At 52.0% G+C, this 70,722-nt stretch overlaps 1 protein-coding gene across 1 annotated transcript; it reads left to right on the plus strand.

Moving 5' to 3' along the window:
- Window positions 1-19,511: 19,511 nt before the first annotated feature.
- WDR1 (WD repeat domain 1) lies at window positions 19,512-59,750 on the plus strand. The gene is made up of 15 exons (XM_079153889.1): window positions 19,512-19,717; window positions 20,087-20,208; window positions 29,104-29,194; window positions 33,987-34,134; window positions 35,182-35,362; window positions 43,693-43,770; window positions 43,972-44,052; window positions 44,360-44,593; window positions 47,007-47,096; window positions 48,883-49,037; window positions 50,446-50,533; window positions 53,180-53,290; window positions 56,103-56,276; window positions 56,489-56,633; window positions 58,648-59,750. Exons 1-15 carry the CDS (start codon window positions 19,702-19,704, stop codon window positions 58,752-58,754), a joined length of 1,821 nt encoding a protein of 606 aa, XP_079010015.1. The 5' UTR covers window positions 19,512-19,701; the 3' UTR covers window positions 58,755-59,750.
- Window positions 59,751-70,722: the final 10,972 nt, after the last annotated feature.

The following is a 70,722-nucleotide window of genomic DNA, read 5'->3' on the forward strand; positions in this document are numbered from 1 at the left end:
ATGAGGTGATCCCCCAGCCCAGGGAAGGGACACACCCTCTAGGACCTGGTAACAAGTACTTTTACTGGAAAGTTACTTCCTGAGACTAAGCAGGTTGTTCAAAGCTATTAGGTTTGCATAGAGAACTGCCCTCAACTACCCAGTGCCTCCCCCACACTTCAAAAGTCTGCCTAGTATTAGGGTACATATCCAGGGGAAGCTCAGCGATTAGACAAGACCCAAATGCTCTCAAATGTACAGGTTATCTATCGACACAGGATGGAAGCCTGCCTCACTAGAATAAAGGGATCTGAATGTTTAAGGTATCCTCTAATTTAGGGCCCCAAAGTCTCTAGGAAGTGCCACAGGCCATCTTTCATCACCAAGATAACAAGGTCCTTACAGCTCTTGTGGGTTTTGTTATGCTCCGCTTCACCTCCCCGGCTCCCAGGATCAGATCCTTAAGCCCCAGCCACACTGTGCTGAGACCCAGCACCCGGGGCCTTACTGCTTCCCAGAACCTTTTGCAAGATCAAGTTACCACTAGGAGCTGCCTAAAACCACCCTCCCACAATATGCTGCATTATGGGGCCCTTCCTAACTGCCACCTTTTGGTTTGGCAAAGATACAATCTGCACCTTACATTAACCTGGGCAAAACCCGGCAGGCTCTCCCGATTCGAGAACTCTGCTGTCCTTCCAGAAGGGCAGCTAGGAGACAAGGTTGTGCTCAACATGGGAGGGGTTGCCTGAGGACCCACTGCACCCTCAAGGGAAGGGACTAACACATACTAGCCACCGCCCCCTGCCACCAGTTACAGGAAGTCCCCAGGATCTTCTGGATTAAGTACACTTGAGAGCACGTGCAGGACCAAAACTACCTGTTCAAGGAAGTTGATCCACCAGCAAGTAACATGATGGCGGTGTCTTGCGGGGCCCACTTGTGGATATTAAAACCGATGTTGCTCAGGGTTACAGGCCCCTCCCAGGCCAGGAATCCCCATTGCCCATTTCGTACGTTTAGAACAGATAGGCAAAGTTGTATTTAAAAAAGAAAATCCAGAGATGGGAACATCCCGTTTTCAGCAGGAAAAAGCTACACAGAACTTTGTTTTGTCAAATTATAATGTTATACGAGCAGGTTGACAGTAACTTAAATTCCACAAGTCATGTGGTTAATACACAGCCATTTGAGTTCCAGCATGTACCCAATCACAGCTATGGCCCTTGTTTGCCAGCCCCAATTTTAAAATTGGCCAGTCACAGATTGTAGCAGTTCCTCCTATCCAAGCAAGGGCCCGTGCTGCATTAGGGATAACAGGCAGACTGCCCGCCTAAGTGCTTGCTTGCCGGGCTTACTTGGGTAGCACGCCCTTCTGGGGGAAGTTTGCCTTGCAGAACTACTTTCCAACCATGTGTTTGATTCCTATGGCACCCTGGTATCTAACACTTCACCCTTTCCTCTTGATTAAAGTTCTCAGGGAAGGGGCTGGGGATATAACTCAGTCGGTGGAGTGCTTGCCTTGCAAGCACAAGGCCCTGGGTTCAATGCCCCAGCATCCAATAAAAATTATCAGGGGAAAAGAGTTGAGGGGGACAGAATCACCAAGTGTGCCTCATTCATACCCTCGGGAATAGGACCAAGTGCAAAGGCCAAAGTGTTCTATTCGGCTTAGTGCAGGGATAAGATGCATTTGACATTCTGAAAACTCACCCAGCAAGCCACTGAAGTGAGCCAATAGCAAGCTTTTGGGTTGGAGCTGCATCTCTCAAGTAGGGCCAGTACAAACTGCCCAACAGTCACACATGACTGAATTTCATTTCCAAGTCAAAGTTCCCAGCAGCCAGTGTCACCCTGAGCTCCCAGTCTGACAAGGACTATCAAAGTTCAACTTTGACAGTTGACTACACAGCATCAGCAAGTTTGCAAGAAATTCACCCACATTGTGTACCAGCATGATACAGAATGGGATCCAGACTCCAGGGAGGGCTCCACTTCCACAAGGAACCACTACCAGCCCCACAGGAACACTCCACGGATCCAGGCTGCATGCCACACCTGCCATGAGCCATGTCCCCTCAACCCAGGATTACCTTGAACAGGCAACTTGTTCTGATTTGTACAGACTATGAAGTTGGCTAATCAGTGGCGATTCTTCTGGAGAAAAGTTTCAAAGTCATGTAAGGAACAATTAGGAAATTGAAGCATTGAGAGACCAGTTCAACTGGTGACTCAAGGTTACAACCTCTTTCTGTGGGCTCCTCTCCTGGGCTGGGCAGCTCTTTTGGGACAGCCTTCTGCCTACAAGGGGTCTCCCAGCACCAGCCAACATCACATCCTTCACAAGTAGAGGCCCTAGAACACAAGGAGTCAGTTTGGGGGACCCATAGCCATCTACACAGGCGAAGTTTCTGGATTAGAACATATTTCTCTGGTTCAGCCAATAACCCTAGTTTCACTTCAAGGTGTGATGGGCTGACAGATCTGATTCCATGAATGTTATAGGCCAGACAGACTCCATTTTGCTGAGACTCCACGTTATGAAGGAAATAAGCTCCCATTGGAACACCCCACCTCTGTACCCATCAACAATTCCTTACTTTCACCCATGGGAATACCCTGCCTCTGTGCCCATCAGTTGCTTAGTGTGACGTGTTTAGCAATACAAAATGACAATTCTTATGCAATGGAAAATTGCTGTCTTGATTCTTATTGCTCCTAAACAAAGTACCATGTGAACAATGATTGTGTGGATGTTAGTAACCATTCTTTAGTTTGTACCTAGGTAAGGGTCATTTTGACCCACCTCCCCCTCTGTTGATCATCATGTTTGTAATTTCAAATCACAGCAACAGATGCTTATAATTTGTGATTTTTTGGTATAAGAACCCCTACAAATCTATGGTCGGGGCTGTTCTCCCAATAGCCATTTTTGGGGCATTTTGAGAGACAGCCAGCTTAATTATGACTCAAGTTTGGACTTAGTGATCGGTCTGTTGTTAAGTTGCACCCTATAATAAAGGCAGCTCTAGCTTACAAGAGGCAGTCATATGTTGCACAAAAAAAAAAAAAAATCCCCATTAGCCTGGATGCTACACCACAAAACCACCTCTTTTACCCAAGTAGCCACCACCCCGAGGTAGCCTGTGTTGACACCAAGCAGCCACCATGTTGATTACACATGTCCCTTTAAGTTGTCCAACGCCAAGAAAGTCTTGTGAGCTTATCACCAATGACCTTTCCCAGAGATTTCCAAAAAACCCCTCAAGATCCACAGCCCACTCTGGGGTCCAGGGGAACAGCCAGAACTCTGCAGGAGGCAAACAAAGACTGCTTGTTTTGAGAACTAAACTTGTATGCTGTGGCAGGGCAGCGGCAACAAGCCACCAGGCCCGAGACACCCTGTATGAAATGTTATCCTCTTACCAGAGCCATGAGCGTTCCAGTCCTGGAATATGGTTCCCAGATAGGCTGCGCGGGCCCTAATCTGACAGCAAGCCTTGTATCCCTGTTTTCAACCCAGTTTCCATGCCACCCATGGGTTCTAGAACTTGGTCACTGAGGACATTCCATTCTCAGGAAGCATGCAATCCCATCAAGCCCTGAGCTGAGCAGGCCTGAGCAAAGATTTTAATCACTGACACTACAGTATTCGTGAGACACCTTCATGCAGAGGAGCCAGCAGAACCGTGGAGACGAAGTTTCGGTGAAGACCAGAGCAAGGAAGCCTCGACTGTCCTGCCGGCACAATGCTGTCAAGTTGGCCATCAGACCAAGTCCTGGGCTGCCCACATCCTCAATATGCACGGGGTTCATTGACTTTCCATTCTCTCCTCACTGTCATCTACAGAGCCCCATGAGTGGCTGTCGTAGCCTCAATACTAGCTTTCTCCTCTTTCGATACTGGGATCAAAGCTGATCATTCAGACCAGATATCCGGCCTCTTCCCATTTAACCTCACTTGAGGCTTGTCCAAGGGGTGCAGTATGCTCTTTCGTAAGTTTGATGGAGGAATCCAAGATGGCGGACTAGAGGGAGGCTGCGTTCCTTGTTCTGTAACTCCGGTTTCAAGCAGAGGATCTGTTTGTGAGGCAGTTTTTGCTGCTTATCGATTCCCTGGTGTTTACCCCATTTCCTGTGATGACCTGCAGTCTGCCAGCATACCGACACCTTTTTTGAGTGCAGATTGCTCACTGTCAGGCACCTATCATTCACCATTTGCCTGCCTCTCGCCTGCCTTACACCTATCCATCACCCACCGCACGAGGTTCACCTCCCGATCCTCCAACAGCCAAACTGCTCGCCGACCTCCAGTGGAGCACCAGCTGCCTCCTGTTGCCTGGAAGTTCACTGTTACAGTACCTGCAGGTTTGATTACACATGGCTGCCGCCATTTTGAGACAACAGCCAGGCCCCGTAGGACCCCTGGCCAGACTGACTGAGCCCCGTCTCCGGGATCCCTCAAGCCCGACCTATCACTCCCTGCCTCTGGGGCCCTCACATCAACCAACTGCTCCCTGCCACTAGGACCCCCACACTGACTGACTGCGCTCTATCACCGGGACCCCAGACCAACTGATTGCAACCAGCCTCCAGGATCCTGCAACCACAAACACTGGACCTCCAGGATCCCTGCCTGACCAACTGCATCCCACCTCCAGGACCTCCAGCTGACCAAGGCCACACCCTGAGCTGCAGCTTCCCATTTGCCAACATATTTCGAAGCCAGAGAGGCCATATTGGATAATTCTGGAAGCCATAGCTCCCATCTTTAGGTGGGGCAATCCCATCCGGAGATGCCTGCTGGAGACCTGAAGCTCATTGTCATGTACATCTCATGCATCAGGCTACTGAAGACTGGGAGGTTTCATTACTATGTGACTGTTACACTGCAGATTTTTACTCCTTATAGAAAAATTTAAGTTTTTATTTCTTTACTTTTCTTGCTCTTTTCCTTTTGTTTACCTGTTCCCTTAGAGTCTTTCTCCCTTTTCTGCATGCTAACATCCAATTTCTTTTGATTATACTCTTGCCCTATTATCTAGAAGTTCTGTATAATCTTTTCTTATCCCATTAACACCCACATCTTACATCCCTCTGCATCCTTTGTCCATTAGAAACTGCAGACCTTATTGCAAGTCTGTTTTACTGAAGATATTTTAACTCATTGTTTATTATGACAATTTTGTAAGTTTGATGATGAGCACGAGGCCTCAGGCAGCTATGCCCTCTAGCCCATCTTTTGTGTGATGTCAGGAACTGCATGGGCAAACTCAGTGACGAGAATAGCCTGAGAAAATGAGTTGCAGAACTGAAAAGCAGTAACAGGATTAGCTCGTCCAAAAGGCCTGGGGCATGGGATGGCGAAGACCGCTCCTGGAGGGTGAGACTACAGAGGAGCAATTCAGGTCTATTGGGATCTTTACGGCTGACTCTCAAAGCACAACCACAGATATGATCAACGGGTCTGCAACACGAGGAGAATGAACACGTTAAACCCCAGTGGGATTTAATCAGACTCCAGAGCGACACTGCACTGAGGGCATCTCATGATGGCATTTCCACTCTGCTCTCCAGTGAGATCTGGCACATAGGAAAGGGAGGGCTCCTTCACCACTACCAGTCAGCGCACAGTAGGATTTCTCACCAACAGAAGCCAAGTCTTCCACATTGATACAGGATTCCTCTCCACGTTGGATCACTCGTCTCTGAAGGACCTGAACCATTTAAGGTGGTCCCAGTCCTTGAGTTGTGCGCTTGCCCCTGTGGGAGCCCTCACCTACATTCCCGATCTCTCCACTGTTCTCTGGGGGCAAGGGGGGGATTTGGGGAAGTTCACTCAAGACTGTTCACACCGAGTTCCAAGTTTCCTCCAGTGATAGTGACCTCCAATCTGTTACTGCAGTTGACTGCAGCCATGGCATCCTCTTGATCCCGCCTGCTTATTGAGCCCCAAGACCTCATTCCCGGCTCAAGCATTGTCTCAGTTCACTGACAAAGGCCCAGCAAAGCCCTGTTCTTTGAATTACAGTTATTTCCCACAAAGTCCACTAATTCCAACTGCTGATCAGCAGTCACATGATGGGGTCCAGCTCAGCACATGGAGGACAGGTGATTACTGAGGCTGGTGGCCATTTGAATAGGCTTCAGGGCAACACAACCTGTCCTCTGGCTACACAGGACAGGGACAGAACACTCAAGGCTTGAGTCAGAGGCTGAAGCTCAATGGTGAAATCTCCAGACTCCCGATCTGCTCAGAGCATAGCTTGTGGAAGTTAGCCATTCCCGCATCTAAGCTCTCCAGGTAAAATGCCCTCAGGTTACCAAGTCCACGTCACTGGGATTCCCTCTTGGGCTCCTATCACCATGGAGTCATCCACATGTGTGTCAACTCTGCTTCCCCACAACCCCAGTCAGTGGGGGCTAAAGGCATCATGGATTTTAGTTGGAAAAGTACCTCCTTGGGCCACCAATTCTGGGGCTGTGTCCTTAAGCCTCTTCAGACCACAGGAAAGTTGCTCTTGGCTCAAACCCTTAGGTCCCCTCAAAGGATGCAGACAAGTGTGCCTTAACCACAGATAAGCCCCTTTTCTGCGTTTAAAATCTTGCTGGATCCTTGCAACCCAAGGCCCCCAAAGTCATGTCAGCCATGGTCATGTAGGGCAGAGTCAATCATAGCTAATCGTTCAGGCCGACACAAGCACAGAGCAGTCTTTCTGCTAATACAGCCTACATCTGCCAAGACAGCACTAAGATCAGGAGGCTCCTGAGACATACTGTCCTCTAATTACAAAAATTAAACTGCATCTTTTGGAAAAGTAGGAGTTCCATTTTAGCCTGGAGTATTAGGGGCTAGAGATGTAACTCAGCGGTAGTAAATGCTGGGCAAGAGCCCTAGATCCTGGGTCCCATCTCCAGCACTGCTCACACAAGCCCTGTGTCCTGGAGTCTAGAGTCCAGTTCTTCCCATCCAGCCTGGCCTTTTTCAGTTAAAGTAGGGGAGGGAGGAGGCCCCAACCCAACATCGGAGCTCCGATTAGGCAAATTTCCTTAAGTACAGTGCCACTGTAAGGGCAGCCACACAGACTCAGACAAGGCACGCAGGAGTGACTTCACTGAGATGCTATTCCATGGTGCCGAGAATTCAAATTAAGTCGGGGAGGATACACAGGGCAACAGCTCCTTCCAGCTAGGAGGGTAGATGCTCCCTTCCCTTTTCCCATGGAAGAGGTAGAGTTCTTGTACCTTCACCCCATAGCATCCTTGATTCTCCCAGAGCTTCACATATGCCCGTGAACCCTGGTATCAAGTTTTCAAGGAAGTCAGTAAATGTCTAATCTTACTGTTCAGCTAGAATCAGCAAAAGGTCAATGGATTCTCAAAGCCAGCACTGTCATGTGCCAGGAGATACCAGCATTAAGAGTGGACATGACTGGGCTTTGTAAAAAAATGGATAGTGATCAATTTTGGCAAAACATTTATCCCAACTCTAACACAGGTGCAAAGTTGCCTTGTTCTATAAAAACCGCAAAAACCCAGCAATGAGACTTTCTGAAAATACATTCAAGTTCAGAATTTCAAAGCAATCCATGACTCAATCTTTGAGACTGGAGTCACTGCCCAACCCTACTGAGACTCAGCAACCTGCCACCCATGTCCAGATCTGGACCCTTTTCCTTGCAGACTCAAGGAACATCTAGGCCCTACTCTCACTCCAAGAACTGGTGAGACAGAGGCTGGCAAGCAATGAGGCTTGGGCCATCCAGCTTTGGAGACCTGCCTGAGCCTGAGGTGCTCTTAGTGTTGCTCACAAGGAGGCCTTTATGGGCAATCATGTGCAGATCAAAATGGTGCTGGCCTGGCCCTTCATCTGCCTCCCTCTGGGGTCCCTGAAGATACCAAACATGAAGACCTTAAAAGCTATGATGAACGGGCTGGATATGCTGCTTGCCCATAAGGATTGCCCTAAGGCAATGATACCTCAGTGCTGAATTTGAGGGATGTGCATCTGAACTTCTGGATCATAGGCTTCAGAGCCATAACTGATGCCCCTATCCAGAGGCCTTGTGTCAGAAGCAAACAATGAAACAGTCCAAAGATGGTAGCAAAGTAACCCTCGACATTCACAGGTCGAGGGAATGCCAAGGATGAATTCCTTACCTGCCTCTCACTGTGGGTTGTGGACAAGGCTGTGCTCCGAGGAGCTGTGGATCAATTTGTGCCTCATCTATACCGTTCTGTAAGTTCTGCAGCTGGACATGTCCAGGAGCTTAAAGTGGGTGCTTCCTGGGGTCAGGACATTTCGTTACCTGAGCAAGATGAGTTATCTTCACATATTTCACCAGAAGTGTCTAGATTTTTCCTCCTTGCCAAATAGGTGGTATTCCCACAAATACAGCATTCATTTCAGAAAACTGGACAATCTAAGATTTGTGTACAAGATGTCTTCACAGAGCACTACATAAAATCCTCAGCAGCCAGACCCCTTTAGAGACTCACTGACTTCAAGTCCACTTAAAGAATCAAAGTGTCCCAGTGTCTGAGCACTGATTAGCTATAGCATCTAAGTCTCAGGAAATTCAATGAAATACGAGTCCCGGAACCTTCCGAGTTCTGCTAGAGGCGGCGGCGGACACCCTGGTCTTGCAATAGAGATCATGGAGCCCCAGCTGAATGCCATCCTTCCACCCCAGGACTACACTTCGGTGGGAACCACTTCTCTATGTGCCCTGAAGAATGAGCCACTTCACACCACTAGGCTGATCCTGTTAAAGCCAAGGGCCATGCCTTGTCCCTCTAGAGGGACGTGACAGCTGAGTTCACAAGGATTAACCCCAAGAAACTTGCCCAGATTCAGGTAGAATTGAGGCAGTTTGTGAGGAATGCCAGGCCCCACCAGGAAACTCAGATTTTGTAAGAGGTATAGATTCTACTTCCTAGAGCCCTGGGGCACTTGGGTAGTCAAGGGACGCCTATCCACATCACGTTTCTCAGACTGGGGATGTGCCCCGTGGTAGAGTGCCTGGCAAGTCTGAGGCCCTAAGTTTGATCCCTGGGACCACAAAAGTTAGATCCTTCTCCCATAAACTTTTCTAATAGATCCGTATACCAGCATCTGAAGTTCCAGGCCAGTCCTGGAAACTCACCAAGACTGTCTCAAACAGGACCAGGTCATAACTGGTCAGGTGCCCCTGGTTTCAAATCCCCAGTACCTCTAAAAATGGAGGGGGTTGGCCTTCAGGTTGGGGTGTGCAAGAGGGCCTCCATGTTAGTGTCTTCCAGTTGCATAGTTATGTGTATTATGGTCTTGTTTTATCTACATTAGATATTCCATAATGAGTATTACAACTATTCACTAAGCTAATTTGAAGACAAAAAAGTAACATCCTTAAGGGGGAAAGGTGAACAAGATTATAGAAATATTTAGTGACAACTCTTACCCACACTGGACAGCCTGGCTAGTGTCCTCACATCTGGACATCAGTGTTTGCAAGGGAATCAGATCCAAACTACCCAAAGATGATCACCAATTCATTCTAAGTACTTAAAATTGCAGGAATTGACCCAAACAGCACAAATTTTTAATTCTGAGGGGAGGTCCTGAACCCACTAACTCAAGCTTGGTCACTGTTCCAGAACAGAATGGCCACTATGAAAACAGGACAGCTCAAGATCAAGGGAGCAGAATTGCAGGCAGGCAGGACTCAGTTATGTATGGGTTAACAGACATACCAAACTTAAAATGTGAACCAGTTTTTTAAAAAAGGTGATAAAATTAAGTCAGGAGACAGGTTAGGAAGTTGGCTCAGTATATATTAAGCTACAGCAGAGGAAAATTAAAGTCAACCCCACTGAGGGCAGTGATCTACCCTGCTCCAAAACTCAACTAGGAAGTTTTCCAAGATCAATTCCAGGTGCTAAGGAGCAACTGGAGGCATAGGGTAGTAGCTAAACTTAACTATAATTACCTTTACTAGGATAAAGAAAAAAAATCACCCTCATATGGAGGGTTAACTGGTCATGAGCCATGTATTGCCATGAGGCTTAAGCACAGGTGCCAAACCCCTCTACGTGCGAGGGCATTAAGACAGGGTCTACGCCAACCCCAGAAATGCCATTTAAAAATGCTGCACCTTTCTACTTCAAGTCAGTCCAAGGTTTACCCCCCCATATACTGCCTCTCCCTTGCACTCAAATAGGAGTTTTGTTCCCAGGTCTCAGAGCACAAGATCCCAGGGAGCCCACCAAAGTCAGAAGGGTTTTCCTGCAGAGCCAAGTTCTCCCGAGAGGCTGCATTCTTACTTGGTAGTTTACAGTTGTTCAAATGTGGCTTATTGGCGCATCAAGACCTCATGGAGAAATGAGGTGTGTCAAGAAGTCAAGGTGGTATTGGACTATCTTTTGATAAATGTCAGCCTGTCTGACCCAGCATTTCTATGGCCACTGGATAAAAATACTAAGCTTGACAGACCTGAAAGGTGGGAATGCAAAGGCCATTCCATAGGGGCAATTCCCCATCAGCTTGGAACAGGATCTGAATCTTGTAGATGTCCCCCTTTCTCTGCAGTCTATTTGATGACCCCCTCCCTCTTGGTACCATAAAGGCTGTGTCATCTCCCTCAAGGGGCACCATGTCTTTGCAGTTAACTTGAGCTCAAGTTAACAGCATGGTTGTTAATGTTTGGTACGGGATAAGTTCTCAGTTTTTTTTTTTAAAAGACTGACAATTGCTAACAATAGCACCCTCCCCTAGGGAAACAGGCATCCACCAAGTTCTCTGCCAGTCCCTGGGGATGTGAGGATGACAAGATGCAGGCCCTCATGCAGTCTGAGGAGCTCTCCCTGCCAGGTCTTAAAAGCTTTCCTCAGTTCTCTCAAGTTACAATGCTTTTCCTGGCTTTGCACACCCTGGAGAACCAGGCCTGCTCCAGGCTCAGGATAGTCCTGTGAAGTCTAACTTGCTGGGGTCCACACATCTTGCACTAACCATCGGGACCTCCTGCCTTCTGCACTCTTCGCCCACAGGGACGCCCATGATCCTGCATCCCTTATTCAACTTAAGGGAAGATGGCACTCCATAGTCACTCCCACCGAGAAGTCCTTCTAAGTCATAAGGAGTCAGGAGGAGGAGTCTTCCCCATCTGAACTCACCCACTCTTTAGTTGGTTACAGGCAACCCTTTCATCTCCAAGTAATCAACTTCATTAGTGACAGTCCTTGACAGCAGGGAGTCCATCTAGCAGGAGTCCCTCAGTCCCCATAGCCTACCAGGTCATGAGCATAGACTTGGGCCCTGGTCCTTATCCTTTTGACATCTTGGGCACTCAGCACAGTATCTGGAACCATTCGAGTTGATTTTTACCTCATTCCTAGAGAGTTAAAGCACCCGAGTCTTAGTTCTGCCAGTTATTTTATAGACTCAGGCATCAGTGTCAAGTGAGACAGCTTTAAGTATCCTGTGTCCCATTGCATCACTGCCTCCAAGACCCAACCACATGTTGTCATGACACCTAATATAGCATGGATCTGGAGGGGGAAGCTTTCTCTCCACAGGAAAAGCCTACACACTGGGTACACTGCCCAATTCTACATTACCCAAGAATTCAGATAGGTTTGGTCTTGTCACTTACCTGTGTGCCCAAGTGACCAGTTCTTGATCCAGTGGTCAGCCACTGGTTACATGTATCCAAGTCAGAAAGGCATCGTCCCTGGGCTCCTTTCATGCCCTACCCCTGCATGTGAGCTGCACATCCAAGTCCCACTGCTATCCACCTCATGCTGGCCTCCGTCCAACCGTTCCAGTCCCCTCCAGGATGTCCTCCCGTCTCCAGGTCTCCAGACTTGCTCTACCAACCTCCTCCATAGTGGAGTCATGACCCAAACTAAACCCAATCTGGGTCGTGTTTTAAGTCCCGAAGCCCCTCCTCAGTGCCATGAGTCTGAACTTCAGAGGGCCTCGGGGACATTCCATAAAACTGCCTCAGTCGTTCCAAGTCCTACTTCCTTGCCACGGGAACAATCATGTCCTTTAGTTCACATTATCCTTCATACGCACTTGGATCATTTCTACCTAACAGGGAACACATTCACCCATGGTTACATAGCACCCCAGTTACCTAGCACACCTGGCCCCCAGGACATTGAGGCCTTCCAAGGAAGGCTTCCCCAACTGGGTTTTTACTAGGGATGTTTTACTCAAATACACAATTTCAGAGAAATAAACCTGGCACCAACTCCAGAATGTTTTATATTTGCATGTGACCTTTCACAAAGGATGTATCCCCACCATGATGACCAAGATGCCAGCTCTGCCTATAAGTATAGTTTCCAAGCTTTAAGTTACAACACTTCACATTTGAGAGACAACTTCCCCAAAACACTGATTATTATTGAAAGTCATCCAACTTACATAGCATGCCAGGCAGACACCAGATACACCGCCCAACCTTGGTCACCTCCAAACTGCAGGGGCAAGGGCAAGACCGAGGGTCTACCCCTAACCGTCCCATGTCTAAATCCTGTGTCCAAAACTGCAGCATCTGTTTTAATGTAATAAACCTGTATCAAAAAGGTACTCCGTTTCCGTGAGACACAAAGACTAAAGTCCTTGCTTCAAAGTCAAAACCAGCTGCCAAGTGTTCCCAAGTGTACATGGTGGTGCTACTTGATCCACTGACAGTCTGAACTTGCCCATGTTCAGCCTCAGTTTTGAAACCTCCCTTTCAATCTTATGAAAATGAACCACAACTCTCAACTGTACACAGGAATCTTACTGTCCTATCCCGATTATGCCACCCAGCCAGAGACCAGTGGCCTGGTCTTTACCCAGGCCTAGGCCTCCACCCAGGGAAGCAGCAGCAGCAGCAGCAGCCTCCGTCTATAGCTTAACCATCCTTTGTCTGCACCTAGAAAGTGGAGTGTTCAGGGCTTCAGGCAGGCTGGAGTTAGTCTCAGGACAGGGACAGATGCCAAGTAACTTCCAGACAAAGCAAAATTCTCTAGTGTCCGTTTTAAAGGCTGCCATTTACAAGTCACCGCATTTGACCACTGTAAGCACATTGTTAGACTGTTAAACTAACGTTAAGTGACTCATTTCCCTTGGTTCAGCTGCTGAAATGGGGAGTAGCTGCTTTGCTAGCACTTCAGCAACACTTTGGTCAGGCAGGTGTGATACAGGCACCTGCACAGTATTCAAGCTGTATCCTGGTTCAAGGTTTCCCCAAGAGCAGGTGCCCCAGGAATGGGTGACAATGTATGCTACTGCCACCATCCACAGGTATATTTCAGTGTAAATCAACTGCCCTTATAGCCTTCCTGTGAAGGGGGCCCAGAGGCTGGGGCGGGGACTCTGGTTTAGGGAAGCAATGACCACAAGACAAACCCAGTCTGATATGTCAACAGAATTGTGTCCATTCATATGCTCAAGTCCTTACTATCAACATGACTGGAAATTGGGTCACTACACAATGTGGGCCTTAAGGTTCAGCGATCCTTAGGAAAATGGAAACAATGTCAAAAGAAGATGAAGAGATGGGCAATGTTCCCACAAGCCAACACCAAGGGACTGCCAAAGCTCCAGAATCTGGGAGAGGGTCTGGAACAGATTTTCCCTCAGCCTCAGAGGGAACCAACCCCGACCACTCCCATCTTGGTCTGACCTTTAAGAGTGTAAGCCACACCAAGTTTGTGGTACTGTGTTATAGCAGTCCTAGGAAACTAGATACAAACTTCAGTCACATGTCTATCTGGATGTGATTTCTTCCTGCACTCGTGAGTACCTCAAGAAAGCAAGTCAGAACCAGTTCTTTGCAGCAGGCAGAGACCCAAACCCAAAGAGGGCTGGACTACACTTAACCCGTTTCCCTGGTCCATCTAGGAGTCAGCTCACCTCTCCCCATCAAGAGAGAAGAGAATGGAGAAGCCCAGAAGGCCCAGTAGTGAGTGTTCCTCTTCGTGGAAGGGGCACTAACTCTGCCAACACCTAACTGCTATTTGCAGATGAACTGGCCTCTATCCAGAGAGAATCAGACTAAGGAGAAAGCTAAAGAAATGGTTTAGAAGCAGCCAGGGACCTGCCACTAGGGAACCCAGGATGACCATCTGCAGTGGGAGGTGCTGAAAGCCAGGATTGATTTCTAGATGTTTCAGGAACCCCTCCAGCATCCTCAGCACTCCCTGGAGAGGACTGGATCTAGTTCTCCAGCAGTGGAGCTTGAGCAAGGCCAATACATGGAGTATGGATATCAGGAGTTCCTCCAGGCAGACCTGGGGTGAGGTGCCAAGGCACTCAGAACCCTGGGCAAAGGACAGGGAGTCTGCAAGAGAGACTAGACAGCAGAGTCCTAGGACTAGGGGGCTGCATAGCATCAGTGGGCACTGGCAAGACCCTCCAAGGCCAGCACTGTGGGATGCAGGGCGATCATGAAGCCAAACCCCATACACCATGGGCACCACCAGGAAGGACACCAATGCCCACAGCTGTCACAACTGACCACAGCCAGGTCAGCAAATGCTAATCTTTGTCCTAAGTCAGAAAGGAAAGTCCCGAACACTAGAAATCTCAGTATTTGCCCAGAAGATGCTTTTCAAGTCAGCAACTATTGATACCACTCGAACTCAGTTGGGGAAAAGCCGATGGCTTCCACTACTCACTGGAATGGTAATCTATTCAGGAGCACAGTTCAGATGTGAATCACAGTCCCTGGGAGTTTCAACTCCTGAGAGGAGCAATCTGAGGAGTACTGGTTGTACACCACTCCCTAGCTTTTTTTTTTTTTTTTAAACTTGAGTAATGACCTTAGTCCATGCCTCATGGAAAATGAGGGCCGAGACCACACAGTGCAGCTCCCTCAAGGTGCTCAACTAGTGTGAGGTCAGAGAACAGTGTCCTAGAAGGGGCTGGTGTCCGGGGAGGCAGACAAGACAGGCAGGAGTGGTGGGGCAGGACTTGTCACCTGGCCTCTGGGCACTGTTCTATGCAATCTCACCAGCAGGGCAGGCCAAGAAGTGGCTGAGCTCCACCACCCCCAGGAGTTTGTGCAAAAAAGGGGTGGGAGACAGTTACAGCCCAGAGCAATTAAGGGAAAAGTTCTGACTGAAGCCCTACAGCACAAGATTTAGGGCCAAGACTTTCAAATAAGACTTGTCAACTCCAGCTGGATAAGTCCTCAACTGGACCTTAAAGATTTCAAATAGGCTTAGTTGCCTATGAATTCTGTTTAAAGAAATTTAACAGTAACTTGAGTCAATGGGATATGTTCCCTGAACTATGTTACAACTAGCGTCCATATTGCCTGTGGTGTTCAGTTCTTAGCAGTACATTTACCATAGATTTGGAACATGAGGTTCTATAAATTATGAATTGGAAGCTAGTGTAGTCCTTATTTAAAAAGGTGCTGGGTATCCACTTGTTTCCAAGACCTACTTCCCCAGCAAGTGGAATTGGAAACTAAGGGTATTTACAAATAGGCTCCAAGAAAGGATCCACTAACCTTACTCAGGTTGGGGATAAGAATTCCACTCCCTGGGTATTTGTGAAGGTTTGCACATGCAGGTCAGGGGTTTTTGGCCCCCCCCCCCCCCCACCTTTTTCTTAAGCCAGTCTTGGGAGACAGCAGAGAGCTTTAGGAATAGCCTAGCTCTCCCTTCTAGGACAATCCCAGGTCCCAACTTCAGACTGAAATCACAAGTGACTCATGCCTAATTTTGCCCTATGTGACTCCTCACCCCACCTGGACCCCAATCATAACTAATCAGACTATGAAAGGAAATGAACCAACCTGGGCTAGGTTGACAATTTCCAAGTAGATATCCAAGTCAGACTAATCAAACACTTTGCACTTTAACTTGGATTAAGTGACTTTAACAGTCACTTCCCACCATGGATTAGATGGCATCCAGAGCTCACTCACAGCCGGCTGGAGGATCTGCCCCTGGTGCACGTTGGGAGGTAGAGGCAGTGAGGCCACATGAAGGTAGAGCAGCTAGGGTGCCCCACTCCACTCAGTCTAGAGACAGATGGTCCTCTGGAGCGATTTAAGCTTTAGAAGGTACAATAAAGGACATGGAGAGGTACTAACATTCCTGGAGGGCAGGCTGTTTGAAAGCAAGGTCGGACAGAGAGCCACTGCACCGAACGTTCCTTCCAAGAGAACTAGTCTACAGAGAACTCCTGGAGGGAGCAGCAGCATGTACCTTGTCCCCTGCTGCTCACTCTAGCACCTGGCATAGGTCTTTTCCTACATACAGTGGACAATAGGGCAAAGGAAGTTCCTTTCATCTGGGCCTGAACATATGAGCTCCGAGGGGAAGTGGATGAACCTTGGAGGAAGTTCAGAACTGTCCACTGCTCTTTTCTGCACTTCCCCAAAGCTTTCAAGAACATGGGTCTTACAGTTGTATAATCCCATTTGCAGGAATGGAAATGGCTCGGGCAACACTGCTCAGAGGACAGGTGATTGCTGTAGAGCCCCACAGGCCTTCTTGGTTCTCGTTAGGCTTGCTCAACCCAATTCACCTGGAATCTTTCCCTCTTCCAATAAAAATTGGGATCTTAACACATCTGAAGGGTTTGAGTTATCCAACTCGGCTAAAAAAAGAACGAGTGTACCTAGATCTAGCCCCAGTACTCGAGGGTTGAGTTTAAAACACTGGACTTCAACACCAATGGCACTTATGGCACCCATTCCCTCAGTGAAAATCGGCTTCAAGTTTTCTGGCGGTCCCTGTGCCAAGTGTCGGAACAAATGTGGTCCCTGCTGTCACGTATGGGATCAGGAGAAGCTAATCCTGTCGACATGGTGATGACTATGAAATAAAATATGAGAAGCAGTTTGAGAAGAACTGGCCTCAAACTGGTGCCATCGGGAACAGCCGAAAACAAATGCACCAGCCCAAAGCAGGTATTGGGCAGAGCAGAACCACCTTGGGAATTCGGCTGTTTGAGAGCCACCAGGGTTGGGGCATTCTAGGGCCTTAAAGGCTCAGGGAGGAGGCAGTTTTTCTCCAAGATACAGGAGTGAGAACAGACTTTTGGAACTATTGTAGCTGTAAGAGACCTCACAGTGATACAGGGAAACTTGTTAGGAAGTAGTCAAAGTGGCCCAAGTGGGCCAAAAATCTTGCCCAGAACAGTGCTGAAGTTTAAGTGCTTAGATTTGGTGAACATGACAAGGAGAGTGTGGTGGGTAAGGTTTCTGGCCAGTACAATTGGACCCAGGACCGTGATCGCTGTGGGAAGGGACATCCCAGAGACACCTGCAGTGGTGTGAGAAGGCAAAGTTTGGTCTCAACTTGTGCTTTGGTTCAAGTAGGTGCCTTTCATGTATTCCCAGAGATGTCAGGCACTTGGTTACAAAAGCCATGTGGGTAGAAAAGTGGCCAGGCTGGTTCAGAGCCACAAGTCACTTGAACGTCAATACCAACATGATCCTCACTACAGTAGACTGTTAAAGGACATAAGATTTGAGTGGGTACTAGGCTAAACTCAACCAACTGGCCACAGCTGGCTTCGCTGAGATGTTACCGAGTCCCGCCCCCACCTCACTGAGGCAACCCAGATTTCCCTGGCTCCTGTCAGGCAAAAGCCCCACTGGCTTTTCTTTAAGCCCTACAAAAGTTGTCTGCCAAGTGTTTTCTTTAGATACTTAAGTGATTTTTGTAGCTAACAGCTGCTCCCATATCCAAGCATTCTAAGGGCTAACATACAACTTCCTAATTTAGCTGAAATAAGCCATGGAGCCCAGCATCCTGCCAGAGGTTTGCAAATGTGACTCATTTGCTTTGTGGTTGCAGTGTCAACGCCAACAAGGTTTTATGCTCATGCACGAAGGTCACCCACTCCCAGGGGGTGCCTTGGTTTTCCTTATAGCCTTCTTAAATGTACTAGGCGTGGGTGTAGCTGTAGTATTTGCTTTAACAACCTTGTTTCTGATTGAGTTCTGGTTTCTTAACCAATACAATTCTGTGAATTTGTGCTTCAGGAATCTCAACGTTTTATACAGACGGAAGACTACTAGGGCTTTTCAGTTTAGAAAGCCACTTTCTTCAAGAAGGTGGGGGCGGGAGCTGGTAGGAAGTGGGATCATCCATCTGGGCCTTAGTTATATTCTAGCCAATCAACATCACAGGGAAAGGAGGTGGATCAGGAAAGGTCTGCATGGGCTGGAAGGCTGCAGTTTAAGGCAAGGTGATTAGGATAAGCTAAGATTGTGAGGAGTGAATTACTCTGGAAATAACCAAGTAAGCAGATGTCGGAGGGTCTGGGGACAGGAACTTGTCTGGGGTGTTCTTGAAACACCAAAGATATTGGTGTGTTAAAGAGAAGGGACCCACAATAGTACAGTCTGAAGCAAACCCTGAGCCCTATCAAAGGCTCTGACAAGGCCATTTAAAATAGCTTTACTTCGTGGAACCTGGAGCCCCTGCATGCCTAAACTAAACCTTTAAAGGACCGCTCAGCCACTCTAGCAATTAAGTGAAGGTGGAAACAGGTGTGATCAAAGACCAGCTGAGCACTGGGTTCTGCGGGAGTACCCAGCAGACCAGGTAGCAGATGAAAGTGGATACCACTCTGAACAGCCAACAGGACTTCAGCAATTTGAAGTAAACTTGGGGATCACCACCAGGTTGCCTAGCTTGGATTGGGACTTTATCCTCAAGTGTCTAAGATGCCTTAACTTTAGCTCCTTTTCGCCCCCCCCCACCCCCACCCTCCTGAAAGGCGAGGTTCCAAGCATCAGCGCTTTGGGGAGCCTTGTTTTCTCCGACTTGAGTTCTCTTCTTGCCTTCTTAGGAAATAACCCCGGTTCTCTTAGCACCCACATCCCCTTTGCTCTTGGTTTCTTAGTTGCTGAAGAGCTCGGGCCTAACAAAACACATCAAGTTTAAGCCTCATTTGCTTTGTAGTTGCCCTGTGGACTCTGAACAGCTTCGCGCACATGCACGAAATTCACCAGCTAGTAAGAGGCTGAAGCTGGAGCCTTAGGTTTTCTTCACAGCCGTCCTAACTTTGTCCTACACTCGAAGAGCGGGCTTACTGAGTCAGGCTCAAAGAGAAAGAAGCGCCTTGTTTGCAAGGCCGACAGCGGGCTTCAAGACTTCTGCCAGAACCAGAAGGTTGGCCCGTCTGGCACGCCCAGCGCCAAGCCAGCCTCAAGCCTGGGGAGAGCCCACCCCAAGAACACAGGAAAGGTCCGGCGACCACCGCCCCCCACCCACACCTTCCTCACTTCCCGGACCTCACAGAGCAGCGACTAGCACCCTCCTCTGCCCGCCCACAAACCCACCGACCCGCACCTTCCCACTCCCGCCGGCCTCCAGCCACCGCCAGCGCCCCGCACCGCCTTTTCACTGGGCTGCAGGACGCCGTGGACGTCACTTCCGGGGCGGGGCCGGAGGCGGGCGGAGGAGGGGCGCGGCAGTCCGCGCATGCTCGCGGGGCCGCAGCCGCCGAGCCGAGCGCTTGACTATATATGGTCAAAGCTGGGGGCGAGCCGCGCGCGGGGCCGCGCTTCCGGGTTGGGCGCCGCAGCGGCAGCGCGCAGGGCAGGCGCGAGCCGGCCCCGGAGCCCGGCCTCGGACCGCCCCCTCCGCGCCCGGCACGCCCGGCGCCGCCTTCCGCCCGGTCCCAGTCTCCGGACGCGGCCTCGGCCAGGTGCGACTCGCGGCGCGGCGGGCCCCGCAGGCTCTCGGCGAGCACGGCGCGGTAACAAGTGGGCGAGGATGCCGTACGAGATCAGTGAGTGCGCGCTGGGCCCCGGGCGGGCGCGGCTGCCGGCCTCGGCGCCCGGCGGCGGGGAGGGTGCGGGCCGGCGGCGCGCCCAGCCTCACGGGGTGCGGGCCCGCGCCCCCAGCCGGGCCGCCCGAAGTTGGCGTTGCGGGCCGGGCGGCGGAGCCCGCGCCCCGGAGGGCCTGGCCCGGACACGGACCAGGAAGTCGCGCCGGCCCCTGCGCGCCTCGAAAGTGGCGGCCGCCCCTCCCGCGGGAGGCAACAGGTGACCGGCCGAGGCCGGCCCGGGACCCCCTCTGGGCTCTCGGCCTCTCGGTCCAGCCGCGTGCTGGGGCAGGGGCCGCCCCTCACACTTCCTGTTCGTTCGTGTCTCCGCAGAGAAGGTGTTCGCCAGCCTCCCCCAGGTGGAGAGGGGCGTTTCCAAAATCCTCGGCGGCGACCCTAAGGGCAACAATTTTCTGTACACCAATGGCAAGTGCGTCATCCTGAGGAACATCGATGTGAGTACCCCTGCCCCACCCGTCCGGGTTCGGTGCCTGCCCCTGCCGCTTCCCGAGGCGTAGGTGAATTCTTCCACTCCCTGGTCTTCCTGCCCCAGGGCCTGGGCCGGGGGAGGGCGCCACGCCCCCTCAGCTTTGGAGCCACACCTCAGGAGCCCCAGAAGAAGGTTCATGTTCATCCAGGCCCCCCTTTTTTGATGGGGAAACTGAGGCGCGGATGAGGTCAGGCAGAGCAGAGGCCCTGGATTAAGGGATCAGACAGACGCTGCGGGCTGCTGCTTGATCCCTGGTGGTTGGTGACTTGGACTTCTCTGAGCTCAGTTTCCTCATCTGCAAAATCAAGATGATGACCCCCTCCCCCCCGCCACACACACACACTTCCTCTCACTCCCTGGGGCTGACACTGAATGAGCTGATAGTCCTCAAGGCCAGCCATGCTTGGCACACATAGAGCACTTGGTAAACGGCCCTTACGCATAATCATATTAATGCCCTCGGTTTCCCGGTGCACCAGGGCCCAGACTAACACACCCAGACCTCTGGACTCCAGCCTGATCTGCTGCTACCCATCTGAGCCTCAGAGTGAAAACAGGAACCAGTTTATTCCCATGAATCATCCTCTGCAGGCACCCTCTACCCAGGCTGAAAATCGTTCTAGAGCCAGCTCCTAGGAAAATTCTTGTAAATTCATGTTTTTTCTCTGTATTGAAATAAGCCAATCTACTTGTTAACCCACCACTTCCAAGATTGCCACTTTAATCTTGTTTCTCCCCTCCTCGGCCTGGGAGGTGGGACCCCAAGTAGAAGCAGGAGGGGCCAGCAAGGCCATTTGGGGGACTTCCATGCTATGTCTGGTGTGGAATTGATGAGGGGGTTGACTGACTTGCTCACAAGGGTTGTCAGCTTCAATTCAGTCTCTGCCGTAACCCTTGGTGGGTCGAGGTTGTGACTCATCAGACACACTTAGCCTTACAGGTGGCTGAGGGAAGGCAGGGGGCCTTTGGGCCTCAGTTTTCATGTCTGTAAAAGAAGAGGCTACTCCTTGTTTTGAGGTGGTGCTGGCTGTGTCCCTTTCTTCCTAGTAAGCCAGCCTGTTACTGATATTCTTCTGCTAGAAGATGGAGCTCTGTCAGTGGATTCCCCCCTGCCAAGGATTGCTGGGCACCTCAGATGATGCAGTGGGTAGGAGAAACCTGCCTTGCAGATGCCAGCAGCTTGCTAGTCATGTGGATTCCTAGAAAGCTGACCCTGCTGTGCTTAGAGATGGGGAATAGTCATCAAAAACTTAAAATAGAGTGAAGTCCTGAGATTTGGAGAAGGCAAAATTGAGATGGCCTCAAGCAGGCACTCAGTAGTTTGGCAGTAAAGATGCACTAAAGCATATTCAGGGATGTGGAGCAGTAGTTGACTTGGTCCCCAAGACCTCCTCCCCATGTCACTACAGTCTGTATTCACTGCGTGAAGTAGTCCTGGCTGCTACTGTGCCAGATTATCCCTTCCCCGCACCTGGCCTTTTATTGCATAGAGGAGTCCTGCTCAGCCAGGTGATAGAGGTCAGTTCACAGCCAAGGGTGAGCTCCCCTTTCCAAGAACTTAGCCCAACAAAGCCTGTTCAGCTGCCCCTTCTGAAGTCCTCATTCATGTCTCTCCCCAGGGTTTACCATTCTCAACTGATGTGTCCTCTTCCCTTCCCACCTAGTTTTTAACATCCTGTAATGCCAGGGCAGCATGGGCCGCTGCCACACTGTATCCCTCCCTGTGCTGGATGTTGTAAGGCACTTGGTTGTTAGGTGGGCACTGGTTCTCAAGTAAAAGTAGGTCAGATTTTTTATTCAGACAGTATTTCTGGGGACAGTGAGGTATAGATTCTCATGAACATTCAGGGTATAGGAAGGAGGATTGCCTGGTTAGAATACAGGCTCAGGAAAAAGAAGAAAAGACGACTCCGATCAGGAAAGGGATCATATCATGGAAGGTTGAAATGACTAATTGGCATATCACACTTGACATGTCCCAAGCCACATTTTGAGTTTTCTACATGCCTTCTACCCCCCCACCCCACAAGAAAGTGACCCCATCCCTCCAGCAGTTGAAGCTTGAGACCTGGGACTCCACTATGTTCCTACTTCCTGCCACACCACAGTGGATTCTTCGAGTCTAGCTGGCTCTGCATTAAAAGTAACTCAGAATCTGACATATTAGCACCCCTCTACTCCTGCCCCCATGCAAACTACCATCTTTTCCCGCCTGGATTTTTATCCAAAAGAACCCAAAGCTGGCCAAACAATTCTCCCTGCTTGCATCCACCCTTGCTGCCCTGTGGTCTGTTCTTAAACTGGCAGTTGTGTTCAGACACATGGGATCAAGTCTCCTTGGCTCTTACCCTCCAGAGGCCTTCCGTTCTGAGTGAAGCTGGAGTTCTTCGGGAGAGTGGGCCTCATCATCCAACCCTCCTTGGACATGCCACACGTTCTTCTTGTAACGATCACTTGCCCTTGCCTGGATATTTTCCTTCAGTTGTCTGCAGTCCTTGCTCCCTGTCCTAAGTCTCTGCTTATGTGTCTATATTAGAGGGGCTTCCCCTAAGTAGCATGTCTACCCTCTGTCACTAACAGTAAGTGGCAGGTAGACCACTGCCACCTGTAACTGTAGATGTCTGTCTTTGGTCCCATCTAGACATTGGCCCCAGGAAAGCAGGGCTTTCCCCGTGTCAGTCACAGCATGTCCTTACCCTGGAAGAGTGCCTGGCACAGGCAGTTGCTCAAGGGTTATCTGTTTGAAATACCAAGCTTTACCCCCTGAGGAGAGGTAAAACTGCTAGTTTAGATGGCTGGACCTGGATTTTTGTGGAAGCCACCTTTTAAAATTGCTGGAGAGAACTCTTGCCAACTTTCTACTAGGAACTACCTGTCATTTATTTTGTTAATTTACAAGTTGTTTTGTGAACCCAACATAATGGCTCTTGCTAAGTAAAGGGATTTTTTTTTATCTTTCAACATATACCATGTCTCACTTAGAGGGGAAATTCTCTCTAGGGTTAAAGTAAGTAGTGGTGCCATGTGACCCTCTTGAAACTGATTGTCCAGGAGAGAGCTCTTGAAATAGGGCTGCATTGAGCAGTGTGGGCAACTTGCTTGGCAGAGGCGATGCAAGGGGGCATTGGTGTGTGCAGGAAAATTCATGAAGGCGCCCTGTGGGCTGGTGCCTACTCAAGTCTGCAGTGGTTCTTTCTTGGCTGCATGTCCCAAGACACCACTTCCAGTGGCCCACGTTGTACCTGCCTTCTCAAACCTGTGTAGACACGGAGGGTTACTCCAGGGGCTGTGAAAGAACCTCGTGATTCATGCCAGCATCGCTCCCCACTACAAAATCAGCTCTTGCAAATGAACTTTTTGACAGTCCTCGCCATGCTGGCAGATGTGGGACTGACTAAGTGTCCAGTTCCTAGATTCTGGAACTAAAATACACATTTGGGGAAATTATGTCTGTAAAATTGAATTTCAAGGAATGAAGTATTTCTAAGAGTTTGACATTGCTTTTTATCCAGGTTCAGTGTCTGGACTCAATCCCTTGAGCAGGCTGTAGACCAGTTTGGAACTCACCAGGTTCCACTTGGCATGATCTACTGATCTCCGGTAGAAGGACCCACTGTGTGTTCCTGCAGAGAGGGGTGGGACAAGGATCAAAGACTTAGGCCCTCTGTCCAGTTGTATACTTGCAAATCCCTTTAGCATGTCCAGGACTGATTTCGGGCTTGAGGGGCGAGGGGTACAGGTTAGAGGCTCTGGCCACACAGAGCACACTGTTGTGGGAGAAAATTAAATTGAATTTTAGGCAGCAGAAGGAAATGGTGTGTTGACCACCGGGCACACCAATCATCTGGAACCAGGGAAAGCAGAGCCTGTTGAGTTGGGAGCAGCAGATGGGGTGAGGCCGGAGTGGTCTCTGGGTGGTGGATGGGTAGGCAGACCGAGTGGAACTGAAACACATTTGGTTTTTGGTGCACTTGATTAGCCCTGCAGTGGCAGGTGTGAGGCAGGGAGACAAGTTTAGAAGTTGCTCACAGATGAAGGCATCATTCAGGTGCTCATGGGCGGGTGCAGCCATCCCTTGGTTGTTCGTATTTCCAGTGCACTTGGTGAACCGTGCCCATAGCCATGGAGCTGAGATTTCAATCACTGGTTCTCAGGAGGGGTGATTTTTGCCCTGACCCTCATCTCCCTGGGAGCTATTTGGCAATGTTTGAAGACATTTTTGCGCTACTGATATCTAGTGGGTAGAAGCCAGAGATATCATCAAACATCCTACAGCACAGAGGACCATCCTCTAACAGAATTATCCTACCCAAAATGCCAGTACGCTCCTTTCGAGAACCCCGATAAATGACATTCTCACCCCAGGTTAAAGCACTGTCCTAGACTCTCCAGGGTGCTCTGGGAGCATGTGGGAGAGCCAGCCATGCTGCAGGGTTCGAGGACACTGCTGGAGGAGCAGCACCCTCGTGTTGGGTCTTGGAGGCTGAGAGAGAGTTCTAGGGAGGAGGCCTGAGACAGCATCTGTGAGGAAATTGCGCTGGGATGCGCTCATCCAGGCTGTGGACTCCTGCAGGGTGGCCTTGATGTGTTTCTTTCCTGTGGGGGAGGAGAGGGGAGGGATATCACAACCATCTTTGAAGTAAAAGAAAAAAGGCTGCAGCCTCCCTCTTCAGGCAGTGGGGAGAGAGTACTGTGGGCCATCCTGTGGAAGCCACCCTGGCCCAGGGTGCACAGAGCAGCCCGTCTGTGGCCTTGACCCTTGGGGAGTGTCTGTGCAGCTGAAGTCAAAGGGCCCTTCCTGCCTCTCTCCCACCTCAGTGCCAGGCAGTGTGCCCTTTGCCCAAGAAATGTTCCAGGTCCCCAGCTTTGCTTCTTCCTGAGGATCTGCCTGCACTCAGGTCAGGTACAAAGGGGCCATCCCACCTCTGCACCCTGTCCCTAGCCCTGCCTCTGGCCAGCCGCTGTGCTGCAGGAGCACTGCCGTTCTGCACCCTGAGTCTCTTGGGCGGGTCCGTGCCTTGCGTGCAGGGTATCTGGCACAGGCACTTGCCTCATTCCCTTCCAAGTCCACGCCTGGAAGAACAAGCGGAGAGCATGTGAGTGGCAGCATGCTGTGTGACCAAGTCAGCTTGTAGCAGGCATGCTCTCTGCCTGTGCCTTGGGTCTTTTCGGTATGTGCTGCCAGCCAACTTTTTCCAGGTGAGGTTACTGACACTGGGGGTGGTGCTGGGACTTGAACCCTGTTAGCTGTCCTAAGTCTACCTGTATGACGACTCAGTAAGGTCCTGGCTGGGTAGACGGAAGCAGGGGCAAAGTGTGGTGGTAGTGTCTTGACAGTTCATAAGAGATACTGATACACTTGGGGATCACAGAGCATCCATCCTCACCGGCTGGACCTCCGGGGCTGGCACAGGGCAGGTGCTAGGTAATTCTCTGAGAGAAGAAACAGGTTGCATTTTTCAGGGTCTGTCTGTGGGACACTGTGTGACCAGGCGCTGAGCTTTTGAGTTCAGCCTTGCCTGGGCATGAGTTCCAGTCTGAAAGCGCAAAGGTTTGTGTCGCTGCTTTAGAGCTATGTTTCTGCCATGATTCTTTGGCCTTGGTTGGCAGGGAACAGCAGGGCCCTGCACGTGTTTACCTCATAGGCCCAGCCAAACGAGAGCAGGATCTGCTCTCAGGCCTGGAAGCAGGTGCTCAGGGTGACAGTGGACGAAGCCCCGGGTGTGGCCCCTGGTGCCCTCAGCAACTGAAGCACACGGAGGCCCCTTTTGCAGCGCTTGTCCTCCTGCTTAAATCGTTTTTGGTGGGGAGACCTGTCCCGACATTGTTCCACGTTCTGTCGGCATCACTGTGGGCTAGGAGCCAAGATGGGAGTGCCAAGCTGTGGAACCCTGGGCCCTCAGCCCCCCTCTGACCTGGCCCCCCTTCCTCACTGCCTGAGACTAAGAACCTTGGGAGCTGCAGGGGTGGCTCCCTGGGTGCTCCTGGGTTTGCATGGCTGAGTTGTGCAGGGCTGTGTGCTCGTTTGCAGGACAGACTGGAGTTGTTCAGGCTTCCTGTGTTCGACAGGGTTCCCAGGGAAGAGAGGACTGTGCTGCAGGCAGGCCATCCAGGAGGTGGGGGCATAGAGGTGTCCCAAGGACAGCTGAGGGAGGTGGCGGGAGTGGCTGGAAGCTGGATTGGAAGTGAGTGGAAAGAGGAATGGGCTCAGGAGCTGATGGAGACTGGGCAGTCCATTGGCGGGGGGGGGCGCACAGGCCTCTTGCACCTGCTTTCTGCCTGGAGTCCTGTATCCTGGACTTGCTTGAGCCCACTCAGCCTGCAGGGGCGCTAGAGGGACTTTTGGGAGGAGGGTCATCTCCCAGCTCAGGAAGACACCCACAGTAATGCACTCCCTGCTCCTGCAGTGGGCTTCCTTCCTGCTGACTCACCTCTTTGGTCCAGGACTCTTCCCAAGATAGACTGCTCACCTGACTTCTGTTCTCCAGGACAGCAGAAGACCCGGGGTGGCGGGGGATTGGGGAGGGCATCTGCAGGGCAAGGACACAGGCTTTCAGCAGATTTGGATTGGGCCTTACACCCAGAGTGACACGCTGGGGGCAGGGGAAGTGTGCCACCTTCCTGGCATAGTAACGGCCTCCTGCTGTGAGCTGAGGAGGGTGGGGAGGAGGCTGGATGACTCAGATGTAAGTCATTATCTGTAATTTGGAGTCTCTCACCCCACAGCTGACCCAGTTGTATGTAGAGTACAAACGAGAGTGAGTAAGTGATTCATCTGGCCGCGCGGGATTCTGTGCCCTGTGGGGCTCCACACACCATGTCTGCAAACGCCCTGGCCATTTAGGGGATGGAATTTCAGGGGCAGAACTTCCTCCCATGGCCCTGCCTAGTCATCTTCCATCCCTGGATGCCCTTCCCCTCCGAGGGGGCCCCACCCTTGGAGGGCAACGCAGCCCAGGGAGGAGGTCACTGCCATCTATGGAGTGGGGTGGGCTCCCACTGTGGGTGAGTACAGGGCCCTCAGTCAGCTGGTGGACACTGAGCCAGTGTCTTCGTGTCAGCCTGGGTGGTCAGCCACATGCTCTAAGGGAACTTGATGTCAAAGGACCATTCGGAGCAGGAAGGGTTGGGTTAGGCAGATGGTGGGTGGACACCAGGCATCTTGGCCTTTGTGAGGTGTAGACACAGCCGACAGCCTGAGATCTGAGGAGTCTCTCTTAGTCCCATGACTGTGGCCACGGTCAGGAAGAAAGACCCTCTTGGCCCCTGGCAGTCATTCTGCCTGATTGCTTTCTGTCCAGGAGAATGGGGTTGTTTTGGTGTGGGGTGTGTTTAACCTTATAAACCTGCACAGCTGTATCATTTGCAGCTATGATCTTGTTTTCACAGCAGTTTCAGGACATCCCATCGCCCCTCCATCCTTGCCAGCATGTGGTGATGTTGGTATTTCAATTTTATTGATGCTAGTGCATGGGTACTGGTGTAGTTTGGTTTGCATTTCCCAAGACTGATAACATTGAGCACCTGTTCATGTGCTTATTTGTAGTTCATAATGTGTTCTCTGGATACATAATATCTTTCTAATTTCAGTAGCAAATGTTTATTCCAAAATGATTAAGTTAGGAATCGCATAAGCAAATAATGCTGTGTTAAGTCTTAAGGGTGAAAGTAAAGGACTATATGAACTTTTTTTCCCCTCCAAACCCTTTACTGAGCACATGTTACTTACTAAATGCTCTGTGGTGAATAGAGAAATGTCAGGCTAAGCAGGTCTTGGAAAGGTTGGAGGAGATGAATAAGATCAGCAGGAACTCTGCTCCCTAGGAGACATGCAGGTGCTTGGAGGCTTGGAAAAGCCAGGAGGGGCCACCTTGGGATCTCCCTGAGAAGATGCTGCTTAAGTTGGGACAGTGGATGCAAAGTGCCATGTGGCTGGCAAGGAAACAATGCTCAGAGAGGCAGAAGTCACATGAGTGTAGCAGAAGGTCACAGGTGTTGGGCTGCAGGTTCCGGCGGTCTCAATCTGTGGGGTGGAGGCAGCATGGGGTCCTGTGACCAGGAGGCAGAATGGGCAAGCCCCTGGGATGTTGTTGGACAAGAGGGAGATGGGAGAGGACAGTGGCATCCTGTTCCCTCCCCTACCAACCTGCTGTGTCCTCTGGGGTAGGACGCTGCCTCTTTCCCTGGGAGCTCTGGTGTACAGAGGGAGCCAGAGACCAGACAGCCACCTCTCAACTCCCAGAAGCAAACTTGGCTGGGACTGGGTGGGGCTGGTGTGGGTGTGGAGGGACACAGGACAGGCATCCACTTTAGTAAATTACATGTTCACTCCTTGTTGCTGAGCATTGGAGATGCTCCTAGTTCCCAGTACTGGCCCCATCTTTGCCACAAAGCCCAGCCAGCCTTTGATTTATGCCTTAAAAAAGTATGGGAACGTGGGCAATTCACACGTCTTCCCAGACCAAAGGTTCTCACAGCTGCCAGCTCAGCCAGGAGCTACCCAGGTCAGACCAGATGCAATGGTGGCCTAGGTAGGATGTGTGCTCCCTGGCAATGGTGACTTCAGGAGAGTCAGACATGGCCAACTGCTGCATCTGCTGACAACTCCCCACAAACAGGAGGAAATGGGTTTCCAGATTCTTCACAGGGTTGTGGTCCAAGAGTGTGTTCTATAAGCATGTGTGTGTTGTGGAGAGTACAAGGAAGCCGACAAGGAAAGATTTACCTAAACTCGGGAGAGGTGGGTGGGAGCACTCCAGGATTTTCCCTCAGATGCTCTTATGAGTGTGGGAATTTGGAAGGTGGGGAGCGATTGGCCTCTGCTTCTTCCACTTGATCATCTGCGCTCTTCTCCCCACAGAACCCAGCTGTTGCTGACATCTACACGGAGCACGCCCACCAGGTGGTAGTGGCTAAGTACGCGCCCAGTGGCTTCTACATCGCCTCCGGAGGTACCTGAATGAGCATGGTTCCTGGATGCTTGTGGTGGGGCCCGGGTGGTACCCAGGACCAGGCCCCCTCCCAGCTAGAAGGGGGGGGTGCAAATTAGTGAAGAATTGAGAGAACCAAGGGATTCGTTTTAGCTGGAACTGACGTGGACATCTACACCTCCAAAATGCCCCATTCCAGACCTAATCTTTGTTCAAGAAATTCATGTTGTATTTTGCAGTATTTCAGTAGGTTTTAACTCTGAGATCAGCAGAAACATTTCTGTGTGATTGTCCCCAGGCCTCTGATGGTTGCTGGTGTGTGTGTGTGTGTGTGTGCTGCGTTTTGTGTCATCCTTATCCACTGCTCCTTTCCCAGCTGGCCTCAAAGCAAGCTCTGGCATTGTATTGGAGGACTGGCCTTTGCCCCTCTCCAGCCTGGCTTTCAGTTTGACTCAGTAGGGGACTCCGCCAAAGGAGAGCACGCCCACCAGGCGTTGTGGAGAGGTTGTGAAGATCTTTGTATTTTTTTAGGAGTTTTGTTCATTTAGTTTTCTGAGGTGGAGTTTGGCCCTTTACACATGAGAAAGGGAGGCACAGAAGGTAGAGGGCACATTCTGCATCTCATTCATTTACTCATTCATTCATTCATACACTCAACAAATATTTGTGGCCTGTCTCCAGCCCCAGGGAGGGCTGTGGGAATGAGCTGATGTGGGCTTCATCAGCATATCTTCTCCAGCATTCCTGGAGTGGAATGCTGAATTACCCAGCCAGGAGAGGGAGGACCAGGATTCTCAGGTGCTCTAGCCATTTTTATCTGCACTCTGTGTGGTGACATGTGACCTATTCCCTGCAGCTCTTTGTGTGGGACATGGTAGCCTGCAGGGTTGAGAGGGTCCCAGGCTCTCCCCTTATTAGTTCCACAGCCACAGTTATTCAATTTTTTCTTGGCCCTTGATTTTCTGTTCTTTAAGCTGGGTCTCTGAGTACCTCCTTGAAGGGTCGGGGAAGGATCCAGAAAAGGGACATGTGCATAGTACCTAGCCCAAGTCTTACACGGGTGAGTACCTGACACCAGAGTGGCCATGTTATGTATCTCTGAAGTGAGGGCAAGCTTTAGAGAGAAAGGGGCTCTGTTCCAATTCAAGCAGGATGACCTGTGCACTAATGGCTGCTGATGGTCTGCTCTGGTCATGATGAAGGGCTGGGCCAGGAGTCTGGGACACAGTAGACACTTGGTAGTTTTTGTGTTTAGGTCTAATATTTACTCTAATTCTGTGGTTTATTTTAACCTGACACCCATCCCCACCTGGTTGTGGCCTTGCTTACCAGCAAAATATGTCTTCATTAAGCCCCCAGATTCTGTCCTGGTGCCTTTTTGAATTGTTTAACACTAAGCTAGGTGCTCTGAGAAATTTTCTCAGGAGAGAAAAGTGACTGGCAAGGGTGTCCGTCTAGCTTGGCACAGCTCCCACACTGTCAGCCACAGCAGAGAGCCTGTCATCTCAGGCCTGGCCTCTGCATCCCCAGGGGCCATTCAACTGGACAAAAGTCAATGGCCTTCAGATCTAATGCAGTCTGTGCAGCAGCCTGGCATGAAAGATGGTCCATATAAATGAGTGACCCTCAGCTTGACATTCTCCTCTTAAAAGTGCCAGAGGAGTCAAGAAAGTTTTTGGGTGGAGGTTATATTTTTACATTTCTAATTCGTTTTTTTGAATAGAGCAAAGTGCCCGTTAAGGGTCACAGTGGAACATTTCCTGCAGAGATGAGGGCCCTGGGCTAAAAATAGTGTGGATGAGGGTTTGGAGTGAGGAGACTTAGAAAGACTGGCTCGTGAGTGGGGACTGGTGCCTGGTGTATTGGCATTGGGGTCCCGGTACCTTGGGGACTGTCACTTCTTCCCAGAAAGCCCCAGCCCTGTAGGTCCTGAAGATGCTGTTAGTCTAGTCAACAGCTGCTGGAGGATGGAACCTTCTGGAAGGCTACTACATGTGGGCCCATGACAGGGAGCACCAGTAGTGAACAAGACTTGAGCTCTGTGAGTCCACACTCCCGTGTGGCGGTCCTTGGAGTGCAGAATCATTTCCAGGGCAGGCTCCATTCTCTTTGGTGACTTCCTCAAAGGGTAGCTTTGATGGTGGTCTGTTCCCTCATGTAGGCCCCTTGACACCTGGGCAGCGATTCCTAGGTGACCCTTGGAGGCAGAGGGACCTCAAGGCAAGGCACCTGATTTGGCCATACACCCTAGGAAGGCTTTCTAGAGGAAGAGGGGACTGCCCAGAGGTGAAGAGTTGCTGAGATCTCCTTGGGGACTGAAAGTTGGCCCTGCTCACTGCTGCACCCTCCCTCTGGTCCACCCATGGCATTTGCTGAGTGGCTTGTGTGCAGTGGCACTCGTAAAGTGTAGGGATAATGTAGACATACCAAGAACGTCCGTTCCCCACTAGGCATGGTGACATACACCTATAATCCCAGTAACTTGGGCGACTGAAGCAGGAGGATCGCAGGTTTTGGGACTGCCTGGAAAAACTTAGTGAGACTATCTCAAAGTAAAATTTTGTTTGTAAGAGGACTGGGGATGTAGCTTGGAGGTAGAATATGCCTAAGTTCTATCCCCAGTACCAGGGGAAAATGATAGCTATTTCCCTCAGCAATGCTGCTTGACCCGCTGTGGACAGGAGCCTGCTGGGGGGAGCCCCTCCCTGGTGCCACTCTATCCCCCGCCTCTGTAGTTTCTCTGCCTGGTCTTATGTCAGCAGATAGATTGATCGTTGCAGGTGTGCCTGCTTCCCCACCAGGCCCCTCTGCAGGGCAGACACTTGACCTGTGTGGGTCACTGCTGTGCCCTCAGCACCCAGCATAGGGCTTGGCCCTCAACATGCCATTGATCAATGTTTGGCCAGTGCTATGGACCTAGACCCATCAGATTGAGATCTTGGTGCCTGATCTCCCACCTCCCTGTCTCTTTCCTTCCTCTTCTGCTTCTGAAAAGAATGAAATAAGCAAGGCCCAATTAATGAGTGAGGCCAACAGTCTGATGGGGGAGGCTGTGAAAAACAACTGGATGCCAGTCCAGAAAGGGAGCTGCTGCTAGCAAGAGGGACAGCAGCAGGTCCATGAGCCTGGGAGGTGGAAAAGCTGGGGACCCAGCTCTCTTGTAGAGCGTTGTCTTCTCCGTGGGGCAGTACAGCCCCTGAATGGGCCTGAGCACAGCAGAACACCTGGCCACGGCAAGCATGGGTGAACGTGTGTGCCTGTGTGTGGGGTTGCACACACTGCTCCTCTCCAGTGCTGTTAGTCCTGCTGGCTTCCTCCCAGCCCCACTGGCCCCAGCCTGATCATTAGCAAAGGGACTTAATTAAGCAGGTCTGTGTCGTCTCTGGAACACCCCTTGGCAGCCTGCCAGCCTTTCTTCCTGAACCTCACCCAGAGGTGACAGAGGAGGCCCTTCTGGGCTGCCTCCCTGGCTCCAGCTAGTGTTATTCATATGGATTGGTATCCTCTCATGTGTCCCCACATGCATCTGCAGGTCTCACTGCCCTGCTGGGCCTAGGTACTGGCTGTGTTTGTGCATGGGGAGGGGTCTTTCTGCAAAGCCAGAGTAAACTCATGGCTAAGTCATAGCACATACCCACTGAGGACTAGGGTGTCACACCTATCTCAGCACCTCTAAATGGTGGCACTGTTCTTTTCCCTATAGTAGGTAGGACCACAAAGGGGCCTTAGGGCTGGTTTGAGGCCCACAAAGTTCACACTTGGCAGAGACTGAATTTGGATCCAGCCCTAGCTCCCAAGACCAGGTTCGTGGCCATTGCCCTACACTGCCTCTGCCTCTGCCCTCAGTTTGGTTCAACCCAGAAAACGAGTTCAGTGGGACTTGCTGTTGAGTTAGTCCAGGCTCGCTGCATTGGCCTGGAGTCCTCTGGAGAAGCCACACCCATCTGCTTGAAAGGATGAGGCGCAGATTCTAAGGCCTCAACAGAGTAGCCAGACACAGTGGAGCATTTGTAATCCCAGCTACTTGGGAGGCTGAAACAGGGATCAACTGCAAGTTCAGGGCCAGCCTTGGCAACTTAAGACCCTCTTAAAATAAAACTGAAAGGCTGGGAATGTAGCTCAGTGGTAGAACATCCTTGGGTTCAATCCCCAGTAGCACAAGGAAAAAAAAGTGCAAAAGCTCTTATTTCTTCTCACAGCCACCACAGTGCTGATTTGAGAAGGGGCATGTCAGGGCTGGTGCTTAGTGATAGGATTGTGGTTGCAGGGGGCACGTGTTCCTTTGTGACACTCACTGCCAGTGTTGCTCTGGCAGCAGAACTGGCTCCATGTCCTGTGTATACCTCCTCTCACAGCACTGCCTCGGCCATCTCATGAGAGCTGCTTGCTCTACCCCAGATCCTAGGAATGGGGTGGTTCATACGCATGTGTGGTAAGTGGGGCTGCTGTCTCCCTGTCAGCGCACCCAGGAGAGGCGCAGTGCTGTCCCAGAGTGGGATTCTGTTCTGAGTGGCGGCAGTGGCTTGAGGCCTGAGCACCATTTGGATGTCCCAAGTCATAAAGCAGAACTGCTTCAGAGCATATTCAGGTTTTGCTATTGTGTGTCCCTGGGCTTTTTCTGATACCTAAACAGGATCTGGTGTCCAGGTGAAATGCAGAGGCCCCATGTGACAGCCCTGTGCAGGTGGTGGCTTGACTTAGAACTGGCTGAGTGCAGGGTGCCTAGGCCAGGCACACAGCCTCTAGAAGGCTGGAGAAACCAGAGCTGCTGCTGAGGGAGGTGTGGCTCATCCTGCTTCTGCTGTGTCCCCAGATGTCTCTGGGAAACTGCGGATCTGGGATACCACGCAAAAGGAACATCTCCTGAAGTATGAGTACCAGCCTTTTGCCGGGAAGATCAAGGACATTGCCTGGACTGAAGACAGTAAGAGGATCGCCGTGGTCGGGGAAGGAAGGGAGAAGTGAGTTGCTCGCCTCAACCCCTCCATTCCCACGGCCCCTGCCGCAGCCTGCCCCGGGGAGGGGCTACAGTGAGAACTGTGCTTGCTCAGCCTCCTGTGACTAAGTCCCTGACAGCACCAGCCCTCTGACCTCCTGCCCAGATGCGTCGCTGGTCTGCCAGGGGGACTGCACATCACAGCAGGGCTGTCATCGAGGCCTAGGCATCCTTCTCTGACGTCCTTAGCCCTTTGCTTCTGGAACTTTCTGTCATGCCCACATTCCAGGCAGCAAGAGTGGGATAGGTGGAAGAGATGCACCTCTTTTATTGGGGTTCCCCCAGCAGCTCCCGTGTGGCCACTTGAAGCTGCTGTAGCTTATGTTTCTCTGCTGGGTACAACACTGAGGTTCCCCAAGTGGGGAAGAATGGCAGGGACACGCTGGGCTGGTCATGAGGCTAGTGACCAGCAGGCAGTGCTGGAGCCCAGGCTCCACCTTCTACCAGCAGTAAGGGTTCCCACAGCAGCTGCCCACCCTCAAGCACTTGAACTTGACAACCTGTGACTTTATTTCCCTTTTCCAGAGGCTCTTTGTAAAGTACTTGTTCTTGCAGGTATTAATTCTTCTGGGGTTTTTCAAGTTAGCCCTGTTGGTTTTAACAGCTCCATTTCTTCTTTAGTAGCAAATAGTAACTAAAACAGAACGTTTTCATTGAGTGCCAGCCGAGAACAAGGCATCTCCTTTCCAGCAGGGCATCCATGGTAATTGGTATCCCCAGTGGTAGCTTCCTGGGGTGCCTTCCATATGGGAAGCACTGGCGCTGGGCCATGTACACATGGATACCTATCTCTTCCCCAAGGCATTAGGGTTGTTCCCACTTATTCTTGGCTTCTTTTGACAAGCACCTTGTAGAGCCAGAGTCACAGCCTGTGAGACGTGTCCTGTTAGCAGCCCAAGCTGGAGCACGGACATCCACCCCCACCTTAGTGCACAGGCAGCTCAGCTATCGCATTTCTCCTCCACCTGCCAGGATTGATTTTTTTCTCCTTGACTCCTCTTGTTGGATAAAGGTTTGGTGCAGTCTTCCTGTGGGACAGTGGCTCTTCCGTGGGTGAGATCACAGGACACAACAAAGTTATCAACAGCGTGGACATCAAGCAGAGCAGGCCATACCGGCTGGCGACAGGGAGTGATGACAACTGTGCTGCATTCTTTGAGGGACCCCCATTCAAGTTCAAGTTTACAATTGGTGTAAGTGAACTCCTCAGGGTGGCTTTTTGGTGAGCTTTGTCGGGTGTCTGGGGCCTGGTGGAGTTCAGACCTGTTTAGATGCTGAGGTCAGGGTGCACGTGCTGCTGCCAGAATGTGCAGGCAGAAAGCGGAGTTCAGCGAGGGAGGCATCATGCAGAGGTGGAGAGCTCACTGTCCCCTGGTTCTAGGCTGGCACAGAGGTTCCAGCAGGGGGGGGCCTCATCCCAGATGATGTACACATCTGGGGTGAGGGCTGTGATGTCCCAAGTCTGTATAACCAAATGAGTGTCCTGAACTGAAGAAGTTTGTCCAAAAGGGGGGCCCAGGACACGGGCAGCCTGCTTTTCGTGTCAACCTCAGACTTAATGAAGGACCAGAGGCACAGAGGAAATAACTTTTAGGACAGCAGGATGGTCTCTCTGGTGCCTCCCCTGCAGGAGCAGTGAGATCAGAGACATGCCTACAGAGTGGCAGATGACTAGAGGAAACAGAAGTCTCTGGAAGGAACATGCCCCAAGCACGCTGGTGGAGTATCGTAGTCCAAAACAGTGGCTCTCGGAGTCCCTGCTCTGCACATGCCCCAGCGGGCCTTCATCACTCTCGTGCTTCTCATTGCAGGACAGGAGCGCGAGGGTGGCCATAGACATCTGAGGACTATAGTCATGAATTTGAACTATGAATAGCTGCCTGGAGGCCAGGAGCAGGACACAGAGGGGAGGGCCCAGCAACTGGGCTCAGTGTGACCCGCAGTCCTGTACTCTTCCTGGTTTTCCTGGCAAGTCTGTGCACACACCATGGAAAGGGTAGCCAGTGCTAGTGCTGGGGATGGAGAGCCAAGGATGGAGCCATCTTTAGGAAGAATGAGCCCATGTTGTCAGGCTGTTTGTCCCTCAGAGGGATCAGGCTGAGGTCTTGGGACTCATCCTTGAGGAACATCAGTGGTTCCAGTGTCTGTGCCTCAGGAGGGATGAGATGAGATCATGTCCTTAACGTGGTTCCCTGAGTCCTGTTCATTTTAATGACGTGATGCAAGGAATGATAACTAGCAGCAGTGTCACAGGAAAGGGCAAGGGCAGGACTTGCAGAGGCAAAATTTCCTGAGACATATCCTGGCTTTGGGTACAGATGGACTGTCTGAGCATTTTCCATTTGTAGTGAACCCAGTTCCATTTTGTTCTGGAACCTGATCCTGAGCAGGTTCTGGGTGCCTGGCAGCCTGTGTGGGAAGCCAGGTGAAGCCTCTGTGTCTGGCAGTGTGTGGCTCCCGGGTTCCTTCTGAACACCCTGTAGTTCTAAGATCCTGTCTCCTGTGGCTACTGCCTAATTGGTAGGTAGTGGAGACCTAGCTATTTGGGGAACTTTGTTGAAGGCTGCAACTCAAAGTCAGTGTTTCTTAAGTGGGGTGGTGGTCCTGGGAATTATACGGTGAATGATGCTAAGCCAGCCAAACGTCCAGACCTGAATCCAAGGGTGGGAGTAAGAGGTTCCATGCCAGCCAGAGCCTACCCCACTCCCCGGGTCCCCCAGCAAGTTCTGTTTGGCTTGCATCTGGGCTGTTTGGGTAGGGCTCCTTTCCCTTGCCAGAGTAGCCGAGCTATGCATAATGCAGTCAGAGCTGGAGTCCAGGAGCGGTCGAGCTTGGCCCTCCACCCTGTGTCCTTCGTGTGCCCTTGGGGGTGTGGCTGGATCCTTCTCTCTTCCCTTTTCCTTTCTAACCTCAACACACTGTACCCATACCCAGCACTGGCCCAGGTGTATCAGGAATGGTTTGTCAGCTGGCCCTGTCCCCAAGATGGGGTACTGCTGCCTGGGAAGTCCTCCAGGGAGCCCACGCCCACAGGTTCTGTCTGAGAATCTCCAAAAGGTGGATAGGGTTGTGCACCAAGGATTGGAGACACTGGGTGGTACCCAGCACTGAACTGGCTGACTGAACTTCAGACTAGGTTCCCCAGGTGATGGTGACCCTCCCCCATTAGCCCACACTGTGGGAGGATTCAAGACCTGCGAGTATCAGCATGTTCATCAGTGGTGGTCTAGACTTTGTCTGATGAGATTTTTCCAGGCTCGATGGAAGGGATGGGGAAAGTGCTCTAAGACCCCGCACCTGCCCAAAATGCCTGGTAGTGTTGACGGTTTTGAAATCCAGCTGTACCAGTTCGTGTGTATCTGGCCCAGGTCCAATCTGTACAGGCGCAGGAGTGAAGCCACAATTCTGGGGACTCGGTGGTAGACTGCTTGCCCTCTGCACTCGTTCCTGCCCCATTCCTCTTGCCTGGGGAGTGAGGATGAGTCAGAAAACCCACTTACTCCCCAGCCGGGTTAACGAAGAGATTGCATTGAGGTATCGGCATAAGGCAGTGAGGATGTTTATTGAAGGCGTGCTGTGCTGAGCACCTGCTGCCCTTCTTCCCATGCGTGGGTTCTTCCAGTGTTCTCCAAAGCGCGAGACGTGGAAGTTCTAAAGAATTAATTGAACCTTTCTTTCATAAAAGGTTTATAAAAATTAAAATGCGTGGGTTTTTCCCCCGCATAGAAGACATCAAGCTCCTCTTACCATGAAATCAAACAGGAGCAGTCTTTTGTCCCCAGCTCTTTCGTTCCTAACCTCATGACTGCCAGGGATCAGGACTGCCTCACTTCGTCCCCAGCTCTGCAGACTGAGTGGCCACTTCCTGCTGGAACCTTCCTCTGAGCGTGAGCAGCCCTGTGGTTGTCCATCCATTTCCACACAGCCCTCTCTGCCCCGGGGCCTGGGGAGGCGAGAGACCTGGGCATCTGGGGACCTGGGCTACAGAGGGTGCTGACAACACGGTATGAAGTTTCCCAGGCCCCTGATGAGGAAGGGGCCAGGCCTGTGCCTAGGGAGGGCACAGTGGTCACGTTCAAGCTGTCCACCTGAAAAGAGTGGGAGTTTAGCACCTCATGTGCTGCAGCAGCGCGGAGAAGAGCAGGAGGGGCTGTCCCTACAGAGTGGGCCACCCCACCTGGCAGGCCCAAGTTTGGGGGCATGTTGCTTTCTGTTCAAGAGCTCCTTGCCCAGGGCGAGCGTCGACTGCTGGCTCTGAATTGGGAATCCTGGTCACCTTCACCAGCGTCCACCAGGCCTCGGGGCCGTGGCCCTACTCTCTGCATTTGGAGATAAGGGGTGGGGGTGAAGCCCTTCTGGAGTGGCCCCCACACACCTCCTTTTTTCTCCTGTAGCAGGCCCAACCACCCTGTCCTTTCCTGCCCACGTTGTAGAGTGTCTTCATTTGAAGATGGGGGCGGTAGAGAGACCCTTCTACTCTAGTAGCCCCCGCAGCACCTTGCCCTTTCCTGCCCACTGTTTAGATGCATCATGTGACCCAAGGAGGCCGTCCCCCGACTTCAGGGTTACAGGAGAGCCTGGGTCTGAGAAGAGGGTGAGGTTTGGGCCCAACGGGCTCTGTGTCCAGCTCACCTTCTGTGGCTGGGAGAGTGACTGTGGCCTGAGGAGAGGGTGGGAGACCACCGCCCTGCTCCCACCATGGCGACTGCTTTCCATTTTTTTAATTTGCTTTAATTAGTTATGCATGACAGTAGGATGTACTTTGATACATCATATGTAATGGAGTATAACTTCTCACTTTTCTGATTATACATGTTGTAGGATCACATTGGTCTTCCAGTCATATATATGTGCACGAGGTAATAATGTCTGTTTCACTCTGCTATCCTTCCTGCACCTTTTTTCCCTCCCCTCTACCTAAAGTAACTCTCTTCTTCCCTAGTGCCCACCCCCCTTATTGTGAATTAACTTCTGCATATGAGAGAAAACATTCAGCCTTTGGTTTATTTCGCTTAGCATATTATTCTCCAACTCCATCCATTTACCCACAAATGCCATAATTTCATTCTTTTCTAAGTCTGAGTACTATTTCATCATGTGTATGTATGTGTGTGTTTATATCACATTTTTTTATCCATTCATCTATTGAAGGACACCTAGATTTGTTCCATAGTTCAGCTATTGTGAGTTGAGCTGCTGTAAACCTTGATGTAGCTACGTCACTGAAATATGCTGATTTTAAGTCCTTTGGGTAGAAACTGAGCAGTGGGATAGCTGAGTCAAAGGGTGGTTCCATTCCAAGTTTTCTGAGGAATCTCCATACTGCTTTCCATAATGGTTGCACCAATTTGCAGTCCCTCGTGGGGATTTTTTTGTGCCAAGCGCGTCCCTCTGTAGATATATCTGCACTTGTGATAAAGGCCTGCCAGGACTTGCCCATGACGTAGTCTTGAGTGAGTTTGAGTGTCTCCTGCAGGGTGAGCATTTGGCTGCCTGGGGGTGACCATGGCTTCCATAGCTGCATCTGCATCGTGGTTCCCAGGATTGAGGTGGATGGTACGGTCTGTCCAACAGATCTCTTAGAGTAGCCGTGACCATGTGGTCTGGAATTGGGAACTCCCTGCCATGTCGACCGGCTTTACAGTTCCTAGTGGAGCAGGTGTCCACTGAGGGGCCTGGTCTTCCTGACTGGGGGCACTCTGTCCCTCTTCCCAGGACGGCACTCGCTTCTCACAGCAGACTGACCGGGGCTTTCCCACCTCCAGGTGAGGAGGAGGAGGGACTGCGCCAGAATCTGTTGCAGCTCTTGGTTCAGGTGTCGTCTTCTAGACCAGGCAGCCTGGGCTCTCAGCGTGCCAGGCTCCTGGTTATTGCTTTTGCTGTCCTTCCTCAGGGCAGGACGGAAAGCAGACATTTCCACTCTGAAATGCTGCTGGCTGCCTGCTCTGAGGGAGCCCCTGGGCCACACAGCATGCCTTCCTCTTGGCCTCGCCTTTCAGAGGACGTCCCTGCAGGCTCTCTGGACACCAGAGGATGAGTCTCCTCCCTCCCTCTCTGCATCACTCCTTGGAACCTGCTGACAGCAGGAAGTGGCCCAAGAACAATCAGGGTGAATCTGTTGTCCATTTGCCTGGTCCTTCACCTCCAGAGAAAAATTAGAGGCTGCCCGTTCCAGGTGAGGGGAACAGTAGGCAGTAACAGGCAGGTTACTCCTTTGGGCTTCTTAGTGATGCCGAGGCAGTGAAGGCACAGAGCTACAGGGAATACTGCCAGAGACTGAGGAAGAAGCCACATGTGGAGGGCTGTTGGGCATGAGGAAGGAAACCTCCACTCTGTTCATGGGAAAACCTGTTTTGGGAGCACCGACCCACCCTGGGACCGCGGAGGCGTGCACTGGGCTGGGTTGGGAGAATCTGGTTGGCATAGGTCACGTAGAGGTAGGGAGAGGGTTCCTATATACAGTGACGGCTCAAGCTGATGGGAATTGAGGGTTTCCAGAAAGGACACATGAGCTGACCAGGTAGTTAGCAGACACACATTGGAGCCAGGCCACCTGGAGGCCAGGGATGCTCTGTCCCTAAGGTGGACTTGGGTGGTTACCTATTACCTAATTGGTTCAAACTTTGGTTTTCTGCGATGAGAGGGAGATGATGGGGGTGGAGGTGGGAGGGGAGGCAGGGGTCTTGGGGGACTTATTGACACAGCCTGCCCCAGGGATCCATGAGTGTTGGCCATGAGGAAATGGGCGGGTGCAGTGGCCTCTGCATCTAAGGCTAAACCTGTGAGATTGCACTGTGAACCCTCTGGTGGAGGGGGACAGGCTGGGAGTCCAGGTCAGGCAGCCCATGAAGCTGCCTAGCCTTCAGACTGCCACGACATTCCCCCAAACACTCCCTCTCTGTACTGCCCTCCTCCCTGTGGGAAGCACTATTTTTAGCTCACTTTCCTCGGTTAATGGGCTGTTCTATGCTGCCTGCCTGTGAAGGGGCTATTTCAGGAACAGACATCAGTCTTCTGCCATTTGGACTCTTGGTGCTTGGCTGAGTTGCAAGACCTGGTGACAGAACTGGGGCTCTATAGCAGAGGGCCCTGGGTGTGTGTAGCCTGGGCACTCAAAGGGAATCTACTTTGTGTGGCCTTTATTGGGCCCCTTTCTTAAAACTCTGTGATTCCCTAAGACACACAACACTGGCCCTGTGAGAGGCCTGTGGAGTGGACACTCAGGCTGGACCACAGACAGCTGTGGGGTCCTGGGGCCTGGGCACCTGGGGGTGAATCCCAGGAGTACCTGTGACTGATCTCTGGGAACCTGTGAAAATTGGAGTTCATTACAGTTTGGAATTGAGTGATGGCTGAATACTCTTCTCTTAATCCATGGTATATTCCTTACACAGAGTCTGCCCCCGCTGTCCCACACTCTCAGATCCAGGCTCTGTTCCATTGGATGAGTGTTCCTGGCCTCCCAGTTCTGGAAGACCCTGCTGCTCTGTGCAGCAGAGGATCCCAGGGGTGAGGTGACACAGCACGTCTCTTCCGTCCCCTTTAATATCCAGGAAACAGCAGGGGTGCACCAAGCTAGCACAGGGGCCAGGCCAAGCTCCCTGAGGAGGCAGAGGAGGTCAGCTGGAGGTTCTGGTCTGTCTGTGGTCACATCATTAGCTCTGGTTGGACCTCATCTGCAAGGCAGGGATACACATACTGACCCACCTTGTTGCTGGATCAGAAATTAACTTAAACAGAAGTTGGTGGAAGAAATCGGTTTTATTCATGACTGGTCCTGAAGAAGATGGAGGAGGCCTTTCATCTCAATCTTTATCTTAGGGAGTTTCGGGGTGTAAAGAGCTTTTTATAAGCAAGAGGAGGGTACCGTGAAACAATGGGCAGAAAACCCACTATAGTCAGGATCTTCCTCACTAGAGTGCTCTACGCCTTTGCCTCTTGCCAGAACATCAAAATGGGCCCCTTTTTTCCTGGGGCTAGTATCTTCGTTTTCTTTGCAATTAGATACCACTTTTCTGCAAGTTAATTCACAGTTTACTAGTTGGTTGGTGACATGACAAATGCTGTTTACCATGGGCCTGCAGGGAGCAGGACTTTACAGGGTCCTTTCTTTAGAGTTTGGAATATCTGGGTGCAAGGATGGGTCATTCAAAGATCAAGGATAGCTTGTTGAAAGATTGAAGAATTGATTAGGAGCAGGAGGCCAAAGGACTTGTGATGAAGACAGCTTCGAGACAGAGCTGCCCTGGCACAGTCTGCAGGTTCTCTCAGAAGCTCTCCTTCCGCAGGCTTCCCATCCCAGCTGGACCCCGCTCCCCCACGGGAATGGCAGCATGAGGAGAACGTGGCACTGTGGGCTACCAGTGGGTGGCAGGGTGGTGCAGTTGGCCTCTGGAGTTAAGGGTCTGACCCCTGGGATGGCTCCCAGACAGCGTGCCCAGGCCTGTCCAGTGCCTGCCAAGGCCCAAGGCGGGTGCAGTTGAAACAGAACTCCAGACAAGAAACTGGAGGCCAGATTCCCACGGCGGGCACACCTCAAATTACCCATCTTCTCTGGGCCTGGCCTCCTGTGAATAGCATGCCTAAGGCTCACCATTGCCCCCGTTGGTGGTAAAGTGAGCAGGTCGCCAGGGTGGCGGAGGCAGAAGCAGTTTGAATGGCCTGAGAGAATTTGGAGAGCTGAGCTGAGTTTAATGCAGTGTGGTGGGTGGTACCTACTGGGAAACTGATTTTCTCCCACTCAAATGTTTATTTTTCTTTGTACCAGGGGTTGAACAAAGGGGTACTTGACCACTGAGCTACATAACCGGTCCTTTTATTTTTATTTTGAGACTGGGCTCAAACTTAGGATTCTCCTACCTCGGCCTTCCAGATTGCTAGGATTACAGGCGGATGCCACCACACCTGGCCTCTACCTCATCTTACCTCCAAGTGCTAGAAAACACTTAAGCAGAAGAGGTTGGCCTTGGAAATAGTGTGAAAAACCAAAAGCAAAAGGAACTAGAAAGCAAAACACTCAGCTGAGCTTAAACTCAAGGTCGGGGGTTTCCAGCACCCCTCAGCAGTCGGTGGAGCCCTGGGCCTGCCTCAGCTGCAGCACCCTGTGAGGACCCCTCACCCCAGGGCACTTCTCATTCACTCTTGTCCCCATGAAAGTCTTAATTTCTTTCAGAAGTCGCCTTCCACATGTGCTCCCAGCACCTGTTTTCTGGGCTCTGGGGCCTCAAGGACAGGGCCTCATGGTCCTGGCTGGAGCTCTCCGAGGGTCCCGAGGAGGAGGATAGGTCTGGGTGTGCGTGCGTGACCGGGAAAGCAGGCCTAGCTGGAGGACAGCCTTCCAGCAGCCACGGGGCCAGAGCCAGGGAGGCTGAACGAACAGAGCACCACCAGGCACTGCCTGGGCTTTTTCTGGGCACTGACATTTTCCTGGGACTCGGGATCCCCAGGCCTGGTTAGCGTGGGAGGCGGCTCTGCGTGTCGTGGAGAATGCTCCCGAAGTTGCTAACCACCCTCCTTCCCACAGGACCACAGCCGCTTTGTCAATTGTGTGCGATTCTCTCCCGATGGGAACAGATTTGCCACTGCCAGTGCTGACGGCCAGGTAAGGTGCAGGGGGCAGTGGACAGGCAGGTCCCCAAGCGCCCACTGCCTTCCCGCCGCCTCAGGCATAGACGTAGGGCTGTCCTTGTAGAGAGCACGGGAGGCGCAGTATGTAGAGCCACAGTCCCGGAGAAATAGACGCTACCTTCCTGAGGGCGTTCACACATCGGATGCATGATCCACGCGTTTTTGTTCTTCAAAGATATACATCTATGACGGGAAGACAGGAGAGAAAATTTGTGCACTGGGAGAAAGCAAGGCCCACGACGGAGGCATTTATGCTGTGAGTACGATTTGATTCCTGGCACAGTAGATGTGATCTGGCCGAGTCTGTGGTCACAGCCCTTGGTGTTCATTTGGAAGTTAAAACAGCTGTGAAAAGAGGGGCAAAAAGATGAAGTGGAGCTTCGTGGTCAGCAAGTGGCAGCCGCTGCCCGTGGCCAGAGTGAACCCTGGGACTGAACAGTCCCACCACCTCCCCAGGCTTGGTTTTTTCCCCTTAGAAGTGGGGGTTGTGGACAGGCAGCTGTCTGGGTCTCTTTCCACTCTGAAATTCTCTGACATTCGGTTTACTATTTTTGTTTGAGTAGATTAGTTGGAGCCCTGATAGCACCCATTTGCTCTCTGCCTCCGGAGACAAAACCTCTAAGGTTTGGGATATTGGCGTGAACTCTGTTGTCAGTACGTTTCCCATGGGCTCCAGTGTCCTGGACCAGCAGCTGGGCTGCCTGTGGCAGAAGGACCACCTTCTCAGCATCTCCCTGTCGGGGTACATCAACTACCTGGACAAGAACAACCCCAGCAAGCCCCTGCGAGTCATCAAGGTGAGGCTCACTCCATGCTGTGATTCCCCTCTGAGAGAGGTAGGAAAAGGACCTGTGTGACTAGCCAGTAAGAGCGAGGACTGTGGCCAAGTAGAAACTGGAGAGAGAACCCCAGGCCTCCTCAGACCTCAAGGTTTTGGCAGAAGGCCTGGATACTGGTTGCTTTTCTGGGACGTGTTTCGCGGAGATGGAATGCCAGATGCCAAGTCCCCTCGAGCTACTGGGAAAGCTGGACAGTTGGGCCTGAGAGTTTCAGAGTCAGTGACCATTGCCCTCTGCTCTTGGGAGTCATTATTTCCTGAGGGGCTTGGCCTCCCCTGGTTAGGAGCACACAGGCTGTGCCTCACCTGACTGCAAGCAAGGCCAGGGCAGGTGATAGGGCAGTGTTGAGGATGCAGTGAGGGACCAAAGACCTGGGGGCTGGGCAGGCGGCCTGGAAGCTGGGCCTTGGCTGTGTGCACAGTTTGGACGTGGCCATCAGTGCAAGGGAGCAATAGCACATGAACTTGGAGGAAGTGCCAGGGCTCAGGAGGAAGTCCAAGGGCCAGCCTTGGGAGAGTTTGGTGACTGCCTCTGAACCCTGTCTGGGAGGACTAACCATGCCAGGTGCTGCAGGCCCCCTCTGCTCTATTGGCCAAGTGGGGCCTGTCTTCTCCCTCCACCTGCCCCTGCCACTTTGACCTCTCATGAGACCTGCATCCAGATGCTGCAGGGGCCCCTCCTGTGTCCTCGTGGCCCCGCATCTGCTGAGACTTTAGGTCACCCTTCCTGTGTCTGGCATTCCGCTTAGGCAAGCCCACAGCCAGGTTCTGGGCCCGGCACCCCGTCCCGGTGGCTGAGATTTCCTCCCGTGGGTAGTCGCTCTGGGTGGAAACCCCAGCACTTCTCTTACACTGCAGCTTCGCTGCTGCCAGCCCTGAAAACGGTGCCTCAGAGGCTCAAGGCTCTATAAGGTTTTTGTCCCCACTTCCCAGGGGAACTCCCCACAGGAGGGGCCTCCCCGGTTCCCGTGCCAGTGGCTCCTTGGATGCTGGCCCTGAGGACAGAGGGTATTGGAAGTCCTGCGCATTGGTCCTGCTCACTCAGGGTGATGAGCATGCACGGGAGGGGTGCATAGCCTGGAGAGAGAGGCCGTGCCCGAGAAGCTCAGCGGGCTTACCAGAGACCCTTGCTGCTCTGCCGGGCCCCCAAGAACAGTGACGAGAAATTACACGAGTAATTTCTGTAGCTTAAATGTGAGAAGGAAAATCCGATGACTTTTGACTTCGGGTGTCTTTTTTAGCATAACATGATGATGAGAGCCAGCTGCTTAATACCCTGGCAATAGAAGGGACACTAGTGACAGCATGGCTGAGTGCTGAGAGCTTGCCTCCCTCCTGAGGCATCAAGTGGGCAGGCAGGTCCCAGGGTCTTGCTGAGCACAGGTTTTGTCAGCTGATCAGGTAGCTCTAGATTCCCAGCTGGTCTGAGGCCCACACTTTAAGTAGCAGCATGGGCTGTATGCTGTGTTGGGATGAGATCCTCTGGTCCATAGTGCCCTTTACTGGGACACATAATGAGCCCTCCCCTCCCTAGCCCGTCTCCACCAGAAAGAGGGAAATGACTCACTGTTCTCCATCTTGCCAAGAACTGTGTGTACCTTTCTGTGGGGGTAAATGGCATGTGGTGGAAGCAAGTGGAACCCCACAAAATGCTTGGAAAGTTCCTGGGGGGAAAGCCCTGAGCATGAACTGTGCCAGCTAGCACTTGAACTTGATAAAGAACAGAGAGATGCTGGGGCCAGGGAGAGGTTAATCACACCTCGCCTCAGCCAGATTTCTGTCGTGGAAGCAGTTACAGGAGAGGTTTAGTACCCTCTGGAAACACGTCTGGCTCAGACAGATCCTCTGTGTACACGCACACTCTCACACCCTAGTTCCTAGCAGTCAAGGAGGGCGGGTGGGGGTGTCAGGTCTTTGGACAGCTTGGGTGGGGCATGGCTATTTAGGGGAGAACCTTATCAGGCAGGGCCTGGAGCCCGAGCAGCAGCCCCTGCTTGTGTGAGCACTAATGCCCCATGGCTGTCTCCTCCATGCAAGGCAGAGCCCAGGCAGGGGCTCGTCTGTGATGGGCAGGAGCAGTATTTCCTCCTCCAAGTGGCTGGGAAGTGGCTGGCTTCAGGCTTGCACATCCACAGTAGGTGCTCAAGCACTGCCTTGGGACCCCCATGCCTGGGCCGGGGCACAAGATGGCAAGGGTTTGTCGGATGATTGGTCAACCGTGGGGAGGCCAGCTGCGGATTGTGGGCAGGGTGGCCCCCAGTGTCTTTGCATCCTCTTCTGTCTCCTCCCTCTGACCAGAAGGTGACTAACGAGTAGCAAAGGGCAGAGTGGACAGACCTCAGCTCACTCTGCCCTGACTGTCTCCTCCACAGGGTCACAGTAAGTCAATCCAGTGTCTGACGGTGCACAAAAACGGCGGCAAGTCCTACATCTACTCTGGGAGCCACGACGGACACATTAATATCCTTTGACTCAGAGAGCTGGCTCTAACCTCTGGCAGGATTTCCTGTTCCCACGGTGCTGAGGCCAGGCCAGCCAGGTGGCACGAGGGCAGCACCAAGCCCTGAGCAGCGCTGCCCTCTGGTACGTGGCCCACACTGAGGCCCCTCAGCTCCAGGCTCGGGAGCCCTGCAGCCATGACCCGGCCGGGCATTTCTCGCTGTGCAGCCCAGCCTGCTGCTCGGGTTCTCTGAACGCGAGTTTCTCTTGTTGTAAAGGACAGCTGGCACCAACCTCGTCCCTGTCACAGGCAGTGGAGTCATTGAGTCTTAGAAATCAGGTCTCAAACACTTTATTGGAGTCTTGAAAATGAAAAAAACAAGCTAAAAGAGACAAGGTTCCTTCCCCAGGGTCACACAGTCAGTGAATCAACACAGCTGGGACCAGAAGTCCCAAGGAGGTTCCATGTGGCTCCTCAGTGACATTCCCAGGAAGCATGTGTGGCCCCACACCAGCTCCCCTGTCCAAGGGTTCCTGCCGTGCTCTCTCCTTGCAGGACAGACTGGAGCCCTGGGCAGCCACCTGTCGTCACCGGGACCCAGGCACCTGCACACACCATCGAGTCAACAGGCACTATTTCCTTCTGTCCCCTGCCACATGTGCTCCCGCAGTGCCAGGCCACCATGTATGTGGACGTCCTTTGCATGCCACTGTCCCTCCTGGAGTGGGCTGCTCCACACCTCAGAAACCTGCCTTGTCTCTGCAGGGCTTTGAGGTTTTCGTAAGACTCAGGAAGGTTCCAAAGCATTACAGCTGACGGCAGAGAAGGCCCCAGGGCCAGTTGATCTGGGGCCACAGTTGAACCTCAGTAGGCCATGGACACTGCTGCTGCTTGTCCCAGTATTGGTGCTCCCAGGCTTCAGCCATGTCGTGTGTCTGGCTGGGCTCGTCCCAGCAGTATCAGGCTTGGAACATACAGCCAGCTTCCTGAGAACCATGATCTTCACTCTAAAGATTCCCACTTGTCACCATAAAAGTAGACTCTCATTACTTAAGCCACAGCTCAAATCCAAACACTGGCCCCTGGACAGGTGGGTCACCCCAGGGCTGTCATCACCTAGTGAGCAGTGGTGCATAGCCAGCCTCCCTGGGGGTGGTCATGGGCTTGACTGTAACAAAACAGATGGATCAGCCTGTTCGCCCAGAGTCCCAGCAGATAGCGTCCGTCTAGGCTGCCTGCCATGCGTGGTATTCTCTAGTCACTACAGGGATCGCCTCTGAGGTGCTTCCAGGAGTCATCAGTGGGCATCCCTTATCCAAAAGTTTTGGAACTGGATGTATTTCGGATTTTTTCAGATTTGGAAATATTTGCACGGGACCCAAGTGCAACACACACAGTTCATTTCATAGCATACCTTACGCACATACCCTGAAGTTAATTTTATGTACAGTATTTTCACATGCCTGGGTTTTGACTGACCATCATGGGAACGAGGAGTGGGATTTTCACTTTCAGAATCGTGTCCACAGACAGAAGTCTGACTGTGGAGCACGCTGGACCAGTCATGCTTGGTCCATACTGTCCCAGATCAGTAGGCTTCTGTGACCTGGAGGCAGCTGGCTATTCCTGCCTTGGCTGTGGAGCAGACGGCCTGCTGTCTTGCAGTCAGGGCGCTGCGTCTGCTTTCTGAAATGCTGGGCCCGGACGCCCGTGAGGACACCTGCGTCCTCGCCATGGTTTGCTGCTCTTGCTGGGCTTCCCCATGGGGGCACCACCATTCCGAGGCTGACCTTAACCCTGCCCCACATTACTGGGATTCAGAGACAGGGGAAAACGACTCCTTCTCTGGGAAAGGCCACACGAATCAGGTGTCCAGGATGACTGTCGACGAATCTGGGCAACTTGTCAGCTGCAGCATGGATGACACTGTGCGCTATACCAACCTCATGCTGAGGGACTACAGGTCAGAGCTGCCTGCGGGGCCTGGGTCGGGCTGGAGGGTCTAGAATGAGCCATCTCTGCCCACAGGCCCCACACCGTGGCAGTGACTGTTCTCAGTGGTGTTTTATTCGCCCTTCCCGCTGCTAATCATTGTTCTGCTGCCAGATGCTGAGCTGCAGGGTCCACGTGACCTATGTGTAGCTCCTGGACAGTGACCAGGTGTGAGCTCTGCCCTGGGAGCCGAGAGCAGTTCACACGCCCACTCTCCTGGAGCTTGCTCCTTTACCTCTTCTCACAGTAAAGATGGGTGATGCTGGAGCCCTGGGCTCGTGGCAAGGTCGGTCCAGTGAGGCCCTCAGGGTGCCTGGCATGGGGTGCTCCATGCACAGAGCACACTCCTGCTCAAGCTTGAGATGGGCACACGGGCACTGATTCAGAGAACAGCTGTTATCAGGGCACCAGAAGTCCCAAGTGCAGGTGAGGCTCCAAGGGCCTGGGGAGCACTGCAGGTCCCTGATGTGGAAAGCAGAGATTCGCAGACCCCAGCAGGGCTTCTAGACCCCATCTCCCCACACGTGGGGTCGACCCTCGCCTGCCCTACGTTGCTGTCCTGTGCCTGGGACCTGTCTCACCTGGCCAGGGCTCACGGCACACGTGCACTTGATGCACCTGCCTCACTGACCACTGACAGCCTCTGACCCTGGCGAGTGCAGAAGGCATCCACTGTCTGCTGCTGTGCGGTGACCCTGCGCTTAACACGTCCCTTGTGAGGGTCTTCCTGTGGGTAGGCCGTGGCCACGTGCTCCAAGGGTACCCAAGGATCTCAGAGGGCCAGCCACAGCCTGGGGATCTCGCAGAGTCCCTCCATGGAGCCACTGAACACCACACTTGGCCCAGCTGCATGGAAGTGCTCTTGATTTAGTCTGTAAGAAGTGTGTGCCTATGGAAGTTATTCTGGAATGATTTTTGACAGTATTAGTCAAGACAAAGATAATTTCTGTGAAAGGTAATGAAGTCTTAAAAGCCCCTCTACTGGACAGAATGGTCCTGCCATTTCTATTGGAAGGAACAGAACTCAGTTCTGTCTGTAGCAGGAAACCTGGGTCTGAGCCACAGACCTGGGGAAAGAAACCAAGTTTCTATGGAATAATAGGGTGGCAGGACCTTGTCACAGGTGAATAGGAACAGACTGTTCACTTCCTCTCACCACCTCCTTTATACAACTCTAGTCTCCCATCATAATTGGTGACCACTGCCCCAGAGTAAGGTGTCCAATTTTTACCAGCCTCCATGTTGTGAAGTGCTCCTTCCATGTGGGTTACAGCAGAGTCTCCTGTGTGGCTCTGTGATGTGGTTTTGCTGTGAATACGTATTGATCACCTGCACTGAGCCACTTGAGGGTGGAAGTAATGCTTTCCTTTCTCCGACAGTGGACAAGGAGTTGTGAAACTGGACGTTCAACCAAAGTGCGTAGCCGTCGGCCCTGGGGGATACGCTGTGGTCGTGTGCATCGGGCAGGTACAGATCTGGCTCATGCTGGCTATAGGTAGTGGGGTAGGGGATTGACGCTTCCAGCTGTGTGGTGTCTAGTGTCTAAATGCCACTCGTGTCCCGTGTGGTAGTGGCTGTGGCCAGCACTTCTGTCAAGCACCCGTTGGCCCTGTGCAGGGCTCCCTGCCCTCCCACCAGTTAGGCAGAACATTGCCTCTAGTTTGTAAATGAGTGGTTGATTGCTGCCCATGGTCTGGCAAGTAAAAGGACAGTGTTGGGATCTAAGCATCAGAACACACTGTAGCCCATTAGCCCACAAGGTCTGTGAAGAGCTTGGCCAGATTGTCCTGTCATTGTCCATGTTCACATACCAGCCCTACTGCATTGGAGCTGTGCAGCTTCAGGCACTTGCCTCACCCTCTCTGAGCATTAGGTTTTTAACAGACTCACAGGTATGATCATGTCAAACTCTCATATCTCAGGCTCCTTTAACAAACATGGAAGCTGAGGTTGAGAACTGTCTGACGTTGCCAAGGTCTCATGCGGCTGGCTTGCACCCAGGCTGAGTGGGCTGGTTGCACAGCCTGGCTTCCCTTTCCTACACTGAGGCCACTCACTTCTCTTGGAACTTCTGGAACACAGTGACCTTGACTGTGATCCATGCCTGACCCACTTTAACAGAATTCTGTTTCGTGGTGCATGTCATCTCTCAGCAGCCTGGCATCCTGCTGTGTAGACAGGGAAGGCAGGTGGTGACAGAGGCCCCCTGGCACCAGTGACTAACCATGCTAGAAAAGCTGCCATTCCGGATGCACCCACCCCTCCCTGGGTCTGTGAACCTAATTGCTTCAGGGAGAATGGATTTCTGTGTGTCCCAGATAACAAGAATTCCCTGCCAAGTAATTATCGCACACAGCCTGAATGGCCAGCGTGGGCACAGAAGGAGTGCACAGCGTGGGTGCCTTGGGGGAGCTGCTTCTCCACGAGCACGTCCTCCAGCCCCAGCACCAGAACCCGGACTTTGTGGGCAGTGGGGGAGGACTTGGGCGTGGCCTTCTCTGCACAGGACCTGTGGCAGTGCTCCCTGCCTCAGGCCTCAGTGCCAGCTGTGGGCTGACCCTTCCTGGGAGCTCCATGGTGGGAGTTCCCCGAGGGGGCAGGTAGAGGCCCAGTCACTTGTGCTCAGCAAGTGCTGCTGAGTCTCCCTGCAGTGTCCTAGCAGTCCCGTGTACAGGCTCTCAGAAGTCTTGGCCCAAGGAGCTGCGTGTACACTTTATCCTTACCTGCTGTGACTCCTGTCCAGGCAAGGACCTTCTGCAGAGACCAGTCACAGCTCATGTGACTAGGAGCACTGCAGGGGACCTGAGACATCAGATCAGAAGGAGCTGGGTCAAGTCTGGTCTCAGGCAGATCCAGACAGGTGTACGTGTCCTCATCCACCCTTCAGAGGCCAGACTGCTTCCTATGGACGTAGGCAGCAGAGGGGTGCATAACGTGCTGCTTCTGGCCACCCCAGCACGGAAAAGAAGGCCCTGGGGAGGCAGAGGCCACACCTAGGACAGGGGTATAATGGAACCGAGCCAAAACTGTCAACAGACGAAGGCCACGCTGTCTGGAAACAGTCCAGGAAGTTAGAACCCAGGGCAGACAGAAGAAGGGTCCAGGTAGGGTGCAGGAAGGACCTCTGCCAGGTACCCTGGGCTGGAAGGTAGGTCCAGGGTGGCAGCTCCCTAGCTCCCTAGCAGGGATTCTGGGTTTCTGGCATGAGTCCCAGCTCAACTCCTGGAGAGCTGTGGGCCTTGGGCATGTGGCACCAGCTCTCTCTGCCCCGTTTCTCCCTGATGACGTGGGAGAATTGATCCCTGCTATCTCTAGGTCTGGAGTACTCCTAGTGAAGCGGGTGGCCCTCAGGCTGATAGCAAGTTACTGATTGGCTACCGTTACTAGCGCCTTACTCATCTTGAACATGTAGCCTGGGCCCCACTGCGTTCTTACCCTCAGGAAGCAGGCCCAGGACCATTTGTGAACTCTTCATGAACCTAGGTTGCAGGGCCAGAATCGGGCGACTGCCTGTTTACAGATCCCGGGACATCGGGGCTAGCACACCTGGCGTTCTGAGGACTGACACCAGCACAGGCAGTCTTCCTGCCCCTTTCAGCGGGATCCCTAGAACCCACCAAGGGATATCCTTGCTCTCCAGGGCAGCCGGGCTGTGCCAGGCCTTCAGGCCTTCACTGTGATGCCCTTCACTGTCCCCTGCCCTGTGGGTGCATAGAGCTCTGCTGCTGGCCTGCTGGGCACTGAGTTTGCAGTGTCATCTGTCACACAGACACCAGGCTGCGTGAACACACATGAACAGGTAGTGGCTCTCTGTCTTTTTTGACTTGAGAAACCAGAGCCCAAAGCCTCACATGCTGTGCCTTCACACCATCCTTTGGGGTCATGTCCCTGATGCTTCCCCTCTGTCCTTGCCCTTCAGAGACCTTTGCAGCTTTCTAGAACCTGGTTCCTGTATTTGGTCACCAAGTAATGGCCAGGTACTGGCTTGGGCCTGTCACTGCCCCCACTTGACTAGGGTCACAAGACTAGAACTGAACCGTGTTGTGCTCAGAGCCCAGGAACCCAACTAGGATGATGAGCCCTGCCCGACCAGCTGCTCTGCCTGTCTTGCAGATTGTCCTGCTAAAGGACCAGAAGAAGTGCTTCAGCATCGACAGTCCTGGCTATGAGCCTGAGGTTGTGGCAGTACACCCTGGCGGGGACACAGTGGCTATCGGAGGCACGGTAAGTAAGGCCCTTTTCTGTCCCCTGTGCCCTCTGACCTTCATGTGTGAGCAGTCTGGGGACTGAGAGCTGTGAGTCCTGGGGAGGTGGGAGGAAAGAGCAGCCCTGGAAGCTGGAGGGGCCTGCTCAAGCCAGAGCTTGCCCGGCTGCCTGGCATGGCCCTGCGAGCCAGTGGCGCTGCTGTCTCCTGCAGTAGGCAGGCAGGCAGGCAGCAGCACCGGAGGTACATCAGTGAGCTGGGCCACGTGTGCACTGTGGTCATTCCATCTGCGGACCTTTAGCAAGTGTCCTCTCGGCCACAGCTGCAGTCAGCCTTGCCTGTGTTTGAGGGGTGGGAGGGTGCAACATCAAGGGTGGCGTCCCTCGGTGTCTCTTGTTTGGACTTATAGGTGGCAGGAGAACAGTGAGAGTCTTCTTAACACTCTCTGGAAAAAACACTAACCTGCTCGTTTGCGTTTTCCTGGCGTTCTGGCTTCTCTTCATCTACGGCGTAATTCTCATGACCTTTGGTAGTTGCGGTTCAGACACAGCAGTGATTATCTGTCAGGCCAAGTCCTAAGGGCTTCACAGGCAACCTGTGCCCTCCTCCTCTTCCTGGGAGATCTGTGCTTCTGACTGTGTCCTACCACTGAGGGTCACACACACCTGTGAACTCTTGAGAAAAGCAGGTTCTTGTCCCGCGCGGGCCAGGCTTCAGGGCCACCCTGCCTGGGCACGGTCAGCTTCTTGCACCAGCCAGCTGTGGACCTCGGGAGGCCACAGTGTGTGAGGATGCTGATGCACTGCTTTGCAGCTGTCTGGGCTGGAGGCAGAAGGGCTTTGCCTAGTGTCGCTGCCGTGGTGCCAGCTCTGCAGCTTGCATGCTGCCCACCCTGGCAGCTCCTCGCCCAGTCTCATAGGCTGTTCTGCACTCACTCCTTTGGCCTGTGGAAGGGTCTGAGACCATGAACCCATGGGATCAGCCAGGTGGTGACTCTGGAGTCGCCCACCACCCCACGAGCTGTTCCTCATGCATAGCCCATGAGCTGTGTGCAGCCTCGTCTTGCTGGGGCTTGTCTCACTGCAGCTGGCTGCTGCTGCCTTCCTTGGCCCTGCTCCATTCCGTTTCCTGCTGGCTTGGAAGAAGCTGGCCTCAAGGTTATTCTGACCAGGTGGGTGGGCCAATCAGTCACAGCTGCTGTCTTTGTCACCGCTGTTAATGTCGCCGTCCTTGGTGATCTTCATGACACATAGACCTTGCTCTCTCTACTTCTCAGACGTAAAGAATTCCCTTTGGCCAGCTGAGTAGCTGAAATAACCATGCCCGTGTGACTGTACCTGCCGTCCTGTGCCTGAGCCACACAGCCATGCCAGGAGCAGCTCCCCACCCTCCTCCTCCTCTTGGTTCTGGTTGGCAGTGCCACAGGCCCCCACAGCCCATGGTGCTCCTTGCTGTGCCACGGGGGTGCAGCCACTTGCCCACCTTCTTGCCTGTACTCAGGCCTGGCCCTATTCCCCTTGGCCATCATTCCTGTGGCTGTGCTCTGGGGCTCCTCAGGGCCTGTCATTAGTCTCCTTACCTGTACTGGCCTTCCCTGGCCCCTCTCCAGCTGCCCTCTGGCATGTTTGCCTATTCATGGGGCGAACAGGTCCTTGGCACATTTGGTCTGAGCCCAGAGACCCCTTGTGTGGCTCATCACCATGCCCTGCTCCTTAGCCCTCGAATGTCTTCCTGTTGGTGAGAGGGTGCCCTGCACACGACAGCACGGAGGAGGAGGCTGGGTTACCCCAGCGCGCCCCCATCTCAGGACTCCACAGTGCCCATCGTCCTGTGTCTTCGGGTCCAGGTCCGCACATCTTCATGAGCCATGTGGGCCACAGCCATATGCTGTGCCATTCTTTCCCATATACCACACACACTGGGCTTCATGTTTCAAGACATGAGACATTTCAGCAAGTAGATGTTTCTGGCCTGACGTTGGGTTTTTTCGTGGTTGATTCCATTATCTCCTGGGTGTACCTTGAGCGATCTGGGCAGTCCACGAACACCTCTGATTTGAATGCTTTCCCTGTGGGAAATTTCCTCCTTACCAGACCACCATGCCCTGACCCCTGACACCAGTAGGCATCAAGAGCCCAGGGAGGGCTCTGACCGTGCAAGAGGGTGGTGCTCGGGGTTTCTGGCAGTGGAGACTGGCAGGGTCACCAACCATTTCACTGAGCTTCCTCCTCAGAGTCCGGCCTGCTTGTCTTCTTGGCCCTCACTCCTCCTTACAGGCGTGTGTGACGCTTCTCAGGGCCAGCCCCAGGTGGAGCTGGTGGTGACTAAGATGTGAGAGCCCCTGCAGTTAGTGGCATATGCCTTTAGAAGCCAGGTGTGGCCTCCCTGAAAGGAGGTGACTGGGAAGCTTGCCAGCACATGGACGGGGAGTGCTTGCCTGCTGGAGGGAGCAGGTGCCTGTGGGGCACCCAGGCAAGCTACGCATGGTTTTCTCCAGGTTGGCCTGCGGGCACCTGCCTGGGAACTGACTGGGTGTGTGAGAAAGAGCAGGTTCCTGAGCTCCCAGCACAGACTCAGAATGGGGAGGCCTGGGGTTGGCTCATCCGCCCCCGTGGGAGGAATCAGGACTACTGCTGAAGACCGTAGCTGGGGGCTCTCAGTGCCAGGGAGGAAAGAACAGCTCCCCTACAGCCAGGGCGCAGGTGCGAGCCTGGTGCCTACAGACCGTTAGCAGAGGAGAAGGCTTCTTACTGATGGTCTGCCCCTTCCTTTTAAAAGAGGGGAGCTCTTGTGCATCAGGGAGTGACTCCCCTCCTCTGCCCACACCTGCAGGATGGCAATGTCCGTGTGTACTCGATCCTGGGCAACACACTGAAGGACGAGGGCAAGCTCCTGGAGGCCAAGGGCCCTGTGACAGACGTGGCCTACTCCCACGATGGCGCCTTCCTCGCCGTGTGTGATGCCAGCAAGGTGGTCACCGTGTTCAGCGTTGCTGACGGCTACTCGGTGAGTGGACCCCTGGCTAGAGGCTCCTGGCTGCACCATTTGAGCCTCTCCCCTCCTCCCTGGGGGTGCCAGATGCCTTTTGTGATTATTTCAAGGAGGTGGAGACCTTTGAGGGCCGCCGGCGTAGCGCGCGGGCTTAGGGAACGTGGGACTCGGTGGTGAGGAGTTCCTCTGGATCCTGACCTCCACCTTTGTCTTCAACCTGCAACTAGGAGAACAACGTTTTTTACGGACACCATGCAAAAATCGTCTGCCTGGCCTGGTCACCAGACAACGAGCACTTTGCCTCTGGTGGCATGGACATGATGGTGTACGTCTGGACCCTGAGTGACCCAGAAACCAGAGTCAAGATCCAAGGTGACTCCACCCACACCTTTAAGGGAATGTCCCAGCTGGGCTCCACAGACCACCTTGGAGACTATACCTTGGCTGCTGTCCACAGGGCTGTGTCACTGTGGTCTCTGCATCCAGGGAGGTGACCAGTAGAGTTGGGACTCTCATTTCTTCTTTGCAAACACTAGGTGCTCTGCTGACCCCAGCAGAGGGGCCCCGGGGCACTTCTCCAGTTGGGGGCACATGCCTCCCAGGGTGGCATCTGGGAGCAGGCCCCTGGTGTCTCCCCTACCCTCCCTCCTAAGTCTCCAGCCACAGCCAGCCTCTCCTGTCATGGTGGTGTCCATTAGGACAATGTAACCTGCATGTAGCCAGCAGATTTTCTGACTAGCGTGTTCTGAAAAGACACTTGGAATTTTAATAGTATATTTGATTTAGCCAGCACCTTATCACGTCCACCTGTGCTCATGGCTCATCCACAGGGCTCTGCAGTGGCACGTGGCTGGCAGCCCCTGACAGCAGGGTTCTTAGGCCTCGTCTTCTGCCAGGTGCTTCCATTTGGCCTTGGCCACTCTTCCACTCTACAAGAAGATAATCTTTTGCTGAGTGCAACTGCATCCTTTCCTATTTAGAATGATCCCGAGTCCACCTGACTCCAGGGGATGAAGGGCGTGGCTGGCCTGCCTTGTTTGTGTTCTGGTGGGCAGGCCAAGGCCCAGGTGGAGGAGGCCTGACAGGTTCCCAGGAACCACCCTGGTCTGTAAGGAAGTGCTCGCCGCATAGCGAGAATCAGCAGGCTCATGAGTGAGACAGATCAAGGAACAAATGCCACAGGAGCCAGCAGGGTGGAGGGGGTGGGCCAGAACCTGCACTTGCAGCCAGGACCTCCAGCACGGCTTCTGTGTATGAGGATGAGCTCTGCGCCCACCAGTGTGGCACTGAGGCCCGACCAGACCTTGGCGCCAGCACCCATGTGCCACCCACTGGCTGGTCAGAGCCACATGGCGGAATTCTGGGGCCGTAACTGCCCCTGTCCAGGTGGGGTTGTAGACCCAGAGTGGGGTGGGGGCACCCAGGGGCCAGAGAGTAGGCATCCTGGAACTGGGAAGTCCCCCCCACTTCAGTGCCATTGATGCTATTGTACAGTCGTCCCTCTGGAGGGGTGTCAGGACCTCCTCAGGTCATCACGTCCAAGGATCTCCCTTGTATAAAACGGTCATTTGCATATAACTTAGGCACATCTTGTATACCGGAAATCATCTCTAGAATACTTAAACAATACCTAAAACAGTGTGATAGTGTGTGAATAGTTGTTATGCTGTAATGTTTAGGGAATAAGAAGAAAATGTGCTCCATTAGACATGACCATTGTGGGCAGTCTGTGGTTCTGATCCTTGACTGGTGAAGAACAATAGATAGAGAACCCAGACACTGAGACCCCAGGCATGGTGGTGCATGCCCGTAATCCCAGCAGCTCAGGCGAGATTAGATAGACAGATGATTAGATAGATAGATAGATGGATGGATGGATGGATGGATAGATGGATGGTTAGATGGATGGATGGATAGATGATAGGAAGGACGGACTAAGGATGGAGCTCCGCTCAGTGTAAAGTGATCCTGAGTTCAATCCCCAGTACACACACAAAAATCCAGATGCTGAGGATTCGCTCCATCGCTGTTTCTTACCTAAATCTTTTTGTTTTATGCATAAAACAGGTGTTTTTCATCCTCATGGAGGGAGAGGACATTTTGGTGTTGGGGTTTGGTGAGGAGCTGCTGGGGGCCGCAGGCAGAGATCAGGGATGATGCTGCTCCTCACCTTGCAGTGTCCATAGCACCAGGCCAACTGTGGCCGCTCCCACTTCCTGTCCTTCTAGGCTTGTTCATCTGAGGCTGGAAGGGGTTCTGCTGACAGCCCTTGGTTAGGTTCCAGAGGACCCGTACATGGCACAGGCCCGGTTTCTCCCTCCTATTCGGAGGTGTACACAGAAGCAGAGAAGTGTCAGTCTCCCTAAATGGCTGCTTTTCTTCCCAGATGCACACCGGCTACACCATGTCAGCAGCCTGGCCTGGCTTGACGAGCACACGCTGGTCACCACCTCCCACGACGCCTCTGTCAAGGAGTGGACAATCACCTACTGAGGACGCCCTCCCCACCCACGGACCGAATCAGGGACTAGTGTTTAACCGCAGCGGAGCATATTCTCTTAACTGTTTCTGTAACGCGCCCCTCGCCCCCCGCTGCCCAGGAGGGAAGAAGGCCTGGGTGGCCGCCTGCGTCTCTGCAGGGTGCTCGTGTCTGTACGCGTCCTTCTGAAAGCTTTAGACAGTAGCAGTTTGCACATGAAAAATAAAGTGAGCACTTAAACAGCGTGTGGAGCGTAACTAAAACCCACAGCCCAACCAGAGCTTGAGAGCGCGGAACATTCCAGAGGCAGCAGCCTCCAAAGCACAGAGACCTGGCCCATGGCTCTCCCTGTCCCACGGGAGCTTGGGAGCTTGGACAGGGAGCGAGTGGGCTCCCCTTTCCTGCTCAGGGAGCGGGCTGTGCGTCGCTGCTGGCAGGTGCGTTCTATAGAGCTGATGTCTCCGCCCTGGGGTGTGTTGCTGCGGAGCTGCCTCCAGGAACCGCCCCCAGACCACATGGGCACACGTAACCCCTGGATGTGTTTTGTTGTCGATTTTTGTGCTTGCTTTTAAGAATGGAATTGTGGGATTTTTTTTTTTTTTTTTTTCCCTCAAAAGACGCATCTTGACTGTTGCCTGTCTTGTTCCCCAGCTAGCAGCTACAGCACCAGGTCCAGGCGTTTAGAGCCGTTGTTAGCCAGACTAAGATGTCCTGGTCACCATTGTCACACTTCAGTGTTCTTGTCTCCCTTCCCCTCTGCTCCAAAGAGCAAAGATTAATTTAACAGCAAAGATGAAGTCACTGTTATCTAATTGTCATCGTTTTTACCTTTTCTTTTTCAGTGCAGAAATTAAAAGTAAGTATAAAGCACCGTGATTTGGAGGTTTTTTGCGTGTGTCGGAATCACTGGTAAATGTTGGCTGAGAACAATCCCCGCCTTGCACTTGTGAAAACACTTTGAGCGCTTTAAGACATTAGACTGAGAAATAATTAAATATCTTTTCTCTTCATTGTGGGTCACTGGCTTTGTGTGATGGGGCCTGTGGGAGGACTTGGGGGAAGGTCCAGGGGACCCTCAGGACTTCAAGTGCATTTAGAAGCTGAAGAAAACAAAATTCCTAAGCATCCAAGTAAGCTGTAAAGTGGAAAGACAGGTAGAAATTTGCAATCCCAATAGAGTAAGTTTTCTCCTTGTAAGGATCTAGTCAGTTGTTCCTACAGTTCATGTGTGGACGGCTGTAAGTCAGGGAGAGAAGAACAAATGTTACTCTGATGTCGGGCTGGGGTGGCCATAGAACAAAGTCTAGGGTGCTTTTCACAAGGAGGGGACATGGAATTATTGAATAATGGTGTGGATGAAACCCATGACAATCTGAAAAGTGTGGGGAAGGTCTACCTCATCCTTAGACCAGGCCAAATTAGTACTAGAGCCGAGTGGTGAGTTTTAGCAAATGGGACCATTTGCACTGAATGCAAGAAGGAACAGGAGTGTGGTCACAAGCACGGGTGTTTTCCAAGAATGACGACAAATAGAGGGTAAGAGGATGTTTATATGTAAACATTAAATCCACATGAAGGGGAAAGCGCTATCCCAAAAGCGTGGCAAGCGTACCGAACCAGAGGATGCGTGTTTGATACTTAATTTTTCTTGAACACTTTACATCTGTACATGCAAGTTACACGTGTCGTATGGATTTCAAGATATGCACCTGAAAACTACAAGTCAGAACAATGCACGAAGCGTGACAGCACTTAGGAAAGCTTGCCACAGCTTGGGGTTTTAGAACACAGAAGGCCCCCGGGGGCAGGGAGGGACGAGACCACCATTTGTTCACTCAACAAAATCATGTTTTAAAAACCTGCATCCAAGATCTTACCTGTTTCAGCGAGGGAGATATTTGTACACACAAGGAAACTAAAAGGAAACTAGGGATCAAAAGGCAGCTTCGCCTGTGGAGGGAGAAGACGCGCTGGTTATGAGGGATCGCACAACACCTCCAAATCACAGGCACTGTTGTGGAGGAGACCTGCCCTCCGTTCTGCTCATGGCGACGGCAGTCCCCTAGTGCAAGCCAAGCTCGTCTTGTAGAGCAGCTTTTACCTGGAGTGGATTGAGAATTCCAGGGCTGGGCTGCGCTGATCAGTGAGCCATATCTGACGGCAGAGGGAGCTGCTGGCGCCCTCTCAGCCTCATCTGCCAGGTTAGCGCAGCAGTTGGACCTCACCGTGGAGGAGACAGTGTCATGGGAAGAGCTGGCCCAGGCAGGGTCTTGGTCCTGTTTCCTGCTCTGATGCCGACCTCTTGTTGAGATGAGCACGACCAGAATACGGCCGGGTGGACTGCAGGCCTGCTCCCCGAGCCTCCTGTTCTTAGGTGGCCCGGATGCTGTGCGCCTGAGCACATTGAGCAATGCAAACTGAGTACGAGGGCACGCTGGAACGGAACCCTGCACGAGGAAAGCCTTCATGGTCACAGCTGGTCACTGCATTCACTTGTATTATTCTTCATCTTTGTTTTTGAGTCAGGGTCTCACTAAGTTGCCCAGCTGGCCTTGAACTTGTAATCCTCCTGCCTGTAGCAGGGATCTCAACCACAGCTCCTGCTTGACCTCTGCTTTTGCATAATGGTATTGATCACCAGACAGCCACCTGCGCATATGCATTCTCCCCCAAGGATCTTTTGGGGTTAGCCTCGTGTGAACTCACTTGTTCAGCGAGTGCCCCTGAGCCTGTCGGAGCCTTGTGAACCTGAGTGTGATGTAGACCGTCACAGTGGCACTCTTGATGCTCCCGGGAATTACCGAAGGCCCTAAAGAGGTTGTTATTAGTGGAGATGTATTGTGTCAGACATTGAAAACCAAGCAAAAAAAAAAAAAACTCTATGTATCTAAAAAGTCTATAAACCCACTACTTAGTATCATAGCATGCTGTTAAGATAAACATTTTCCAAAACAACAGAAAAACAAAAAACCAGCTATGGCTCTTACTCCAGAAGAGCAAGAGGAGGAGAGGCGGGGACCTCCCAGATGACCTGTACCAAGTTCTAGCACCATCAGCGCACTCACTTGCCTCCCTGAGCTTTGGGGCAAATCTGGGGATATATGAGTTTTGCTAACATCTCTGTTAACAAGGTGAATTTTTACAAACCGTTCACCATTTGCAAGTGTTCCATCTGCACGCATCAATATTTCCTCAATACTGTGTAACCAAAATGAAATGGACAAACGTTTGATTACTGAGATTGACATGAAACGGCCGAGGCTGATGTACACCTGCAAATGGCCACAATGCAAGTGTGATATAAAACTGCGAATACCCATTATGTAAATGTGATACGATCTGCAATTTAAACTTGAGTTTTTCAAACTGTGACCTAATTTGCATTGATTATATATTTGAGCTTAGAGTGTTCTATTTTTAACTAATAAATATCCCACTTAACACTTTTTTACATACTGAAATTCTAAGATTTTCTTCTATAAAAATAATTTTACTGAAAAACTTGAGTGACAACCACTGATTTGGATCAGTTTTTAAAAGCAATAGTTTTTTTATTACAGAATGAAAGCGAACTTCAAATTTTTCCATGAGTATTTAGGCCCAGAGAGAAAGATTCTAATTTTTGACCTTTGATGATTTTTTTTTTAATATTTTATTTTAGGGTGAGGAAACAATCCCAAAAAAAAAAGCCATGCCGTTGCTGCTCTAACCCATAATACTAAAGAGGCGATTTAGGAAGGCTTGTGTTAGTGATCCTTCCATTTAAAATAGAACAGGGCTGGGATGAGCTCGGGACTAGAGTGCTCCTCCAACGTGGTCGAGGCCCTGGATTCGATTCTGAGTGCTGCAATCAATCCAGTCAATAAAAATAAGAGCAGGATTGTTGTGCTGGCTGTTGCCAGTGACTTTTGGAAACCACTCAATGCCAAGCCTGGGTCACCTCCCTGTTCTGGAAATTCCCCATTTGAGGACACTTGGATGCAAGGACTCTGGAGCTCCAGGCTCCTCCACTTGCAGGTCGGGCATCTTCCACCTGCAAAATTGCCTGTGTGGCCTTCATTTCTCCATTTTCTTCCTTAACTTTGTTGCTCCATGTTGTTCGCTATGTTTTAAGCATAATTATGTCGAGTACTGTGTTAACGGCACAGGATGTAGGGATTGCTACTCAGACTAGCTGCCACCGTTTACAGAAGGCCAGTAAGAGGTGGCATTGTGCCTCAAGTCACAGTTCCTTAGGCCCACAGGTGCAGGACAGCCAGCTACCTTTGAGTCTTAGATAAATACATGTACCTCAAATATCGCCCTCACTGTTATGGTAAGACCATTATTCACTGTTGATCAGAAATTCAGATTTAACCAGGCATCCTGAGGCCTCATGATCAGCAGCAACAGTAGTGGCCATGCCCAGAGAGCAGCCCTCATGAGGTCCAGGGAAAACGAGGACCGTCTGGCTGGGCAACTGGGACAGGCTTCCTGGAGCAGGGGGTGCTTGAGGCGGGAGAGGATGCTTTCAGAAAGCCCAAGTGGACTTTGGATGTGGCATCCTGGAAAATATCCAAGGTGGGCTTTTTTACTCCTTATTTTTTTAAGTAACAGTTTCCTGTCACAGTGACGCAAGACGTCATTGCTTGGCCACTTCACATCCCGCAGAGTACTGCGGGATGACCCTCCCACACGGAGTTTCCCCTCGGCCAGGAGAGCACGCTGACTCGGCGGACCTTTCCCTAAGAGCCTCTGTGGCTTTCGCCAGGCTCGGATGTTATATTGGGTTTCTTGAGGGGCCAACTATGGCTGCTGGGTCCTCTAGCCTCTGTCCAAACAGCCCCTGTGCCACATCAGGAAAGCAGGTAGCAGTGGGTGGGCTCTGCTTCAGATGTGGCCATCAGTCATGCCACGGGGTTTGGCTGAATCCAGTTTTGCAGTTTTCTCTGGGAACATGGGCTCATCTGGCTGCAGCGTGCAGGTGGCCAAGTGGAACATAATGCCAAAACCAAGGTGTGTCCTCCGTGCCCCACTGCGTTCCCTGCCTGTTGCCGTTCTTCTCAGGTGAGAAGGCTCTGCGGGTCCTCCCTGACATCCTCCAGGTCTTCAGTATCGTCCTATGTTCTTCTTGCTCACTGTCATTCTCTTGTCCCCACTGTGGGGATAAACAATTCTTTAAAACAAAAATCCCTAATTTTTCCCATTCTTGTCTCTGTTCTCAGATTCCTGTGAGCCTTCTGCCTCCTGATTTACCACTGGCTGTCGTAAGCCTGTCTAAGATCAGGGCCTGCTGGGGTCCTAGTTAGCAGCAACTAGGAAACGGACACAGGGGAGGCGAGATCCTGGGGGTGCCGCGGCCAGGCCCTCCTCGAGGTGACGGTGGGCATAGGAGCGTTGGTGACAGCCTGTGTGAATTCTGGGTCACCCAGTTATATCATCCTGTCTTCACCTGTCATCAGAAAAGTGTTCTTGCTAAGAATCATGATCTCCACCAACCAACCAATTATTATCCTTTCTAATAGTAATAAAGATTTCAATTGTTAGTGGACATTAATATAAATTAGCATAGTCATGCCATCAGTCCTTAATAATCTTCTAATTATGGAAGGGAAAGCAGAGCCTGGAACGAAGTAGGCCAGAGCAGTCCTGAGCCTTCGGGAAGCCCAGGCCAGCAGGAGGCTCATGGTCCCATGAGCCAGGTTAGCTCCAGTGACCCTAGATGGGACCTTGTAACTGGATTTTGTTGCAGATTTGTGTGCCCGGGCACTGATTTGGTACAATGATGTTCCACTGTTTATCTTAGATAAAGCGAGGAGGTGGCGGCGGCCCTGGCCCATCACCCTGGGCCTTTTGTGCAAAGGCCTTCCAGGTCGCACAGGCCAAGGTTCAATGAGCTGCATTACAGAACCCACCGTCCTCATGGGCCCGGGAGCGTGATCAGCGCATCGCCATCCTTTCCACTTCCAGGTGGGGGCAGGGGGCTGCTGGAGGCTAGGTTGGAGCCTACAGTGGTCGAGGCGGCTCAGGAAGCTCTGTTTCTCATGGCCAGGCATCCTGATGGGTGGGTCTCACACTGCTGAAACAGAATGAGCTTCGAAGTGTCTTCGCAATGACAAAGAGACCTCAAGATTTGTCTTGGTGCAGCCACAGCAATGTTTATAGCAGCTCAATGCACAATAGCTAAATTATGGAACCAACCTAGATGCCTTTCAACAGATGAATGGATAAAGAATATGTGGTACATATACACAATAGAGTATTACTCAGTCTTAAAGAAGAATGAAATTATGTCATTTGCAAGTAAATGGATGGAACTACAGAATATCGTGCTAAGTGAATAAGCCAATTCAAAAACTAAAGGCCAAATGTTTTCCCTGATAAGCAGATGCTGATCCATATTGGGGGGTAAGTAGGGAAGAATGAAGGAATTTCGGATTATGCAGAGGGGAGTGAGTGGAGGGGTGGGGCGGTGGGGATGGGAAGGACAGTAGAATGAGACACATTATCACCCTATATACATGTATGAAACAAATTTTTTTAAATAAATACATTTTTTAAAAAATTCATATATTTAAAAATAAAGACTTGTCGTGCAGGGCAAAGGTCCCTGTGGTCAAAGTAAGTTCAAAGCAAGCAAATGCGTGCAGCCTCGCCATCGGAGTAGTGCTGTATTTCAGAGTCCCATCCGAGATGGCACTGGCGTCCCCAGCACGCTGCCTGGTGGTGTGCAGTCTGCTGAGAAAACACCACTCCCGTGCCCTGAAGAAGGAATCTCGGTCCTGCACCAGCTTCTCGCCTACTGGGTGCCCATGGACAAGCTAATGGCACACCCTGAGCTCCATGGACATCGGGTACGCCCGCCCCCACTCCACAGGGCGAGGCGAGAGCAGGGAGCCAGGTCCGAGCTGATCCTGGAGGGTGGTTGGAGCGTGTGTGTGACTTGTCTTAAGAACACAGTTGGGGGCCTAGCCCGTGTGAGGCACTGGGTTCCATCCTCAGCTCTGCATATAAATAAGTGAAATAAAGGTGTTGTGTCCATCTACAACTAAAAAAAATGTTGTTTTTTGTTTTAAAAAAGAACACATTTGGGGCCTTGTGCTCTTGCATAAAAATAAATCAATTCAACCTAACGAACTTCACGTCCGATCGCGTCGAGTATTCAAGAACGAAGACTGTAGGGGTACCAGCGGGACCCGCTGACACGGCGCGCAGGGAGGAAGTCACCATCTCGCGGCCACAGTCGCCGCCAGCCTGCTTCCTTATGCCAGATTACCCCTGCACCCCAGGAGATGTCGCTCTGCAAAGCAGTTTGGGATCGGGAAAGGCCACACTTCGGAGAACGCTCCAGAGAAGCAGGTGTCCTTGTCTCCTGAACGCTCACCCGACTGTATATGGTTCAAAAGTCGGGCAAGCCATGCCTCAGATGACTCGGACTTTTGACAACTGGGCCTCCTTGATGCCCTCCCTCCCTCCCTCCTTCTCTTCCTCCCTCCCTGTTTTCTTTACTTTCTTCTTTCCATCACAGCGTCTAGTTCATTGGATTTGGAAACAACATGGGTGATATCGGGAGGCTGAAGCGCGCCAGTCATCAGAATGAAGCCACGTGCTTCCCAGCTGGTCCGCCCAGGAGGAGAGGCGCTGCGGAGCTTGCTGCCTACCGTTGACTGCGTGAGCGAACGAGCGGCTGGGTGGACTTGGAATGACAACAGTGAGGAAGTCAAATACGTAATTCATGAGTTTTTTTAAAAAGGAAATTAATATGTTAATTAAATTTAGAAAGTTGCAAAGCTCTTCTGCCTAACGGCAACAGCTCTTCGAAAAAGTGACCCTTTTAAATTAGCGATGTCTGGAGACGTCCTTGGTCATCACACCTGGGTGGGGGGTGCTGCTGGCCTCTAGTGGGAAGATGACAGGACGCACCTGAACTTCCTGCAATGTCCAGACAACACCCTGCCCCACCCAGAACTGTCCTGCGGAAACATCAGTGGCCCTGAGGACCAGCGGGCCTGTTGCAGGCAGTAGTGTCTTGTGGCTTGCTGCACCTGATGGCACTGGAAGCTGCCACTGAGAAGTCCGCTCCAGCTCAAGGCGAAGATCAAAGTCAGAAAAGACAAGAACCACACAGAGAGAGTTTAACAAGTCGTATCAGCAAATGTCCAAGGTTGGTTCATCTGCGTGCCTGAAAGTGAAGAGACGTGAGGTTCCCGGAGCACATCTCAGCTGCACCCAGAGATGCGTTTCACCTGCGGCGGAGACAGAAGAAGGCAGCTTTGCTCCCAAGCCACAAATGGCTGTCTGTGGTCATTTGATGCAGCCACACCTTTCCTGCGGGAACTTCATCTGCTGCTTTTGAGAAACGTCACGAAGTTCTGAGTGCAAAATCTTCCTGCACCTGCTGTTTCTAAGATGCACTCGAGTTACGTAGTCGGTGTGCAGAATAGCGTGTTTTTGATTCCTTCACGACTAATACTCCCTGGGCCTCCTCTGCCTACCAGCCCCTCACTGAATTTCGGGGACGCGCTTAGCCCTGAGACAGGAACAGGCCTGTTTGTCATCGCCCTGCGTTTGTGAACACTGGGGAGAGTTGAAGGGAGATTCTGGGATGGCAGTGCTTGTGTGGTCGAGGCTGTCCAGGGAGCACAGGGTTCCTGAGGGAGACATGCGGGCCCGCCCTGGAGTGGGGCACGGGTGGCCGTTACCACCCACCTTTCAGGTTTCGGTGAGATCCCTGGTGCACAGAGCCTGGTACAGAGCCAGCTGCTTTAGCACCCACCTCCATGCCTCCTGCGCCATCAGGAGTCAGGAGCCCTTCTCTCCCTTCTGGCCATCTGCTGGTTTCTGATGTCCCCGGTTGCAGTGCTCAGCAAAAACAGCAGAGGCAGCTTCAGATCAGGTTGGCGAAGGCTGAGCCAGCTCCGGGCAGACCGGCTAAGGAAGCCCAGTGTGGGCCAGCGCCCGACAGGCCCTCCCTCCTTCCCTGCCTCCAAGCAGGAAAACTTTTCTTGGCCTGCTGCCCTCTAAGGAACTGGCTGGGTCTGTTGTGAAACACTAACGTTGGCTGAAAGGGACAGTTCCCCTCACTGGCGCTGGTTCTCAAGCCTGCTGGGCTCAGCAGGAGGCATGCCAGCCTTTGATCTCACCTCCTTTGTGAACCGGTGGCTGCCAGGAAACCGCCTTACAGTTATCTTGTTTAAGATGAGCAGGGGAGATAGTCACTCCCTGCACAGACACCCTGGGTCCTGGGAGATCTCTTTGTACTGGGAAATAGTGAGCATTGTTCTAGCTCAGGGTTGGGCGGGGCGAGGCTGGTGCTGGGCACAGCCTCCTGGCTTCTCACCTTCCTGATCCTATCTGAACTTCCCAACTTCCCTCAGCTGCTTTCAGGAGGAGAGGGGAGTAAGTTGCAATGATCCAAAGACGTGCCCATGGCTGGTGTGGAGTGTGTCTCTCCTCTTCCCAGATCACCTTGCTGGTACCTTGGCATAAGCAAGCTCTTCCCCACCCGAACGCCAAGGAGGGTGGACTAAGAGGAAAATATTTGCCCATAGAGTGGAGTTTTCAGCCAAGTAGCATTTCTCAAGGTGTGGTCCAAGACTGCCGGCATCTGAAACTCCTTACCAAAGTGTGACTTCGCTGCACCCATTGATCTCACTCCTAAGTATACATGGGAGCAGGGAGTGTGTATGTGCATCCAAAGATATGGAGGAGGATATCGGAGCAGCACTGTTCAAAAGAGCCCCAGGCTGGAATCAACCCAGATGTCCATCAACAGGAAAGCTGGGGACCAATGTGGTCCATCCATATTCAGCAATAAAAGTGAATAACTTCAGCTGCAGAGAATCCATTCAGTTGTATCATGCTGAGCAGAGAATCCAGGCGGGGTGTGGGCCAGTGATTCCACCCACAGGAAGTTCAGTGCAGCGCTGCCTGACAACTGAGGGAGGGAGAGGAGGGGCAAGAGGGGGGCTGCTGGGCGGGGCACATGCTCAGCATCTTCTTCTGAATGGTGGCTACTTACGTTTGTGCATTCATGTGAAAACATTTCCGAGCTACGTTCTTAAGATCCATAGCTTTCCTAGACACACATGCCCCTTCAGCTTCATCCCAGACCCACCAAGTCGGAATCTCAGCAGGTGTCCGGCCCTCTGCACCCCATAGGTGCACACTGACCCTGCTGGAGCTGAGCAGTGGCAGGTGAGGTGTGTTCGGTTGTTTCCTCGAATCACAGCAGGATGCGTTAGATCTTTCTTAGTTGGTCACTAGCAAATAAGGTCAGTGAGATATTTCTCTCCTATTACAATCGGGTAATAGGACCCTGTGACCCAGCTTGTCACCATTTTTACCTAAGACGGAAGCCACGTTCTCATGGAAATAGAGACAGGGAACTCTTTCCCATTTTCATCCTCCCCTTAGTAGACAAAGAAGTATTTTAGATTTATAATCAGTCTATATGTAATTTTTGAATCTGTCCCCTTCTCCCTGAGCGTCCTATAACATGGTCAACGAGAGGAGGAGGCAGGTGACTGTTGCCAAGACTGCCGACTGGCAAGGCCGGCTTCAGAGCTCAGCATGGTCAGCAGTCGCCACTCCTGGCCTGTGTGGCCCCGAGGCGGCTCCTTGGGTCCCTGTGCAGGAGCCTGGCAGCTTGCCTCTTCACAGCCAGCGAGGCAGAGTCCCCTGCAAGACGGAAGTCACAGCTTACCAATGTCGTCAGCCACGAGAGCAGGCACAGCCCTCCCCTGTGTCATCACCCTCAGGGGAAGGGAACCTACAGTCCAGATCCAGTTCCAGATCAGGGGCCTCCTAGGAATCTGGCCTCGCAGTTGAACACACACGTTCATTGGATAATTGGTTATATGGTTCTGTTTGCGTGTCGTAATCATCTTCAAGCCTATGAAAGGTTTCGTAATTTAACTACTTTAAATCTGAAGTGACTTTTTAGAACCCGTTTGGATCCAAGCGTGCCCAGAGGCAGCGAAGCAGGAAGGACCTCGCCGCTCCCCAGGAGCAAGACTGGGAACTGGACCTGAGCCAAGTGCTGGAAACTGGCTCTTCCCTTTGAGACACTGAAAGTTGTCGTGAACTCAGAAGGCATGCTCTAGATCACAGTACAAAATTTTTGAGTTGTTTGTGAGATATTTCCAGTCCTAACTCTGATTTGTGAAAATAATTTTAACCTATAACTAATTTGCAAAGAATCAACATTTTGCAGTATCTGCTGTGTGTTCATTTATGAACTTCACTTTGTGGCCATGTTTCCTGGTGCTTTGCTTTTTGCCTATTGTGCACAGGCTCTTTATTTTAAATATGATTCCCTTGGATCATTGCTGTCAGCCAGGAACTGGGCTGACTTTTGAATACATACCAAGTCTAATGCTTTACTGAACTCTCACTAATTCTAAGAATTTTAATATTTATTTTCTTATGATTTCTTGGTACATATTGTTGACATCTGGAAACTCTGCCAGTTTTTATCTCCTCCTTCCCACAAGCCATAAGCCCAGCTGAAATGTTGTGGGCGAAAGTTCTTTAAAAAGCTTTAACGCTCAGAGTCAGAAATCTCAGGCTATTAGCACAGACCGATTCTTAGCCTCCCTGTGCCTCCTTAGCATTTCCCTCAGAGACCTACTATGAGGATTAAATAATACTGACACACTTTTCATCTCCAAGCTCATGAGTAGAGGACAAATTACAACAGGAACTTAGACAACACAAGGAAGGGACAAGTTGCTGGCAATTGCTGGGAAGGGCGGTGACATCTATGGAGGCCCCTGCCCCTGGGACAGGGTGGTCAATCCAGAGCCCATAACTAACTGGACTCGGATCCAGCTGACCTCGTCACAGAGTCTGTGCTGGCCTTGCTGGCCATCATCCTGGGGAGAGAGGACTAAATGTCCACTCAGCCCAAGGATCTTGCTCCAGCTGCACCTGGAAATCTGGGAGGGCCTCCAATGGTATCCATCAATGCCTGAGCCCCACCTCAGACACTAAGGGCACTCG

The sequence above is a fragment of the Sciurus vulgaris genome (assembly GCF_902686455.1).
Source record: "Sciurus vulgaris genome assembly, chromosome: 9".
NCBI classification, from domain to species: domain Eukaryota; kingdom Metazoa; phylum Chordata; class Mammalia; order Rodentia; family Sciuridae; genus Sciurus; species Sciurus vulgaris.

What these genes read in the sequence shown, in the direction of transcription:
- WDR1 (XM_079153889.1), top strand. An exon ending in GTCGGGGAAGGAAGGGAGAA is followed by an intron (nt 34,135 to 35,181) that starts GTGAGTTGCTCG and finishes TGTTGGATAAAG; the next exon opens with GTTTGGTGCAGTCTTCCTGT. An exon ending in AGTTCAAGTTTACAATTGGT is followed by an intron (nt 35,363 to 43,692) that starts GTAAGTGAACTC and finishes TCCTTCCCACAG; the next exon opens with GACCACAGCCGCTTTGTCAA.